We start from the raw sequence: 72,089 nt of genomic DNA, 5'->3' as shown, positions 1-72,089 counted from the left end.
TTTCCATCTCTTTCAAGGATTTTGCCCTTACTTGTTAGTGTATTTTTATAAACAATAGCTGATTTAAAATCTTTTCAGATAATTCCAACATCTGTCATCTAGGACGACATCTGTTGATTGTCTTTCCTCATGTGAATTGAGATTTTCCTGATTCTTCATATGCCTAGTAATTTTGGATCGTATGCTGGATACTTTGGATATTGCCTTATGAGTCCTTGGAACTTGTTTAAATCCTATGGGGAATGTTGATGTTGACATTTCTGTTTTAGCAGGAAGGCAGTCTGGTTAGGTTCAGGCATAAGTTCTGATCCACCTTCTATATGTTGTGGTTCCCAAGTCTGTTTCATTTTCAAAGCCTTTACAGCACCATCCAAGTATGTCTCATGTATCCACCACTCAGTAAATAGTCTGGGACCTGGGCGGTGGTCTATCTGTTTAGTTCTCAAAGTTTTCATTCCGCTATATAGGGTCTAATCCATACATGTTCACACAAAGTTGAGCTCCAGAGTTTATAAGCAACTTTATAGGGTCATTTTCCAAGCTTCTCCCTTTCTGTGATCTCCTTGGCACTTTCTGCCCCCATGAGACATCTTTTCAGTCCTCTGGCCTGAAATCTGAGGCTTTAGTTACTTTGCACTTTTACAACCGTGTCCTTGTTTAGGTCCAAGCAGTTGGGGGGAGAGGAAGAAAACCAAGGGGAGTTGACCCACCCCTCTTTGAATCACAGATCCACCGAAGAGGGAGGAAGATTCCTTGTCCTTCAAACTTTAACTCCTACAGGCTCCAATTATCAGCTTCTGCCACTATTGCCACACGATTTCTTGGGAGCTGGAGCATTAAGAAAACAGAAAAGAAAGAGGGAAGAGAATGGAAGATTTCCACACTAAGTGTTAGGAGTTTCCTTTTCCATTCTTGAGCCAGAATTAGATTACTTCTCCTAGAGCTGTCTCTTTCTGCTTCCTGATGGCCACTTCTAGAATTCTGATGTACTAAGTTCAGGCCAGGATACATCATAAGGGAAAAAATAGCATACTCACCACCGGTTCAGAGGCACTTTGAATTCTGGTTTTCTTTCCCAGTTTGCTACTATTTACTTTCTTTCTTAAAATTAATTTTTATTGGAGTATAGTTGATTTACAATGTTGTGTTAATTTCTGCTGTACAGCAAAGTGAATCAGTTATACATATATCCACTTTTAGATTCTTTTCCCATATAGGTCATTACAGAGTATTGAATAGAGTTCACTTTGCTATATAGTAGGCTCCTGTTAGTTATCTATTTTATATATAGTAGTGTGTATATGTCAATCCCAATCTCCCAATTTATCCCACCCCTCCAGCTGCTATTTACTTTCAGACTGCTCACTGCTCCATTCATTCTGTTCAGGTTTTATCTCTGTATAAAACTGGGGAGACAGATGCTGACTCCATCTCCCCCAGAACTGGAACTCCATGATGCTGTATTATAATTATCTAGTTTTGCTTTTCCACTTCTCCCCAGAAGTGCCTTAGGACAGGGACTCTATGTATCTCCCACATCTAGAACAGAACTTGGTATAACATTGGTGATGAATAAATTATTCTGTAATAAGGGAATGAGTGAAGGCTCTAATGAAGGAAACCTACCCATTTCTAGAGTCCACAAGCAAGGAAACCAGCTTGTCAGCAGAATCATGGGGCAGAGCTTATACAAGTAGGAAAAGGTTACAATGCCCTCTTCATGTAGTGTTACTTTTTTCCACAGAGGCTTTCTGATGGCAATGCTCCCATCTTTGCCATCTAATCCATTATTACTTGCATGGCAGAGACTTCAGACATAGTAGTAAAGGGATGAGTATATATAAAAATGACTGTCAATCAATAAATTTCAGTGAACAAGCCCATAACATCTCTTCCACTCTATGCTAGGCACAGGGAGAATAGAAAAGGAGGAGGCATTGTCCCTGTTCTCAAAACACAGTTACAATACAGTTACAATTTGTAAGACTAACTCATACTGAAAATAGAAAGAATTCAACACATGACATCAGGAAATGTGTAATTGTGAAGAGTACTGTAGCAGTTCAAAGGAGGTGCAGATCAGCGCGGCTGGCACAGCTACGACAGAGGAAGAAGCAGGCCTTAAGATGAGTCTTTAACGATGGGTTAGAATGTAGTCAGTGGAGGTTTTTTTAGAAAGATTAAGCAGTACAAGCAAAGGTGTGAAGATGGGGAAGGACATGAAGAACAGATGGACCCGACCAGAGAAAAGATTATATTTGATGAGCCATAGAGAAGCCTTAGTGTTCTGTACTTATTGCTGCATCCTGGCCATACTGTCAAATAATATTAAAATCTCAGGGCTGGGAGGGATCTTTACTTATTCAATCTTATCCAATGCCTAAGGCCTCTATTGTTTTGTGCATCCAGTTCCCCCACCCTCCTCCCAACACACACACACACACACACACACACACACACACACACACACACCACCCTCCACCCTCTTTCTGGCCACATTGGTCCATTTAGAATCAGTGTTTCTCCCAGGACTATCTTGAGAAGTATCAGAAAAAAATTTTCTCTCTCTCCTAGTGTTGCTAGGACACCACATGGAGAGAGCCTGAATGCAGAATAAAGGAAAGCAAAGAGAAACAGGGCCCCCCCCCAAAAAAAATGGTGAGACAGAGCCTGATGACATCACTCGATCCCTCTAATCAGAGCCCCTGAAGTCACTTCCTTGTTATATGATACAATCGAGTCCATTTTTAAGCTTTTTGAACTGGTTTTCTGACATATACGAATAACATAAGCCTTTTCCACAGTCTCCTCATGAATTGGTTAAGCAGCTTTGTCTTGGAGTCCCCAAATTATAAGGCAATCGTTTCTTTCTGAGGCAGCCCATTATATCTTTAGACAGCCCTGAGAGAATATTATTCCTTTTACTAGTTAAAATTTGCCTCCATCTTCTTGATTCTAGCTCTCATCTCTGGAGCCAAACAGTGCAAAGGTAATGCCTCTGGCACATTCATTTGAGGGCAGCTTTGATGTCTTCCCTGAGACAGCTCATACTCAGTTCCTCGTGGCATAGTCAGCATGACTTCAAGTCCCCTTACCATCTTGGTCACACTGCTCTGAATTGGTTCCATTTTGTAAAAGGTGTTGTCTAAGACTAAATGAAAAATCCTAGGGGTAGTTTGACCAATACACATTACAATGGAATTATAAATTCTCTCACATTCTGTTATCACAGTGATTATCAACTTAAGGTTTCCCATTGGAATTGCTTGGGGAGCTTTAAACATACTGAGTTCTAGGCTCTACCCTCAGAGATTCTTATTCAGTTGAGCTGGGTCGAAGTCTGGGAAGCCAAAGGTGTGACCCACCATATTAATGGATCTTTAAAAACGCATAGACACAACTCATAGCTAACTTACATTTGAGCTCACTGTATATTAAAACCCCTGAACTTTTTTTTACATGAGCTCTGTTAAGCCACACTCTGTATTTAGGTAATCAGTTTCTTGGCCTTCCCCCATAGTATTTTATGCTTATGTCTATTACATTTCATTTTGCGGATTCAGCCCATCTACCAAACCTGTCATATTTGCAGAATCTTAATTCTGGCTTCCATTGTGTTTACCATCCCTCTGGTAAATCTGATGAGCCTGTTTTTTTTATAACTTCAACCAAGTCGTTAATAAAAATGTTTAAACAAGTTGAGGACAGAATCCTATACCTTGTTACTAGAAATCATCATATTAACACTGTCCAGATCTGTACCCATGCCTCTTGGGTAAATTACCTCAACAAGATTGACATCAAGTTTGCCAGTCTGTGTTTCATACAGATCAATCCATCATTACTTCCTTTCTAAAAACTAGAATTTCCTTTGGTCATCTCATGACTTCCTGAAAATGGGTAGAATTCAGAGTTCAACTTCCTCTTCAACTTTTATAGCCTGCAAAAGAACCTAGAAATTAATGTCTGTGATTGTATCTGATGTGTGACTTTCACTTTTAAGATAGCTGTGGCCTTTTGAGAATTAAGACACTGGAGTAACTAGCCTCTCCTTCCACTCCAACTTTCTGCTGCAAAATCGAGTACTACAGACATTGGTAATCATCAAAACACTCCAGCGGGAGTGGAAGAAACGCTCCTTTTCCCATCTTAGCTCAACAGTGTTTTCCCTTTGTTCATTACATTTGCTATCATTGTGCTTCTCCAGTAGGGGCTGCTAAAGTGTGTGTGCTGGTGAGTGGTATGCTTTCCATGTCATCAGCTTTTATCTGTGGCTGTACCGTAACTTTGAGTGTTGTGCTGTTTTAGCATTCTCTTTGAGCTGGGAGCAAAGAGAGAGGCCACATTATTATTTAGTAGAAGCTGCAATTGAAGAATCTGGGCAGCAAACATAATAAGGGAGGAGCAGAACATTCTTTTGTTCTCACACAGCTGCTTGCTCTTTACCTCTATATTTTATATGCTCAAATTTTGCCTGTGAAATGCTTTCATGTCTCTCTCCCTCTCTCTCTCATGTTCTCTCTTTCCTTACCCCCACCTTCTTTTTCTCAGATACATTGCTATATTATGTTCTCATGGTGGAGCTGAGCCTCTCAGTTTGATTTGAATTCATTATTTTTGTCAGTTTTATTCCAATTAGATGGCATTTCTTGAGCACACACGGAGAGGGAGCTGAGATGAGGTGAGGTACTCTCATGAGCATGGCTGGTCCTAACAGAATTGGTTGATAAGCAAAGTTTCTCTTAGGTGCCCCTGCCCTCAGCATCTTGTTCCAGGCATCCTCCGCTTACACACAACAGCTCCCCTTCTTCCCGGAATCTGGTCTTGCAGGTCAAGTGCCGACCTGCTGTGCGTTTAGGACCTGTACCTACTGTATTACTTCTTCTGCAGCTCTCGGGAAGGAGGCTCTGGTGTAAGAGCATGAATACTGGCCTTGGTCAGCTCAGCTCCATCACTGATTTGCTATGTGTCTTGGTCCAGTCATTCAATTTTTCTAAGCCTATTATTTCATCTGTGCATTGGGGTAACAACAACAACAAGAATGCTGACCCCGTGAGATTGTTCTGAGGATTTAAGGGATATGAGAGAAATCCATAAGCTTTGATCAATAAACTAAGAAGAGTGAGCTACTGAGTCTTTAGACCCTCATTTGAGCTATGTGTATATAAAATATTGTCAGTTGTAATAATGATAGCTGAAATGTATGAGAGTATCTGCCAGCCACTGTTCTAAGCACTATACACACACGTACACCCACACATCATGTGTGTACATGTATAGCCACGTAAATAAAAACCAGGAATCTTCTGGAAACCGTGCCAGCTACCTGTGCTATCTTAACTCACACAGCAGAGACACTGTAGTACACAAGAAAGAGGACAAAGTAGGGCATCAGGAGCCCTGAGCTACAGGCCTCACTAAGCTATAGGCCTGAGCTATAGGCCTCACTAAGCTATAGGCCTGAGCTACAGGCCTCACTAAGCTATAGGCCTGAGCTACAGGCCTCACTAAGCTATAGGCCTGAGCTACAGGCCTCACTAAGCTATAGGCCTGAGCTATAGGCCTCACTAAGCTATAGGCCTGAGCTACAGGCCTCACTAAGCTATAGGCCTGAGCTACAGGCCTCACTAAGCTATAGGCCTGAGCTATAGGCCTCACTAAGCTATAGGCCTGAGCTATAGGCCTCACCAAGCTATAGGCCTGAGCTATAGGCCTCACCAAGCTATAGGCCTGAGCTATAGGCCTCACTAAGCTATAGGCCTGAGCTATAGGCCTCACTAAGCTATAGGCCTGAGCTATAGGCCTCACTAAGCTATAGGCCTGAGCTATAGGCCTCACTAAGCTATAGGCCTGAGCTACAGGCCTCACTAAGCTATAGGCCTGAGCTATAGGCCTCACTAAGCTATAGGCCTGAGCTACAGGCCTCACTAAGCTATAGGCCTGAGCTACAGGCCTCACTAAGCTATAGGCCTGAGCTATAGGCCTCACTAAGCTATAGGCCTGAGCTATAGGCCTCACCAAGCTATAGGCCTGAGCTATAGGCCTCACTAAGCTATAGGCCTGAGCTATAGGCCTCACTAAGCTATAGGCCTGAGCTATAGGCCTCACTAAGCTATAGGCCTGAGCTATAGGCCTCACTAAGCTATAGGCCTGAGCTATAGGCCTCACTAAGCTATAGGCCTGAGCTATAGGCCTCACTAAGCTATAGGCCTCACTAAGCCATGAGTTCACTCTGCAACTTTTGGCAAGTCACCCCCAGCAGTGGTGAACCAGACAATGCCCACAAACCCTTGCTCCAATACACTGAGACTAATAAAAGAAGAGACAGAGCACTAATGGCAACACAGTAAGAGTCCCTATTTCAGTCCCTCACTGGACATACTGATGGGGAAGAATTGGTTCCCACGCCAATTACCAGGGCCGGCCCAGCCTTCAGGTTCAGCCAGTATAGTACACTGGGGTCTCTCCTGATGAGGCTGGAGAGGATGATGAAGATGAGCGCCACCTTTCTTGTGACCTGTGGAAACCTGCTGCCTTCAAAGGAATGACAAGAAATGCCCCAGCCTTGATTGTAACAGGATTCCTGTTGCTGGGTTTATCCAGATTCAAACACATCTCACTCCTCATTCCATTAAATACTCTATAAAAGGTCTCAAATATCAACCTCCAACCCCAAAACCCAAGCAGTCCAGGCCCCATCACCAACAGCTGAGGCAACTTCTTCTTCTGCTCACCTACTGATACAAACGGCTAACAAGGGAAAGTCACACCCAATTGTCACCCTAAGAAGATTCCCTACCTTCCTCAAAAGACACTCCAAAACATAGATATTTTCCAAGTGGCCACTCAGGTGGTATGAGAAGAAAGCCACCTACTCAAATTGTTCTCTTCCATAACCTAATGTCTTCATGCATGAAATTCCACTGTATACCATTTCTTTGAGGGACACATCCTGCTAATATGTGGGAAAGGTAATACATTAGATCATTAACACATTAACCTATAATTTACTTCATCAGCTAAGTTTGACAGACAAAAGGTCCTAAAGGCAGTGGGACACAGGACAAGAAAATTTTGACAGTGATGATGGTGAAGAGGGTAAGAGATATCCAGAGCTGGAGGACACGCCTTGGGTTGCAAGCCTGGCCTGGGAAACATGAGGGTATGCGGAGTATGGAAACGGGGAGGGATACTATAGGAAATATACGCTTTTCTAATCATAAATACCTAAAATCTCATTTTTCCTTATAAATCTCAGCCTTGGTAAATAGAAGGGGAGGGATCCTTGCCAGTTTTCAAACAGATAAAGCAAGGCCAAGAAACATGACTTTGCCCAAGGTCACTGACTTTATCAGGAGGTGCAACTGGGAGCAGTGGAAGATAACACAAATTCAAGTCACTCCGCTTCTCTGAACCTCAGTTTCACCATATTCAAAATGAGGAGCTTGGACTAACCAATCCCAAGGCCCCCTCTAGCTCTAACCTCCTATAAAAAAATTCTCAAAAACCTGCTGATGTCTTGTAAGAGCAAACAGAAAAGATCGGGGCTCCAATGATATTTCTACTATGAGACAGATTACTTTTTCAGTCAATATATATTGAATGCTTAGTATGTGCCGGGCACTATGTGAGGCACTACACAAGGCCCTTCATATGTATCATCTCATTTAATCTTCCCAAAACCCTATGAGAGAAACACTTTTATTGGTCCTATAAGGAAACTGAGACTCAGAGAGGTTAAATAAATTTTCCAGGATCACACAGTTGATAAATGATAGGGCCAGAGTTCAAAGCCAGGGCTGTCTGATTCCATATCCTGGCTCTAACCACTGTTTATCAAAATGATGGCAGAGCACATATTATCATACTCCCAGAATGACCAAAAACAAGGAAAAAGTAAACAGTGGCTGTGTGATGTCACGGAAAACACAAGCTTTGGATTCAGACAGATATGGGTGTAAACTCTGACTCTGTTCATTTACTTACTGTAAGCCTAAGTTTTTTGATCTGTAAAATGGGGATGAAAGGGCTGATGTCAGAACTAAATCAGAATAAATGACATAAAGAATATAAAGCACCTGACACATGGTAAATAATGAGTTCTCTTCCACCATAAAGTCCTACCAATTAAGCTTATGAACCAAAGGGTAAATGCCATCATAATCATACTCTTTTCCAGGCTCCACCTGTTGTGTGGTTCTAAAAGACCACCAAGAATGAGGTAGAAGAACTGCCTTATTTTTTGCAAAACAACACTGGGTCCCACACATCCGGTAGAAAGCAGCTGGCCTAGACATTTTTTCTTTAGCCTCTAGGCCACATGCTCTGCCTTTGAGCAACTAGTGAGGAGAGCTCTAAGAAGCCAAAAGCAATGTCAAGCCAAGGGCAGCCTGCCACTGCTTCAGTTCCTCAAAGCAGACTCTCTCTGACACTGGCATTTCTGTCATTGAGGAAATAGGATTCTCTGAGTCCTAAGCAGATGGTGTGTGTGGTTAGGATCCTCCTACCCAGGTGGTGGAAGAAGGGTGCAGAGGCAAGAGTGAGATTGCTGAGCCCAGGCTGTGTCAAAAGCCAGAGAGAGTGAAATGGCATTGCCTTGCCCCAGCTCCATGAAGACTCCCTCTCTGAAGGAATATAAAGAAGAGGACGCTGGTGGTGACTGCTACTAGCTACTAGTTTGCTGAACATACTCAGGGGAAATAACAAGAAACATAAGATGCCTTTAACCTTTACTGAGCTCCTGAAGTTCACGACACTGCTGTGAGGGAGGCTAGCCAGAGATTATCACCCCACCTCACATTTGAGGAAACAGGTTTAGAGACGGTATCTTACCCTAGTCCTGCAAATATTAAAGGATAGAAATAGTATCCAAGTTCAAGTCTGTCTAGATTCTTTTCTAAAGTTCACCACGTGGGAAAAAAACAGTCATGGGGAATGCACCAGCACACAACCGTGTGACCTGTGGCTTCCTGTCAGCAGAATCCATACCAATAGACCTATAGACGCTGATGCTGCATTTGCAAAGGGGACCAAGAATAACAAATTTAGTTGAGGGAAGTAGGAACTTTGATGCCTCATACAATAAGTCCCCACCAGGCTCTGAAGCCCCAAATAAAACTAGCAAAATTTGGCAGAACTAGCAGAGCTGGAAATAAAAAAGAAGAAAATCCCGTTCCTTAGCAAGAACTATCTTCTAGGAGAAGAGGCCTGGAAATAGAATAAGCAGTGAAGAGAGTAGAGATTTAAAAGGTATCCCTAGGCTTTAGAATTTAAATCAAAATCATACGTTCATTTAAATTTCATGTGAAAACACAAGTCCTCAACCAAATATTTATATGGTCATAATCAGTCTATCAGTTGCAATAATGTTGCATAGCAAACCATCCCTAAACGAAAAAGCTTGAAACAACAATCTTTTTAGGGACTTCCCTGGTGGCGCAGTGGTTGAGACTCTGCACTCCCAATGCAGGGGACCTGGGTTTGATCCCTGGTCGAGGAACTAGATCCCACATGCATGCCATAGCCGAGAGTTCACATGCCACAACTAAGGAGCCCATGAGCTGCAACTAAGGAGCCCGCCTTCCACAACTAGGGAGCTCACGTGCCACAACTAAGGAGCCAGCAAGCTGCAAATAAGGAGCCTGCCGGCTGCAACTAAGGAGCACACGTGTCACAACTAAAGGAGCCAGTGAGCCACAACTAGGGAGCCCACCTGCTTTGCCACTAGGCCAAAGAAAATCACATGGCCAAACTCGACATTAATGAGATAAGGAAATATACCCCTCTTACAGAGATTAGGGAGGAAGGCCAAGCAAGTGAACAGTAAATATACCACAGCCAGTAAAATTTGCAGGTATGTGGCAGTATTTCCTTAACTTAAGAAGACAGCAGTGTATGGTGGCAAAAAGCTTAGGCCATGACATTAGGCATACTTGAGTTAAAATCCCACTTTTCCACTTAGTGTACTAGCCTTTTGCATTCAATCACCATCTTTTACATGTCAACTGGGGAAGAGGGAGAGAGAAGGTAGTCAAAATTAGCAGAATATTTGTTGTACTTAAGGCATCACTCCAATAAAATCTTAAAATTGCTATAATCAAGGAGAAATATTTTTAGGTACTCAAGAGTTCCAGTTAATTAAGTTTTAACTTTTTTTTTTTTCGGCTCCGTCCCCCACCCAGTTTTAACTTTTTTTAAACTTTGATTTCGAAAAGAAAAAGAATCATTTCTGGCAACAAAGCAAAATGACTCTAAAAAATGGAATTGAGATTTGACCCAGGTAAGTTGGAGTAAGACCTTTCTCTCACTGAAATTAACGACAAAACCTGGGCTGACTACATTGAGCATCTATTTAAAAGGTAAATAGCAGCAGGGGTTGCAAGGAAGGATATCAGAATTTGAGGCATCACCAACCGAGCAGTGAGTTTAGCACTTTATCCCCTCCTATAGCCCCTGGCCAGAAATCAAGGCAGACAGAAACCCAAAAGTAAGCACTATGGTACAGACAGAGAAATAGAAAGTCCAAAAAGAAGCTCTCTAATTCTGGCTGGAGGTACAGGAAAGGAAACTACTAATGTTCATAAAGTGGAGGAAAACCCTGGTGATCAGCCTCTAGGTGATCATGCAGCTATAGCAGTGGCAGTGGCAGCAGCACTTGGCTCAGCAGTTTGCAAGAGCCAAAACTCTGAAGCAGGCAACTTTTCTCTCCATTCAGCTGAGGTGTAGCTCCAAGAGAGCAGAGCTAAGCCCATTACTTTTTTATACTCTTTCTGTCCCCTTGCTGCTTGGCCCTGACAGTAGTATAATTATGAAAGTAGGGAGTTTCTGGCTAAAAGACAAAAAAGGAGAGCCCCAGGGAATGAGAAAATATTGGGGAGATTGAAGTGGGAGGAACTCATGTATGCAACCCCATAAAGTTGCTTATGAACTCCTAGTCTCACTCCCAACCTGGGCACGTGTGGATCTGGTCTGAATCGGCGTACCAACGATTTCAAGAACTGAACTAAAAGACAGACCACAACCCAGGCCCAAGTCTGGCCACTGCGTGGCACACATGCAGACAGATTCAAATAGCACAGCAAGTGTTTTGAAAACTAAACTGACCTAAGAATCTCAGCCCACAGAAAGAGTGCTGGCACTTGGTTTGACCTGAACCAGATGGATTACCTGATTAAAAACAAAAATATCAACATACTCAATAAGATTTAAAGACCCAGAAACTCATAATGTAATATTCAAAATGTCCATGATAAAGTCCAAAATTACTAGGCATATGAAAGACAACAAAAATCTCCACTCACCTAGGAAAAGGCAATCAAGAGGTCAGTCATGGGATGATACAGATGTCAGAATTATCTGATAAAGACTTTAAAACAGATATTTTTAAAGTGCTCAAATGAGCAAATATGAACAAACAGTAAAATACAAAGGTATTTGTAAAGAAATAAAAGATATATAAAAGAACCAAGTAAAATGTTAAAATTGAAAAATATAAAAATAAATTAAAAATTCACTAGATAGACTCATTAGCAGAATGGAGAGGGCAGAGGAAAGATTCTGTGAATTTGAAGATAAATCAACAGAAATTATCCACTTTGAAATGTAGAGACAAAAAAAAGAGAAAGGTTTAAAAAAAGTGAACAGAGTCTCAGAGACCTGTGGGACAATAAAAAAAAAGTTTTAGCAGGAGTGTCCTCAGAGTCTAGAAGAAGAAAAATAGTGGAGTGCTGAAAAAATATTTGAAGAAATAATGGCTGTAAACTTCTCAAGCTTAGCACAAGAAAAAAATACAAATTCAAGAAACTGAGGAAAACTCAAATTGGATAAACCCAATGAAACACATGCCAATGTACATTATAGTCAAACTTCTGAAAAATAAAGACAAAAAGTCCTGAACACAATCAGAAAGATATGATGCAATACCTATGGGGGACAATGTTACAAAGGACTGTATATTTCTCATTAAAAACCATGGAGGAGAGAAGGAGGTGGCATTGTATTTTTAACATGCTGAAAAAAAAAAAAGAATTGTCATCCCAGAATTCTATATCTAGTGAAAATATTCTTCAGTAGTACAGGTAAAATAAAAACATTCTCAAACAAAGGAACCTAAATTCATAAACAGCTGACCTGCTCTTAACTGCTGAAGTAATTTCTTCAGATACGAGGAAAATAATACTGGGAGGAAATTTGGAACCTTAGGAATAAAGAAAGAACAAAAAAACTGTAAATATCTAGATAAGTATAACAGAAAAGAGCAGAAGAAATATTTGAAGTAATAATGGCTGATATTTTACCAAAATTAATGACAGACCCCAAACCACAGATCCAATAAGCTCAGAAAATATCAAGTAGGAAAAATACCATAAAATCTATAACTCAGCATACCATATTCAAACTGAAGAAAACCAAAGACAGGGGAAAGTCTTGAAGGAAATCAGAGGGGAAAGTCCACTTTACCTACAGAGGAACAAGGATTGGAATTACACTGGACTTTTCAGAAACCATGCAAGCAAGAAGAGAGTGGAGTGAAATATTTATTCCACTCTTCAACAGTGAAAATGTTGAAAGAAAAAAAAAGTCCACCTAGAATTTTATATTTAGCAAATTCATCCTTCAAAAGATCCTCAGACAAAAACTGAGGAAATATGTTGCCAGTAGACCTGCCTTGCAAGAAATGTTAAAGAAGTTCTTCAGAGAGAAGGTAAGTGATATTGGTCAGAAACTCAGGTCTACATAAAAAAGGAACATCATCAGAGCAGGAATAAATGAAAGTAAAACAGAATATATACCTTTTTATTATTCTTGATTGACCTAATAGATAATTCTTCAAAGTAATAATGGCAACAATATACTGGGAGATTGTAGCATATGAATAAGTGAAGTAAATGACAACAATGTTATAAGGGACAGGAGGAAAGAACTGGGAATACTCTGTTATACTCTGTTAAGAGGTACCTGTACTACCCATGAAAAGACATAGATAGATTAAAAGTAAAGAATGGAGAAAGCTATGCCATGCTAATATGAATCAAAAGAAAGCTGGAGTAGCTATATTAATTTCAGACAAAGCAGACTTCAGAAAAAAAGGAAATTATTAGAGATAAGGCAGGATACATAATGATAACGTGGTCAATTCTCCAAGAAAATATAACAGTTCTTGACACGCATGCACCTAACAAAAGAGCACCAAAATACATGATGCAAAAACTGGTGGACAAATCCACTTCTCTATCAGTAATTGACAGATCTAGCAGCCAGAAAATCAGTAAAGACATAGATGACCTGAACAGCATCATCAATCGTGTCTAATTAACATTATAGAATAATTCATCCAACAACAGCAGAATACACATTCTTCTGAAGCTCACAAGGACATTTACTAACGTAGACCTCATCACAGACTATAAAACACACCTTAACGAATTTAAAACATTAGAAATCATACAGAGTATACTCTCAGACCATAATGGAGTTGAACAAGAAATCAATAACAGAAAGATAGCTGGAAAAAGGCCAAAATATTTGGAGATTAAACAGAAGAGTTCTAAATAACACATGGGTCAAAGAAGAAATCTCAAGAGGAATTTTAAAATATTATGAACTATGGATTTCCCTGGTGGTGCAGTGGTTAAGAATCCACCTGCCAATACAGGGGACACAGGTTCGAGCCCTGATCCAGGAAGATCCCACATGCCACAGCACAACTAAGCCTGTGTGCCACAACTACTGAGCCTGCGCTCTAGAGCCCGTGAGCCACAACTACTGAAGCCCGCGTGCCACAACTACTGAAGCCCGCGTGCCACAACTACTGAAGCCCGCGTGCCTAGAGCCCATGCTCTGCAACGAGAAGCCACTGAAATGAGAAGCCCATGCACCACAATGAAGAGTAGCCCCCTCTCGCCACAACTAGAGAAAGCCCGCACTCAGCAACAAAGACCCAATGCAGCCAAAAATAAATGAATAAATAAATTAATTAATTAAAAAAACAAACATATCTTCTTAGATAATTACCATTTTAAACAAAAAAATAAATTAAATTAAATATTATGAACTCAACATGAAAATACAACTTAGCAAAATCTGTAGATTGCAGGAAAAGCAGTGCTTAGAGGAAATTCATAGCATCAAAATGCATGTTAGAAAAGAAGAAAGATGTAAAGTCAACAATCTAAGCTTAAGTATTAGGAAAGCGCAGAAAGAAGAGCAATATAAGCATAATGAAGGCAGAACAAAATAAATAATAAAAATTACAGAAGATATCAATGAAATTAAAAACAGGAAATCAATAAAGAAAATCAATGGACCAAAAGCTGATTCTTTGAAAAAAACAATAAAATGGATAATCATCTGTAAGGCTAACCAAGAAAAAAGGGAAGACACAAATTACTCATGTCAGAAATGAAAAAGGGATCATCACTACTTTTCCCATGGTCATTAAAAGAAAAATTAATAGTATTATGAATAATTCCATGCCCACAAATTTGATAACTTAGATGAAACAGACCAATTCCTTAAAAGACACAACTACCAAAGGTCACATAAGGAGAAATAGATAATCTGAATAGGCCTATATCTACTGAAAGTATTGAGTCAAAAATTAATAATATTCTAAAAAAGAAAACACAAGGCCCAGATGGTTTCACTGGTGAATTCTACCAAACATTTAAGGAAGAAATTATACCAATTATCTACAGTCTCTTCCAGAAAATAGAAGCAGAGTACGTTGCCTAACTCCTTCTATGAGGCCAGCATTAGCCCAAAACAAAAACAGAAAAAAATATCATAAGAAAGGAAAACTATAAATCAACATAGCTCATGTACATACATGCAAAAATCCTCCACAAAATATTACCAAATTGAATCCAGCAATGTATAAAATAAATTATGCACCAACAACAACTGGAATTTATTCCAGTTGTGTTCAACATTCAAAAATCAATTAATGTGGGGCTTCCCTGGTGGCGCAGTGGTTGAGAGTCCTCCTGCTGATGCAGGGGACACGGGTTCGTGCCCCAGTCCAGAAAGATCCCTCATGCCACGAAGCAGCTAGGCCCGTGAGCCATGGCCACTGGGCCTGCGCGTCTGGAGCCTGTGCTCTGTAACGGGAGAGGCCACAACAGTGAGAGGCCCGCGTACCACACACACACAAAAAAATCAGTTAATGTGATCAATCACATCAATAGGCTAAAGAAGAAAAATTATACAATCAATCAATAGATTTTTAAAATTTTCACAAAATCCAACCTTCACTCATGATTAAAAAAAAAATCTCAGCAAACTAGGAATACAGGAAAATTTAACTTGGTAAAAAAAGTTTAAAAAAACCCTGTGACTAACATCATACTTAATACTTAGAAACTAGATGCTTAATCCCTAAGATTGAGAACAAGGCAAAGATGTCCCCTTTTACTACTGCTACACTGTACTGGAACATACTGGCAGTCTTAGCTAATGTAATAAGACAAGAAAGGAAATAAAAGGTATAAAGATTGGGAAGGAAGAAATAACACTGTCTTCATTCACAGATGACATGATTGCCTCTATAGAAAATCCTAAAGAATAGACAAAAAAAACCCAAACAAACAAACAAAAACCCTCCTGGAACTAATAAGTGATTATAGCAAGGTTGCAAGATATGAGGATAATATACAAGAGTCAACTGCTTTCCTATATACTACCAATGACAATTTGGGATTTGAAATAAAAAACACAATACTGAGGTATTACATAATGATAAAGGGATCAATCCAACAAGAAGCTATAACATTTGTAGATATATATGAACCCAACATAGGAGCACCTAAATACATAAAGCAAATATTAACAGACATAAATGGAGAAATTGTCAGTAACACAATAATAGTGGGGGACTTTAACACCCTACTTACATCAATGGAGAGATCATCCAGACAGAAAATCAATGAGGAAACATTGGCATTAAATGACACATAAGACCAGAAAAAAAAAAAAAGATATATACAGGACAGTCCATGCAAAAACAGCAAAATACACATTCTTTCAAGTGCACATGGAATTTTCTCTAGTACAGATCACATGTTAGGCCATAACACCAGTATCGATAAATGTAAAGAAGACTGAAATCATATCAAGCATCTTTTCTGACCACAACGATATGAGACTAGACATCTACAACAAGGAAAAAACACAAACACATGGAGTCTAAACAACATGCTACTACGTAACCAATGGGTCAACAAAGAAATCAAAGAGGAAATCAAAAAACACCCTGAGACAAATGAAAATGGAAACAACAATGTTCCAAAATCTATGAGACACAGCAAAGGCAATTCTAAGAGGGAAGTTTATGTCAATATGGGCCTACCTCAGGAAACAAGAAAAATCTCAGATAAATAATCTTACATTTAGGTCTTTAATCAAGTTTGAAATTAGAACATTCTCTAACACCATATAAAAAATAAACTCAAACTTTTACATGTAAGACCAGATACTATAAAACTCTTAGAGGAAAACATAGGCAGAACACTCTCTGACATAAATTGCAGCAAGATCTTTTTTGATCCACCTCTGAGAGTAATGAAAATAAAAACAAAAATAAACAAATGGGACCTAATTAAACTTCAAAGCTTTTGCACAGCAAAGAAAACCATAAACAAAACAAAAAGACAACCCACAGAATGGGAGAAAATATTTACAAGCAAAGCGACAGACAAGGGATTAATCTCCAAAATATACAAACAGCTCATGCAGCTCAATATCAAAAAACAAACAACCCAATCAAAAAAATGGATGGAAGATCTAAATAGGCATTTCTCCAAAGAAGACATACAGATGGCCAAGAGGCACATGAAAAGATGCTCAGCATCACTAATTACCAGAGAAATGCAAATCAAAACTATAATGATGTATCACCTCACACCAGTCAGAATGGCCCTCATCAAAAAATCTGCAAACAATAAATGCTGGAGAGGGTGTGGAGAAAAGGGAACCCATTCACACTGTTGGTGGGAATGTAAATTGGTAGAGCCACTATGGCAAACAGTATGGAGGTCACTTTTAAAACTAAAAATTGGGCTACCATGTGATCCAGCAATTCCACTCCTGGGCATATATCTGGAGAAAACCATAATTCAAAAAGATACATGTACCCCAGTGTTCATTGCAGCACTGTTTGCAATAGCCAGGACATGGAAGCAACCTAAATGTCCATCAATGGAGGAACTGATAAAGAAGATGTGATATATATATACATATATATATATATATATATATACACACACACACACACACACACACAATGGAATATTCCTCAGTCATAAAAAAGAACAAAATAATGCCATTTGCAGCAACATGGATGGACCTAGAGATTGTCATACAGAGTGAAGTAAGTCAGACAGAGAAAGACAAATATCATATGATATCACTTATATATAGAATCTAAAAAGATGGTACAAATGAACCTATTTACAAAACAGAAATAGAGTCACAGATGCAGGAAAAAAACTTATGGTTACCAAGGGGGAAAGGTGGGGGAGGAATAAATTGGGAGATTGGAATTGACATATACACACTACTATATATAAAATAGATAACTAATAAGAACCTACTGTATAGCACAGGGAACTCTACTCAATACTCTGTAATGGCCTATATGGAAATAGAATCCAGAAAAAGAATGGATATATGTATATGCATAACTGATTCACTATGCTACACAGCAGAAATTAACACAACATTGTAAATCAACTATACTCCAATAAAAATTAATTTGAAAAAAACAAAACAAAGAAAAAAATAGGAAAGATCAATAAAACGAGGAACTGATTTTTTAAAAAGTTAAACAAAATTCATAAACTTTTAACCAGAGTCATCAAGGAAAAAAGGGAGGGCCCAAACAAAAAAAGTCAGAAATGAAAGAGAATAAGTTAAAACCAACACAGCAGAAATGCAAAATATTATGAGATTACTACAAAAATTTATATGCCAACAAATTGGACAACCTAGAAAAAATAGATGTTCCTATGAACTTCCAAAGCTGAATCAGGAAGAAATAGAAAATCTGAACAGACAGATTACTAGTAGCAAATTTAGTCAGTAATCAAAAAACTCCCAGGACTTCCCTGGTAGCACAGTGGTTAAGAATCTGCCTGCCAATTCAGGGGACATGGGTTTGATCCCTGGTCCAGGAAGATCCCACATGCCACAGAGCAATTAAGCCCATGTGCCACAACTAGTGAACCTACACTCTTGAGCCTGCAAGCTGCAACTACTGAAGCCCAAGAGCCTAGAGCCTGTGCTCCACAACAAGAGAAGCCACTGCAATGAGAAGCTTGCATACCGCAATGAAGAGTAGCCCCCACTTGCTGCAACTAGAGAAAGCCTGTGCTTAAATAAATAAATAAATACATAAATAACTCCCAGTAAACAAAAGTTCAGGATCAGATGGTTTCACTGGGGTATTCTACCAAGCATTTAAAGAAGAGTTAATACCTATTCTTCTCAAAATATTGAAAAGGAAAGAATACTTCCAAACGTATTCTACGAGGCCAGCATCACACCAATACCAAAACCAGACAAAGACACCACACAAAAAAAGGAAATCATAGGCCAATATCCCAGATGAATGTAGGTGCAAAATTCCTCAACAACGTATTAGCAAACAGAATTCAGCAATATATTAAAAGGATCATAAATCATGATCAAGTCGGATTCATCCCAGAGGTGCAAGGATGATTCAATATCTGAAAATCAATCGACATGATACATCACATTAACAAAATGAAGAATAAAAATCTTATAATCAACTCAATAGATGCAGAAAAAGCTTTTGACAAAGTTCAACATTCATTTATAATAAACACTCTCAACAAAGTGGGTATAGAGTGAATATACCTCAACATAATAAAGACCATATATGAAAATCTCACAGCTAATATCATACTCAATTGTGAAAAGCTGACAGTATTTCTTCTAATATCAGGAACAAGACAAGGATGCCCACTCTGACCACTTTTATTCAACATAGTATTAGAAGTCCTAGCCACAGCAATCAGAAAAGAAAAAGAAATAAAAGGCATCCAAATTTGAAAAGAAGTAAAACTGTCACTGTTTGGAGATGACATGGTACTATACATACAAAATCCTAAAGACACCACCAAAAAACTCCTGGAGCTCATCAGTGAATTTGGTAAAGTTACAGGATACAAAATTAATATACAGAAGTCTGTTGCATTTCTATACACTAACAATGAACTATCAGAAAGAGAAATTAAGAAAACAATCCCATTCACAATGAAATTAAAATGAATAAAATATCTGGGAATAATTCTAACTAAGGAGGTAAAAGACCTGTACTCTGAAAACTATAAGACATTAATAAAAGAAATTGAATATAACACATAGAAATGGAAAGATATATCATGCTCATGGATTGAAAGAATTAATATTGTTAAAATGTCATTACTACCCAAAGTAATCTACAGATACAAAGCAATCCCTATCAAAATACCAATGGAATTTTTCACAGAACTAGAACAAATAATCCTAAAATTTGTATGGAACCACAGAAGACCCTGATTAGCCAAAGGAATCTTGAGAAAGAACAAAATTGGAAGTATCACACTCCATGATTTCAAACTATATGGCAAAGCTATAGTAAACAAAACAGTATGGTATTGGCACAAAAACAGACACATAGATCAATGGAACAGAATAGAAAGCCCAGGGAAAAGAAACCACACTTATATGGTCAATTAATCTTTGACAAAGGAGGAGAATATACAATAGGGGAAAGCCAGCCTCTTTTTAAATAAATGGTGTTGGTAAAACTGGACAGCTACATGCAAAAGAATGAAATGGACCATTTTCTTACACCATATACAAAAATAATCTCAAAATGGATTAAAGACTTAAATCTAAGACGTGAAACTATAAAATTCCTAGAAGAAAACAGGCAATAAGCTCTTTGACAAAAATATTTTTTTGATCTTGTTTCCTCAGGCAAGGGCAACAAAAGCAAAAATAAACAAATGTGACTACATCAAACTAAAAATCTTTTGTACATAAAAAACCAAACAAACAAAAAACAAAATCTTCAACAAGACAATATATTGAATAGGAGAAATATTTGCAAATGATATATCTGATAATCTGTTAATATCCAAATTATATAAAGCAAGCACACAACTCAATATTTAAAAAGCAAACAATTTAATTTAAACATGAGCAGAAAACATTAGTAGACATTTCTCCAAAGAAGACATACAGATCACCAACAGACATATGCAAAGATGCTCAACATCATTAACCATCAGGAAAATGTAAATCAAAACCACAATGAGATATCGCCTCACACCTGTCAGATGACTATAATCAAAAAGACAACAAATAACAAGTGTTGGCAAAAATGTGAAGAGAACCCTCATGTACTGTTGGTGGGAATGTAAACTGGCACAGGCACTATGGAAAACTGTGGAGGTTCCTCAAAAATTAAAAATAGAACTACCATACAATCCAGAAGTTCCACTTCTGGGTATTTACCTGAAGAAAACAAAAACACTAATTCAAAAAGATATATGCACTCCTATGTTCATTGCAGCATTATTTACAATAGTCAAGACATGGAAGCAACCTATATGTCCATTGATGGATGAATGGATAAAGAATATGTGAGACATATATATATGTGTGTGTCTGTCTGTCTGTGTGTGTGTATATATATATGCCATCACTATATACCATTCTAGACCATGTCAATTTCACATCTTTAATGCAGATTAAAGATGTAAGCATAGCTTAACAGCATGGTCCCAGTTGGGCCACATCAAAGATTCAATTACATCTGTCAGGTGGAGTTACATGATTCCTTTTTTACCACTCCACTCACAAGCCAGTTACATCAATTGATTTCTACTGGTACAAAATCTTCCTCATAAAGGACACCAGCCATATCTCTTCTTGGATTTCTGTTGAATGGGTGGAGAACCCAGCTAAAGATATGCTTCTGAACAGATTGTAGGGCCCCTAAGAGCTAATCCACCAAGGAGCATGTCAGGCATAGTGAGTCAGATTTAGCAAGAAGGGCTGAGAATGAGGGGCAGGTGGAGTTTCCAATTACAGGATAGTTGTTGTTGCCTAAATCCATCTCAGCCCAACTACTCTGACTGGGCAAATGTGTACTCTGGGATATAAGGACTGAGTAAAAGCCAAATGAGCTGACTAAACTTTGTAACACCTCAGGACTCAAATAACTATGCCATGAGATTCCCCTAAGGAAGCATAATGCAGGAAGGAGAAAGCTATGCCCCTTCTGACTTTGCAGTTGATTGCCAAGGTCTTATTGCTCTGTGAGGCCTGAGAGCATCGATAGTCAGGCCAATCAGCAGGATGTAGCAGGCTGGCAAGGCAGCAGCCACAGCACTGAGGGTCTGGGGCACAGTATCAGCAGCACCGGTGGTGGTCTGGCTAATTCAGAGCTCATGTGAGATAACCCCCAGGGACTCCCATAAATACTTTGGCAGGGTCTTTTTTGAGAGTGACAGGCTTAAAATGACTGTCTGAACAGATAGGGGCCAGAGCCAGGGTCGGTTGGTTACAGCCATAAATCAGACAGGCTAGCACAATGAAACGTGATGCAAAAATAACCTTCACAGTAGAACGACTATACCATTATTTACTCTCTGACAACAGCAGTTGTTTCCTTGGTGCCATTAACTGATTTGCTAGTATTAAAAAGCTAATAATTAAAACGACAAACTCACATGGACAAGTCGATTAAAGTCTTTGGTTAATCAATTCCTTCTCAATGCGTGTAACTGTACTTCCACAAAACCTGCTTCCATTTGGACATAATTACTGAACATGTTCTTCATGAGTACCAGGACAGAAATGACACATTAAAATAGGACCCTAGAACCACATACAAACCCAGAGAAAGAAACATTAAAAAGTGGGATATAGGGAGGGTGGGAGGGAGGGAGACGCAAGAGGGAAGAGATATGGGAACATATGTATATATATAACTGATTCATTTTGTTGTAAAGCAGAAACTAACACACCATTGTAAAGCAATTATACTGCAATAAAGATGTGAAAAAAAAAGTGGGATAAATATAGGAAATCAACGATATCACAGGAAATGTCAGTCATCTTGTTGGCTGGGTTCTTGGTGACAGGCAAACATTTCCCCAAATGCTTTTATTTTTCCCAAAGTGCTTTTTATATGATTAAAGTCACTTTTCTAGAGAACCATATTTCCACTTTGGGACAGCTCTTGAACTGGAATAATGGCCAACACAACACTTATTGGTCTTACTATGAGCCAGATACCATTCTAAATATTTGCATGTAATAATGCATCCAATCCTCCCAAAATCCCTATTAGGTAAGCACTTATTATCCCTACTGTGCAAGTGAGCAAAATAAGGCTCAGAAAGTTTACGTAGTTAGTGAGTGGCAGAGCCAGTATTCCAATCTAGGAAGTCTGATGTCAGAGATGAAGCTCTTAACTTTGAATGCTTTCTGTGTGCACGTACTGCTTGCATCCAGCTCCTGGCTTCCCAGAGTCCTCCAGAGTGGTACTCCATCACAGCCTACCCTTCCAGGCAATCCCCATACAACCCTTTCAGGCAATCCCCATACAACATGGAAAATAAGCAAAACAAAAATGCACTTGTTCATGAACTTGTCTGTCCAGCCTGCTCTCTCTATGGACAAGTAAGTGTGCTGTTTGATTGGAAACTATCTTCACTCTTTCACTCCAAGCAAATAGACGAGCAGCATAATAATTCTCTCAGCACCAGTTTAAGATACTTAATCTGGTTTATAAGACAGAACTGTTCTACCCTGCAAGTGGATATGATCCCCGTGGCCAGCTGTTAGTAGGACATGCATTTTAAGTTGGTTCTCCAGCATAGAGATGGCTTTTTACCAAGTCATCCTTATTCTCTACTCTGGCCCAAGGCTCAGTCTCACAAGGAAATCAGCCATCAAGGGTAAATAAATCTTGAAGATAAATTTTAACCAATTTATCAAAACTGTTTCTTCTATTTCCCCTGCTTTATATCACTGTATATCACACACTTGATGATCTAACCATTTTTCATTTTTTGTTTCTGTACAGATAAACCTAACTTAGAATCCCAGCTCTGCCATTTCCTAGCTCCATGTGCAACCTTGGGCAATTTACTTAACCTTTCTGTGACTTAGTTTTCTCACTCTAAAATGGGTACACAGACGTCTCTCCACAAGGGATTTAGTGAGGGAAAAATGAGCATACATGCGAAAACATTTGGCAAGAAGGATATAAAATAATATATTATCATTTTGTTTTAAATTGTGTAAATTCCCAGAAGGACAAATAGTTGAAATCAAAAACAACAATAGTCTTTTGAATCCAAGGAGACAGGATTTTTGATGGATTACAGTTTACAGTTGTCTATCTTTGACCCTTCACTGCTCAGTATTAATGATCTGTATAGGCTGTTATTTTCTTGGCATTCAAAAAAGACCAGAGCTCAACCAATCTGTGACCACAGTCTCTAGTAACTGCACAGGTAATTTCAACCCTCATAAATTCAATTCCAAGTATCCACCATTTTAACCAATGCCTAAACTAAACACTCGGGTTTTCTAAGAACAGCGTCTAAAGCTAAGTTATTGGCCCAAATTTCCATAGAGTGGGTTCAAATGCCATTTAAAATAGACTCTAGGGAATCATGAACGGGCCATTTAGCTGCTCCAGAATACCTCAAAGTATATTATTATTCTTTCTCTCACCCTCAGGCATTCTGGAATACCAGAGTCCTGACCAACATAAAGAAGTGTGCTTCCAAAAAAAGGAAAATTCAAAATGGCAAATTACAGAAAGAAATTGAATGCACTGGACAAATTTTCAGCAAGAACTTAACATGTGCCACATTTGCAAAAAGTATAAAACAACCCACTCCCCCAAAATCCATATTTTAAATTATACCTTTATTAAATATTGAGATCAGTTGAGTTCCCATCAATATTACACACGTCCTGCATAATCATACATATTTCATTAACTACATATCCACAGCTTTCTAATAACATTTCCATTTGGACTTCCTGTCATTGAGGCTTATATTAGCATATAGGCACTTGGAGCCCATGAGGAAGGGAAGGAAAAACATAATAACCGAAATGCGCTTTCATTCTCACTGTCAGCAGGAGCTGTACCTTGAGACACATAACTGAAGAGCAATACTGGCTCGAAATACTGCACTAGGCAAGAAAAAACACGGTGGCAGATTCAGAACAGAGAAAAGAAAGCATAACGTATTGTTTATCAAAGGTAATTACAGGTTTTCGATATTTTTTTATTCCATTAGTTATCATTTCACCAAATTTCCTGTCTCCATTTGCATGAAAGAAAGAGCTTTGACATTCGCTTCTGCAAAATACTCATTATCTGGTAGAATTTTGAAAGCTAGAGCACAGACACAGTAAGAGACACAGACAGGCAGCCATCAAGTTACAAACCAATGACTCAGTGTTCTGTTATTTACTTGCTTAATTTCTGACACTTGCCTTTCAAGCCATCTCTTTGATTTGAATGGATGCTGCATGCACTTAACCTTCACCTTTATTTTTTTCTCAACCAGTTTTCAGGTCATGCTTGTCTTAACTTGGCCAAGTAGAGCAGGGCAGGGTCATTGGGAAATGTCAGTGCCAAAACAGATTTCCAAAAGCAAAACCAAGGATAGGATGGGGTTTCTTTGCCTGGAGAACATGGGCAAGGTATCACAATCTGGCCTTTGAGCCAAAGAGAAGTGGGAGCAGAGTTAGGATCAAATATAGGGTCATCCCAGCAGAGGATGACAGATCCAAGCGAATGAATGTGAAAGAGTCAACATTCATGGGCAAAACTGAGGCCAAAGCTATAGAAGACCTGAGAGTAGGGTGGATACAGACAAATCCTATGGACAGCATTTCCTTGGTATCAGGCATCTTTTGAAGGCACAGGACCCCAAGCTTTTAGATATGCCTATCAGTATGAAGAGCACAAATCTATGCATGTTAAACTCCCATGATGCCTAGCAGGTGTGCTTAGAATAAGTGCTTAGAAATCGTCTAAATAGCGTGCTAAAATGTAAGTCCATGATCCTTTATATGCAATTCCAAAATACAAAGGGCTCTGGGATGGAAAGATATTTATAACTCACTTGGTATCAAAATCGGACAGGAACAATTGTGAGGTTACTTATGGTCTATATTCTTCATAGAGTGAATATTTATACATATTGCTGCAGAGATACTATGTGTTTGATTATAAAGCACAGCCCCACACTCCACTGAGGATACTGTAAAATCTTTGAGAAACACATTGATTCTGCCCATTCTTCTTCAACTATCGTTGAAGAGGAATCAGATGCATCTTGTGGACCGTATGCTCAGCAAAGAAGGGTCTTTCACTGAACCATGACAATAGACTGGAGCGTGGACCGTGCTCTTGACAACACAGTATTCCATGCTCTTGGCAGCATAATGCTCTTCGGCGTGGAGCCACTGCACTTTATGTGCAGGCTCTAGCTCGTAAGTAGGCAAAGCTACTACTGTGAGGTAAGGAGGTCTGGGAAAGACCTTCCTGCCCATCCACTCATTCAAAAAATTAACTGAGGGGCTACCATTGCCCAGGCCCTGCCCTGGGAGATACAAAACTGAGCAGAGTGAGAGAAGAACAAAGAAAATTACCACTCACTTGTTATGATTTGATCTCAGAATATAACAGGAAGCAACTAAAATGTCCTACCCTATCCCTGTCCCCAACCTCACCTCCAGCTAACAGTTGCCTAAATGTCTAATGGTAGTACTTCATCTCGTTAGCTAAAGGTCAAGTTCCCTGCTACAGTGGCCCTTTGGGTGGCATCAGTCATTTCCCCCTCATGTTGCAGAAGTTCCTCATCCTCTCCTAGAGCAGGATTTCACAGGGGTGGGATAGAAGAAAGTCAAAGGGGTCTGGGAACCTGTCAGGTAGGGCAGGGGAGTAGGAAAAGGGAGAAAAGGCTGGCTCACCAAGAGAAAACAAAAAGAATGAAGGCATGCAAGAGGGAGAAACTATGGGGATATACGTATATGTATAGAGCTGATTCACTTTGTTATACAGCAGAAACTAACACACCATTGTAAAGCAATTATACTCCAATAAAGATGTTTAAAAAAAAAGGCAGCAGGTGGGAGTGAAGAACACCAAGAACAAACTGCTAGTGTTAACAGTTTTACCAAGGATTGACTTTGCAAGTTGGGGCAGAGTGGAGACAGACAAGTATGTGGAGGATGCCGCAAGCCAGACTCATCTGCTCAAGGTTCACATGGTTGCTCCTGCTTTTCTTTACAGTAACTATAATTCAAACCATTGAGAAATATAAGCCTTTCCCACATTTCCCACTCCCTTACACTCGTGGACAGGCTCCCAGATCCACCAAGATCTCTTTTCTAGTCTGAACACCACTTGGGACTGCGTGATTATAAAACAAAAAGGCACATGGGGTATGGCTCTTGCCTTCTAATGAAATCAAGGCCACAGATAATGTCTATGAAAGGCTTCATGCACAAAATTAGGGAAAGACATAAAGTTTCACTTATGGGCATAAATGTATGTATTATAGAAGAGATTAATGCACATTTGATGCTTGATGTTGATAGATCAAACTCTCAATCTCTCTCTCTCTCCTATACACACATGTACATACACACACACACACACACACACACACACACACACACACCTCTCATACATTCTCCACTGTCATTTTCATAAAAATATACCTAAAAATACCAACATGTCCCTATCCAGTCTACGTCTTCAAGACTCTTGCATCCTAAAGCATCCAAAACATACTTTGACAAATAATTTGAAAATATCTCCACCAAAGGCCAATTATTTTTAAATCAAGAAAAATTCTACATCTCAGATCTAGTCTGCACCCTGACTCCGGGCACAAACTCAGCATCTAGTTTTAATTAGGCATCTTACAAATGTGTGATGAAACCTGTAAGGGGATATCAGTGTGAACGTGTGGGTGACACAGAACAGACACATCCCCAATGATGGAAACGCTCCAGAAAGCTCCCCTTCTTCCCAGAAGGTCATCTTCACAAAACAGATGACAGCACATTTTGCTTTCTTCAGGGAAAGGAGCACACCTGACAGGCTCGTTTGAGAGCGTGCCAGCGGCTTCAATGAGGGCCTCCTCCCTAGAAGACTCATTATCCGGCTTTCCATGCCCCTCAGCCCCAGCAAGAGGGAGTAAGGCAAAATCCAACAAGTTCAATCAGTTTCAGCTTCACAAAGGCAGAAAAATACCCAGCTAGACTTGCCTTCATGAGATAGCACCTTTAAATATGACTTGGGTGTCTTTTCTGTGCTTTTTTTTTTTTTTACAAGATCCCTTTGTTTGCTTGGGATCTGCTCACTGCAATATAACACATGAATAAAACAGCGCAACTGTGTTTGTTTTAATAAGGCCATTCTGAACAGCTGTTTAACGATCCATGGTGTTAAATGAAAACTACAGGTGTTCCAACTGCAAACCTTATGGCCCAGGGCCCCCCTTATTACTGCTCCACAATTAGCAGCCAACTGCTCTTAGGCTGCGCAAAGAATTGCCGCCATCATCATTACATTATTTCTTAATTTCATTCTCTGCCTTAGTGTCTTTCCCCAAAGGAAAAACCTGCTTGGCATGGGAAAGCATAAGAGTGACAAAACTAAAAGGGAGGCAGAAGACAAACCGCTCCCTATCTGACCACAGGCAGGCCTCAGTTAAGGGGGAAAGAAAGGCTCAGCCCCTTGAGAAATCTTCCAGAGTGGCTTGATGGCCAAACTGAGCAAAGTCTTGCTGAAACTACTGGTGTTCATGAGGATTCCATTAACTCTTTCTTCTTCATGGTTCTCCAAGCTTCATTACTCTGCTAAGCCAAATTATCAGAAAGCTATATAACTGGAGCCTATCACCCCAGCTTCTGCTTCTACACAACTATAATTTTAACCTCACGACTTCAGCTTTCATGGAGGGTCCATAAAATAAGCAGCAAAGGAGGAAAGTTTCTGTCTCTCGTGTGAAATTGCTATCTATAGCATCATTCATTACGTAGCTCAGTACCCCATTCATAAAGATGCCTGAGCCACATTTAATTAGAGCTCAGGAACAAGTTTATCTTTTCATATCAATGCGTATTCTTTCTTCTCCAAAACTAGTAGTTCTCAATTCTGACTGCGCGTTAGAATCATCTAAGAGTAAACACATTCGCCTGCCAGCTCCATTCTAGCCCATTTAAATTCAGAGTTCTCGGAGTGGGTGCTGCGCAGGGGTGTTGAGCTGTGCAATTCCGGGGGTCACCATTTACAATGTGCTTGGCCAACCTCCAGGATTATACTCTGCAGCCAAGACTGAGAACCACTGCCCCAGAAAATGAGTTTTATAACTCATTGCTTTTGCCTCTTCATTTTGGTTACTAAGAAGCTCAAAACTAATTGTATTGACTTGCAGTAGTTTTCCTCTGCCAGAATTTTTCAATATAATTTTCCCTCTGGATCCCCTTGCATTAATGGCTTTACCAGTACTTTATTTTTTTTTTAATTTATTCATTTATTTATTTATTTTTGGCTGCGTTGGGTCTTCATTGCTGCGCGCGGGCTTTCTCTAGTTGCAGCAAGTGGGCTTCTCATTGTGGTGGCTTCTCTTGTTGTGGAGATCAGGCTCTAGGCACGTGGGCTTCAGTAGCTGTGGCTCGCAGGCTCTAGAGCGCAGGCTCAGTAGTTGTGGCACACAACTTAGTTGAGGGCTTAGTTGCTCCATGACATGTGGGATCTTCCCGGACCAGGGCTCGAACCCATGTCCCCTGCATTGGCAGGCGGATTCTTAATCACTGCGCCACCAGGGAAGGCCCTTTACCAGTACTTTAATGTCAGCTACCAAATATTCTTTTTGGAGACAAAGTGAAATAAAACAAGGAAATAAAATAAGGCTTTGGGGGGAGGCACAAGTAGGTCAATATATGGATCTCTAATAATCACCTCAGACTAAACATGGTCAAAAATGAACTCCTGGTTCCCCTCATACTAGCTCTTCCCCACGTCTTCCCCATGGCAGTAAAGGATGCCCCATTCACCTAGTTGCTCAAAAGTCATCTTGACTCTTTTATCTCACATCTTGCAAACATAAATAGGTCTTAGTACTTCAGTCTTCAAAATATATGTAAAATCTAACCACTTCTCACCATTTGCACTGCTACTGGTTTTCTTGATTTGGGGTTTTGTTTTTGGTTTTGCTTTTGTTTGTTAGCCTCAAACAATCCTAGAATCTCTGGGGCTTCCAAAAATAAATATTTATTTCTTGCTCAAGTTACATAAAGGGCTGCAGCTCGACTGAACTCAGCTGAGCTCTCTGGGATGAGCTTAGTTCCACACGTCAACAAAGGACCCAGGCTCAAGGCCATGCTATCCTCACGGTGGAGAGCAGAAGCTCGGGGGTGGCAGGGCCAAACCACTACAAGTGCAATTGAAGCTCTGCTCTGATGGGATATAGGTTACATCTTCTCATATTTAATTGGCCAAATCAAGTCACGTGGCTAAACCCAAAGTTAAGGGGGAAGGAAAATATACTCAGCGTACAGGAAATCTTGGCAAGGAAGAAACAAATACTTTTGAACAAATATATAATTACCATAGCCTCCCAATGGCTATCACAGTTTCCACTCTTATTCCCTATATTTTTTTTCTCAACACAGCAGCCAGAAGATTCTTCTTAAAATTCAAAACTGATCATGTAACTCCCTTGCTTAAAACCCTCCAATGGCGTCCCATCACATCTAGAATCAAATACAAATGCTTTGTTTGTTTGTTCAAAATACCCTTCATCATCTGGTCCCTACGTACGTCTCATAGCACTCTCCTCTTCACAAATCTGCTCTAGCCACGTTGATCCTCCAACTTACCTTCCCCCCAACCCCCAGGGCCTTTTCACTGGCTATCTCCTCTACGGGAAATGTGCTTCCACTTGGTTTTCGCAGTCCGGCTCCTTTTTGTCATTCAGAGCTAAGTTTAAGTGTCACTTCCTCAGAGAAACCTTCCCGGACAACATAATCTAATGTCGCTTCTCCCCAGCCTGTCACTCGCTATCACAAAACCCTGTTTTAATTACCTGCATACCATGTATCACTATGAGAAATGATCTATATTATTTTTTTTACATATTATATGGCTCAAGTTTAAGCTATTTGAGGGTAGAGGCCTTGTCTGTTTCATTCACTGTTTGATCTACAGCATCTAGAACAGCATCTGAAAAATCATAGGTACTCCATAAATATTTGTTGACTCACTCAACCACTCCCCGAGTAATGCTTCTCTTTGTAAATCTTCAAGTAAATAAAACAGTAGTGGATTCTTCACGCATATGATAGGGGATTGGACTTGATGACCTTTCACGTCTCATCAAATCTGAAGATTCTATGCTTTTCCAGCCAAGTCCCCACATTTGTGCAGCAGTTTCCTGTCTGCAAAGACTTCCACAATGATTACCACTCTCGATCCTCACAAGAACCCTGTGGAGTTTCCAGGTGTTGATACAGATGAGGAATCAACTTTATACTTTGGGCCAGGGTAAAGCAGAGGTAACAAGTGAGAAAAACACCTTTGCAGAATGACCCTTTAGCACACAGAGAGATCTAAGCAGTCTGAGCTAAGCTCTTCAGGTTCCAAACTTCCCCCCACCCGCCAATCCCCTTTAAGACACTCAGGCACTGATACTGATGTTGTGCACCAGCCCCAGCCGGGCCCTATGGCCCAGCCATCACTTTTTCCTCCTAATCCAGACTTCCCTATCCTATACCTCTCCACTCAGCTGGGTCTGGTCAGAAGAACCCCTGTGAGTAGACTGTGACCTTTCCCAAAGCGGTTTTTTTTTTTTAACAAATTTATTTATTTATATTTGTTTTTGGCTGTGTTGGGTCTTCATTGCTATGTGCAGGCTTTCTCTAGTTGTGGTGAGTGGGAGCTACTCTTCATTGTGGTATGTGGGCTTCTCATTGTGGTGGCTTCTCCTGTTGTGGAGCACGGATTCTAGGTGCACGGGCTTCAGTAGCTGTGGCACGCGGGCTCAGTAGTTGTGGCTCGCAGGCTCTAGAGCTCAGGTTCAGTAGTTGTGGCACATGGGCTTAGTTGCTCCGTGGCCCGTGGGATCTTCCTGGACCAGGGCTCGAACCCATGTCCCCTGCATTGGCAGGTGGATCCTTAACCACTGTGCCACCAGCAAAGTCTCCCCAAAGCACTTTATTTTCCTTTTTGTGAAAGGAAACAATCTCCAGAAATAAATGAGGTGAGATTCTCTGGCTGGCGTAGCGCATTGGTATGAGTGGTAACATGGCGAGGGGCGTATCTGACCATTTCCCTGTCTACAGGTAAGCAGAAAGAGAAACAGATGGGCCAATTTCACCATCTTACAAAAAACAGTGTTTTCAATATGGTCTCCAATATGGAATTCTGTTTGGGGACTGGATGGCCAATGAAATCATTTCAGGAAGACAACAATAAACTCAGTTATGGGCAAGCAGCATGCATTTTGATTGATAGCATTCATTAAAGTGTGGACCAGCAAATGAGCCAGACTTCTGCAGTATGTAACTGTCCTTGGAACAATCTTCAGGGAGGGGCTGAGTCTGTTGAAGCATGTCCAAACGCTCCACCTCCCACCTGCCAGTGCTCAGAGAGCTTCACAGAGAGCCTTCCCTCTGCTGGTTCTGCTAACATATTTGGGGCTTGCCTCTGGCCCCCAAAGAACCCTGCCTCACTCTAGGGAAGATCACCCACCCTGGCCTTATCTGTCCTCACTAATAAGGGAGCTAAAGTCAGAGCAGAAGAAAGCAACCCTGCTCAATGAGACAGCAAGACTATCAGAGAGGCTGTGAAAACACGTTTAATCTTAAGTTTGGGGAACACTATTCTCAATGAAAGGTAAAGGGTAATGCAGATGACCACCACGTGGCCAAGTTTAGAAAACAGGAAATGGAGACTTCCCTGGTGGTGCAGTGGTTAAAAATCCGCCTGCTAATGCAGGGGACACGGGTTCGAGCCCTGGGCCGGGAAGATCCCACATGCCGCGGAGCAACTAAGCCCGTGCGCCACAACTACTGAGCCTGTGCTCTAGAGCCTGCAAGCCGCAACTACTGAGCCCACGTGCCTAGAGCCTGGGCTCCGCAACAAGAGAAGCCACCACAACGAAGAGTAGCCCTCACTTGCCGCAACTAGAAAAAGCCCGCACACAGCAACGAAGGCCCAATGCGGCCAAAAACTAAATAAACTTTTTTTAAAATTTATTTTTTAAAAATAGGACATAAATACTGATGGAGAACAGTGCTTGACTCCCGAATCTCCTACGCCCAACTACTGCCACCCCTTTGGTAAATCCCAGTATAATTCTCTCAGTTCCAAATGTGAATTCCCATTTCAGGTTCCCTTAGCAAGTATAATATGTTAGGGTGCAGGTATAAAACAAGCATAAGTAGAACACAGAATTGTGTATGGGTGCAGAGGAATTGAAGTTTGGAGAAATAGAGGGGTCTGATAAGGCAAGATGTTACATGGAAGGCTGAGGAGTTTGGACATTCATTTAATGGTAATTCCTGTCTGGGGCAGAGAAAGTTGGTGGGCAGTGGTGACAACAACAAAGAAAGGCTACTTGTTCATCCTAGCTCTGACATCACTCACAGGCACAATAAGTTGTTTAAATATAGGAATTGGAGCAGCACGTACAAGTCCCTGTGACTTATCAATATCCTCCTCCCACTGACCCAGCCACTACCATGCTGAAATGCCAACAGTAATACAACAACAACAATAACAGTATTAGTCACTAACCTTTACTGAGCACCTATTATATTCCAGGAGCTTTTCTAAATACATCATAGAGATTATGACTCTCTTCTCTAGTTCAAGACAGTCAAAGTTCCTGATAAAATGCATAAGTTATTTGGGCATAGTACATTAATCCACTAACAACCACTCATATCTAAATATTCACCAGATCACTGTATTAATGAAGAGTGGTGTGCAGAGAAATTACACGAAAAAAGTTTCTAGAAGATTCATTTGACAGCTGTGTAGAGAATCAGTTAGGGCTAGAAAGAAGCTACAGCCCTGCACATGAGTTAGGAGGCTGTTCTATAGGAAATCCAATTGCCAAATAAAAGATTAAGTTGTAATTGATATAGCATATATATTTTATAAATTTGGAGGGATGTGCGTTTATGTATTTATGTATACACACATTTATTTATGTGTGTGCTATAAAACAATCACGTGGGCCCTTTTAAGCAGTAAACACACGGCTGGGTATGGAAAGGGAGGCACAGAGTTAAGTTTTGGAGTTAGTTTTGACCCTAGACACAGCCAAATTGCTCTGCACAAGAAAATCTGTAATACCTTTATATTCCTCCTGAGAGGACAGAAGAAAAAGTAAAGAAAAGGGAAGAGGCCACGAAGAGAGAGCAAGGAAGCTAACCAACATGGTGGGAGACTGGAGCTCAGGTTGCAGAAATGGCTGAGGGACTTTGAAGGATAAGGATGGCCGCCACTCCTTCTGAAGTTGTTTGCAGCTGTGGTAAAAATCTCTCCATATCCCCCAAGCTTCAGTAACACCTGCCACGTCTACTTTCCTTGTGTGAGTGGTTTGTTGTTGGGGGAAATGAAGAACAGGTGCTTTGTTCTGAATTTGAGTCAACATAGTAGAGAAGAGAAACAGCATGTACAGCACAGTAAGAAGACCCTGAAATAAAACAGCCTGCGGAATGGCCAGCGCTCAGAGCTACGGGGGACTGTACGGCGTCAGCACGCTGGAAATTCACAGCTTGCGGAGGGCTTCGGACTTCCCACAGTCTCTGGGATAGAGGTTCCAGCCAATCTTATTTCGATTTTAAGGATAATGAGGGTGACCCTAGCTGATGTCTGGAAATGTACAGGATTTTCTTAAAGTGAAATGCAAAAGCAAAAGGAACTAGGAAGTTTTTCAACACAATTCAGTTGCCGTAGGGCTCTGATCTATTTTTCTCTTTTCCTTCTTTACCTTCTTTTTCTCTCTCTCCTTCCTTCTCCCTCCCTCCCCCTCTCCCTCCCCCCTCTCCCCTCCCCTCCTTTCCCTCTCCCTCCCTCCCTCCCTCTCTTCCTCACTCCCTCCCTCTCTGTCTCAGCATTTTCCCCTCTCACTCAAAGCAGGAAACGGTAAATTGCAAAAAAGATTCAGTAATTCCAATCCCAGGTAGATTGCACCTAAAATCTGCAATCGGTAAGTGAGCTTTATGAAGAAAGAAAACTGATCAAGGTAGAGTATTGCAAGCCACATGCCGGTGTCAGGCAGGGAGGCTGCAGCGGCACTACCAGTTAGAACACTCTAATACCTGGTTATGAAGACTGACACTTTGGAAGTAATTACGTATTAGATATTTGTAGGTAATTGCAGCTGCAGGAACACACAACCTGTGCATTTGGGAGATCGAACGCTTGATAGTGGCTTTTTCCTTGGAGGCTGCCCTATCTTGATTGTCCCTAATCATTTTTAACACCTATGGTGTTTTGTGATTGCCTCAAGCATAGCAATTGGTCAAACGTGAACCAAGAGGGAACCGCTGCCTCTTCTTTTTTGCTAAGTATCATGAAAAGCAGCAGGGGCATATTGGAATATCAGACTAAACCACAATGACAGAAATAGCCCATTGACATGCTAGATTCCCATTAAGAGCATACACTGCTACAGCTAATTTCCTATGGCTACTAGGGGATTCTAGGAGGCAATAATCGTTCTGTCAAGATGCTGAGATTGTCAAAGATGTCTCTTTCTAGCTAGAGAAAAGAAAGAGAGGAAAATCTTAGCTGATCAGTGTTTTAGTTAACATACTGGTATTGTGTTTTTATACCATGTGATCAAGCCCTAGGCTATACATTATGGGGGCGACAGAAGGGGCCTCAATACCAACAACAAAGAATTCACAGCAGCACTTGTGCATAGAATCATAGACTTGTAAAGCTAGAAGCCACCTTGAGAATCAGCTGCCTCAGTGGTTCTCAGCCTGTGAATTTTAATCCACACATTAAAATCACCCACAGCTTTTTTTAAATAACCCGCAAGCTTTTAAAAACTATCATACCTCAGACTCACCCCTGACCAATCAAATCAGATTTTAAAATATATATTTTTATGTATATTTTAGAGCTTCCCAGGCGATTCTAATGTCAGCCAGGGTGGAAAACCACTTATTCATCCAACACCCTTATTTTACAGGTGAGAGAACTGACACCCACAAGGTCACTCCCCTGTGATGACAAATGTCCACCTAGAATCAAGCCTCTGGACTCCCAGTGAGTGTTCTTTTCCTCCCTCTTGTAATGCTGCTTCCTGTCAAAGGAATAAGACTTGGAGAAGGTAAGGAACTTGCTCAAGGTCATACAGATTTTAAGTGGCAGAAATGAGACTTGAACTCAGATAGTATGATTCCACAGTCTGTGTTTTAGCCACTGTGCTGTTTGCATCCCCAAACAAAGCCGATCAACAGGATCAGGCTTAGTGCCAAGTGACGCTGAGACCAGTAGGGCTAGAGGGATGCAGAAGAGGAAGTGCTGCATAGAAGGATGCCAGATTGGAGCTGGACATGGAGATCCAGGTAGGATTTGGAGAAGCTGACTTGCCAGGTTCAGGGGAATGGTAGTGGGAGTGATGTCAGTGAGGGGATAGAGATGGGAATCCACGGTGTATAAGGGAATTAGTACTATCATTCTTTTTAAAAAAATTAATGAATTAATTATATTTTTGGCTGTGTTGGGTCTTCGTTGCTGTGTGCAGGCTTTCGCTAGTTGTGGCGAGGGGGGCTACTCTTCATTGCGGTGTGTGGGTTTTTCATTGTGGTGCCTTCTCTTTGTTGCAAAGCATGGGTTCTAGACATGCGGGTTTCAGTAGTTGTGGCACGCCAGCTCAGTAGCTGTGGCTTGCGGGCTCTAGAGTTCAGGCTCAGTAGTTGTGGCACACGGGCTTAGTTGCTCCGTGGCATGTGGGATCTTCCCGGACCAGGACTCGAACCCGTGTCCCCTGCATTGGCAGGCAGATTCTTAACCACTGCACCACCAGAGAAGTCCCAAGTGCCATCATTCTTGAAAAATAATTCCAAATTTAAAAGTTGCAAAAATAAAGAAGCAACCTAAATGTCCCTCAACAGAGGAATGGATAAAGATGTGGCACATATATACAATGGAATATTAGCCATATATCAGCCATAAAAGGAATGAAATTGGGTCATTTGTAGAGATGTGGATGGACCTAGAGACTGTCATACAGAGTGAAATAAGTCAGAAAGAGAAAAGCAAATATCATATAATAATGCATATATGTGGAATCTAGAAAATGGTATAGATGATCTTATTTGCAAAGCAGAAATAGTGACACAGATGTAGAGAACAAATGTATGGATACCAAGGGGAGATGGTGGGGGGGGATGAACTGGGAGATTGGGATTGACATATATACACTACTATGTATAAAAGAGATAACTAATGAGAACCTACTATATAGCACAGGGAACTCAACTGGGTGCTCTGTGGTGACCTAAATGGGAAGGAAATCCAAAAAAGAGGGGTTATGTGAATACGTGTGGCTGATTCACTTTGCTATTCAGCAGAAACTGACACAGCAGTGTAAAGCAACTATACTTCAATTTAAAAAAATACAGATACTGAACAAAGAAGGTGGAATAGAAGGACGAGCTCTCACTCCCTCTTGCGAGAACACCAGAATCACAACTAGCTGCTGGAAAATCATCGACAGGAAGACACTGGAACTCACCAGAAAAGATACCCCACATCCAAAGACAAAGGAGAAGCCACAGTGAGATGGTTAGGAAGGGAGCAATCACAGTAGAATCAAATCCCATAACTGCTGGGTGGGTGACTCACAGACTGGCGAACAATTATACCACAGAAGTCCACCCACGGGAGTGAAGGCTCTGAGCCCCAAGTCAGGCTTCCCAACCTGGGGGTCCCGCAATGGGAGGAGGAATTCCTAGAGAATCTGACTTTGAAGCCTAGTGGGATTTGATTGCAGGACTTCCACAGGACTGGGGGAAACAGAGACTCCACTCTTGGAGGGCACACACAAAGCAGTGTGCGCATCGGGACCCAGGGGAAGGAGCAGTGACCCCAGGGGAGACTGAACCAGACCTACCTGCTAGTGTTGGAGGGTCTCCTGCAGAGGCAGGGGGTGGCTGTGGCTCACCACGGGGACAAGGACACTGGCAGCAGAAGTTCCTGGAAGTATTCCTTGGCGTGAGCCCTCCCAGAGTGCGCCATTAGCCCCACCAAAGAGCCCAGGTAGGATCCAGTGTTGGGTTGCCTCGGGCCAAACAACCAACAGGGAGGAAACCCAGCCCCACCCATGAGCAGTCCAGCAGATTAAAGTTTTACTGAGCTCTTCCCACCAGAGCAACAGTCAGCTCTACCCACCACCAGTCCCTCCAATCAGGAAACTTGCACAAGCCTCTTAGATACCCACATCCACCAGAGGGCAGAAAGGAGAAGCAAGAAGAACTACAATCCTGGAGCCTGTGGAACAATAACTACATTCACAGAAAGATAGACAAGCTGAAAAGGCAGAGGGCTACGCACCAGATGAAGGAACAAGATAAAACCCCAGAAAAACAACTAAATGAAGTGGAGATAGGCAACCTTCCAGAAAAAGAATTCAGAATAATGATAGTGAAGATGATCCAGGACCTCGGAAAAAGAATGGAGGCAAAGATCGAGAAGATGCAAGAAATGTTTAACAAAGACATAGAAGAATTAAAGAAAAACAAACAGAGATGAACAATACAATAACTGAAATGAAAACTACACTAGAAGGAATCAATAGCAGAATAACTGAGGCAGAAGAATGGATAAGTGACCTGGAAGACAGAATGGTGGAATTCAATGCTGCAGAACAGATGAAAGAAAAAAGAATGAAAAGAAATGAAGACAACCTAAGAGACTTCTGGGACAATATTAAACGCAACAACATTTGCATTACAGGGGTCCCAGAAGGAGAAGAGAGAGAGAAAGGACCAGAGAAAATATCTGTAAAGATTATAGTCGAAAACTTCCCTAACATGGGAAAGGAAGTAGCCACCCAAGTCCAGGAAGCGCAGAGAGTCCCATACAGGATAAACTCAAGGAGAAACACACCGAGACACATAGTAATCAAACTGGCAAAAATTAAAGACAAAGAAAAATTATTGAAAGCAGCAAAGGAAGAATGACAAATAACATACAAGGGAACTCCCATAAGGTTAACAGCTGATTTCTCAGCAGAAACTCTACAAGCCAGAAGGGAGGGGCATGATATACTTAAAGTGATGAAAGGGAAGAACCTACAACCAAGATTACTCTACTCAGCAAGGATCTCATTCAGATTCGATGGAGAAATCAAAAGCTTTACAGACAAGCAAAACCAAAGAGAATTCAGCACCACCAAATCAGCTCTACAACAGATGCTAAGGAACTTCTTTAAGTGGGAAACACAAGAGAAGAAAAGGACCTACAAAAACAAACGCAAAACAATTAAGGAAATGGTCATAGGAACATACATAATTACCTTATACGTGAATGGATTAAATGCTCCAACCAAAAGACACAGGCTTGCTGAATGGATACAAAAACAAGACCCATATATATGCCGTCTACAAGAGACCCACTTCAGACCTAGGGACACAAACAGACTGAAAGTGAGGGGATGGAAAAAGATATTCCATGCAAATGGAAATCAAAAGAGAGCTGGAGTAGCAATACTCATATCGTTTAAAATAGACTTTAAAATAAAGAATGTTACAAGAGACAAGGAAGGACACTACATAATGATGAAGGGGTCAATCCAAGAAGAAGATATAACAATTATAAATATATATGCACCCAACATAGGAGCACCGCAATACATAAGGCAACTGCTAACATCTATAAAAGAGGAACTCGACAGTAACACAATAATACTGGGGGATTTAAACACCTCACACCAATGGACAGATCATCCAAACAGAAAATTAATAAGGAAACACAAGCTTTAAATGACACAATAGACCAGATATATTTAATTGATATTTATAGGACATTCCATCCAAAAACAGCAGATTACATTTTCTTCTCAAGTGGGCACGGATCATTCTTCAGGATAGATCACATCTTGGGTCACAAATCAAGCCTCAGTAAATTTAAGAAAATTGAAATCATATCAGCATCTTTTCTGACCACAACGCTATGAGATTAGAAATGAATTACAGGGAAAAAAACGTAAAAAACACAAACACATGGAGGCTAAACAATACGTTACTAAATAACCAAGAGATCACTGAAGAAATCAAAGAGGAAATCAAAAAATACCTCGAGACAAATGACAATGAAAACACGACAATCCAAAACCTATGGGATGCAGCAAAAGCAGTTCTAAGAGAGAAGTTTCTAGCTATACAAGCCTACCTCAAGAAACAAGAAAAATCTCAAATAAACAATCTAACCTTACACCTGAAGGGATGAGAGAAAGAAGAACAAACAAAACACAAAGAAAACAATAGAAAAGATCAATAAAACTAAAAGCTGGTTCTTTGAGAAGATAAGCAAAATTGACAGACCATTAGCCAGACTCATCAAGAAAAAGAGGGGGAGGACTCAAATCAATACAATTAGAAATGAAAAAGGAGAAGTTACAACAGACACCGCAGAGGTACAAAGCATCCTAAGAGACTACTACAAGCAACTCTATGCCAAGAAAATGGACAACCTGGAAGAAATGGACAAATGCTTAGAAAGGTATAACCTTCCAAGACTGAAGCAGGAAGAAACAGAAAATATGAGCAGACCAATCACAAGTAATGAAAGTGAAACTGTGATTAAGAATCTTCCAACAAACAAAAGTCCAGGACCAGATGGCTTCACAGGTGAACTCTATCAATCATTTCGAGAAGAGCTGACACCCATTCTTCTCAAACTCTTCCAAAAAATTGCAGAGGAAGGAACACTCCCAAACCCATTCTATGAGGCCACCATCACCCTGATACCAAAACCAGACAAAGATACTACAAAAAAAGAAAATTACAGACCAATATCACTGATGAATATAGATGCAAAACTCCTCAACAAAATACTAGCAAACAGAATCCAACAACACATTAAAAGGATCATACACCATGATCAAGTGGGATTTATCCCAAGGATGCAAGGACTCTTCAATACACGCAAATCAATCAAAGTGATACACCATATTAACAAACTGAAGAAGAACCATACGATCATCTCAATAGATGCAGAAAAAGCTTTTGACAAAATTCAACACCCACTTATGATTAAAACTCTCCAGAAAGTGGGCATAGAGGGAACCTACCTCAACATAATAAAGGCCATATATGACAAACCTACGGCAAACATCATTCTCAGTGGTGAAAAAACTGAAAGCGTTTCCTCTAAGATCAGGAACAAGACAAGGATGTCGACTCTCACCACTATTATTCAACATAGTTTTGGAAGTTCTAACCATGGCAATCAGAGAAAAAAAAGAAATAAAAGGAATCCAAATCATAAATGAAGAAGTAAAACTGTCACTGTTTGCAGATGACATGATACCATAGATAATCCTAAAGATGTTACAAGAAAACTACTAGAGATAATAAATGAATTTGGTAAAGTTGCAGGATACAAAATTAATGCACAGAAATCTCTGGCATTCCTATACACTAATGATGAAAAACCTGAAAGAGAAATTAAGGAAACACTCCCATTTACCACTGCAGCATAAAGAATAAAATATCTAGGAATAAACCTACCTAAGGAGACAAAAGACCTGTGTGCAGAAAATTATAAGACACTGATGAAAGAAACTGAAGATGATACAAATAGATGGAGAGATATACCATGTTCTTGCATTGGAAGAATCAACATTGGGAAAATGACTATACTACCCAAAGCAATCTACAGATTTAATGCAATCCCTATCAAACTACCACTGGCATTTTTCACAGAACTAGAGCAAAAAATCTCACAATTTGTATGGAAACACAAAAGACCCCAAATAGCAAGAGCAGTCTTGAGAAAGAAAAACAGAGCTGGAGGAATCAGGCTCCCTGACTTCAGACTATACTACAAAGCTACATTAATCAAGACAGTATGGTACTGGTACAAAAACAGAAATATAGCTCAATGGAGCAGGATAGAAAGCACAGTGATAAACCCACGCACATACGGTCACCTTATCTTTGATAAAGGAGGCAAGAATATACAGTGGAGAAAAGATAGCCTCTTCAGTAAGTGGTGCTGGAAAAACTGGACAGCTACATGTAAAAGAATGAAATCAGAACACTCCCTAATACCATACACAAAAATAAACCCAAAATGGATTAAAGACCTAAATGTAAGGGCAGACACCATCCAACTCTTAGAGGAAAACATAGGCAGAACACTCTATGACATAAATCACAGCAAGATCCTTTTTGACCCACCTCCTAGAGAAATGGAAATAAAAACAAAAATAAAGAAATGGGACCTAATGAAACTTCAAAGCTTTTGCACAGCAAAGGAAACCATAAACAAGACGAAAAGACAACCCTCAGAATGGGAGAAAATATTTGCAAATAAAGCAACTGATAAAGGATTAATCTCTAAAACATACAAGCAGCTCATGCAGCTCAATATCAAAAAAACAAACAACCCAATCCAAAAATGGGCAGAAGACCTAAATAGACATTTCTCCAAAGAAGATATACAAATTGCCAACAAACACATGAAAGAATGCTCAACATCACTAATCATTAGAGAAATGCAAATCAAAACTACAGTGAGATACCATCTCACAGCGGTCAGAATGGCCATCATCCAAAAATCTACAAACAATCAATGCTGGAGAGGGTCTGGAGAAAAGGGAACCCTCTTGCACTGTTGGTGGGAATGTAAAGTGATACAGCCACTATGGAGAACAGTATGGAGGTTCCTTAAAAAACTAAAAATAGAACTAGCATACGACCCAGCAATCCCACTACTGGGCATATACCCTGAGAAAACCATAATTCAAAAAGAGTCATGTACCAAAATGTTAATTGCAGCTCTATTTACAATAGCCAGGACATGGAAGCAACCTAAGTTTCCATCAACAAATGAATGGATAAAGAAGATGTGGCACATACATACAATGGAATATTACTCAGCCATAAAAAGGAACGAAACTGAGTTATTTGTAGTGAGGTGGATGGACCTAGAGTCTGTCATCAGAGTGAAGTAAGTCAGAAAGAGAAAAACAAATACTGCATGCTAACACATATATATGGAATCTAAAAAAAAAAAAAAAAAGAAAATGGTCAGAAGAACCTAGGGGCACAATGGGAATAAAGATGCAGACCTACTAGAGAATGGACTTGAGGATACGGGGAGGGGCAAGGGTAAGCTGGGACAAAGTGAGAGAGTGGCATGGACATATATACACTATCAAACGTAAAATAGAGAGCTAGTGGGAAGCAGCCACATAGCACAGGGAGATCAGCTCAGTGCTTTGTGACCATCTAGAGGGGTGGGATAGGGAGGGTGGGAGGGAGGGAGATGCAAGAGGGAAGAGATATGGGAACATATGTATATGTATAACTGATTCATTTTGTTATAAAGCAGAAACTGACACACCATTGTAAAGCAGTTATACTCTAATAAAGATGTTAAAAAAATAAGATAAAATAAAAAATAAAATATAAAAATGTGCAATCCATTTGAGAGAGAAAAAATAAAATAAAATAAAATTGATGGCTAATAAGAGCCTGCTGTATAAAAAAAATAAAATTCAAAAAGTAAAAACGATATATAAATTTTTGTAAAATACTGTACATAAATAAAATCAAAAGAAATAAAATCGTCAGCAAGGTTTAGTTAAGTAGAAATAGTTAGAAAAATCATCTTTTGCTAATATTTTAAGGTCGTGTTGTTTTATAATCTATATCTCCACCTTTTCCAAAAAGATTTGCAATCACTAACTTTGAAGAGATGTTGTTAACTGCTATTAAATTTATCAACATTTATTTACCAACAAAGAGAAATAACTAAAAAGTGAAATAAAAAAAATTACAGAGTATACTCTATCCAGGTTCATCTCATTCTCTCCCTCTCCCTCTCCCTCTCTGTCTCTCTCTCTCTCTCTCTCTCTCTCTCTCTCTCTATATATATATATATATATATATATATATCTCACACATATATATTGATCACCTTTGTTTTGGAATGCAGATAGAGTAGTGACTAAATGCACAGAGTGTATGTATACATACATATATGTGTATGTATATAATTTGTTGTATATAATTAATTTCTATATAGAAATTTATATATATTTATTTAATATACTCATATATAATTTATTTTCTGAGCCATTTTAAGGTAGATTACATACATCAATTCCCTTTACTCCCTAATACTTCAGTTTGTATCTCCTAAGGACAAAGATATTCGTTTAGATAACCACAGCACAGTTATTAAATTCACAAAATTTAACATTGTTACAATACTTTTATCTACTGCCCATATTATTTCATCAATTGTCCCAATAATGTCCTTTATGGCATTTTGGTTCCTTTAGTACAGGAAGCAACCTAGCATCATGATTGCATTTAGTTGTCATGTCCCTTTAGTTTCCTTTAATCTCAAATAGTTCTTCAGCTTTTGTCTTTTATGACACTGATATTTTTGAAGAGTAGAAGCCCATTGTTTTATTTACTGCTCCTCAATTTTCATTTGTTTGACTTTTGCTTATGATTAGATTCAGTTTATTCATTCCCAGCCAGAAAACCACATAAGCAATGTATTCCACTCAGAGCATCATGTTTGAAGGACACAGTGTCTATCTGTGGGATTGGAAACTGGTCAAGGCATTGTTCAGTTTTCTTACTGTATACACTTTTTCACTTCATAACCGAAAAGCAATCTATGAGGAGACACTTTGAGACCATGTGTACCTCTAGCTCCTCACTGAAATCGTCTCTGCCAAAGTTAGCATCTATGGATGATTCTTTCCTGAACCCTTCTGTACTACGATAGCAGCAAAATGCTGATTTCTCTACTCCACCACTCCTTCCACATCCATCAGTTGGCATTTTACTGTTAGGAATCCCTTCTCCCCTATCTCTTTGTTTGCTTATTTATTTATTATTGGTGTGCACTTTAATGGTTCCTACACCTGGCTCTGCTATTCACAATAGGGACTGGCTAGAATATTATGGGAGAAGCCTGCGGAGGTTCCAAGTATATACCGAAGGGTTTTCACATTTTAAGAGAGAAACAAGGCATGATTATCTGGTAAAAAAAAAAACCCTAGTAAACCTATAGGAAGTCCTGATGGGGGAGTTAAACCAGACATAATGCCCACTAAATGCAGCTATTCTTAGTAATAAACCTGAAATTCAAACAAAAGTACTCTGCTGTTAGCTTGAAAGCACTGTACCTATTTAAATATAGCGTCTCAAATTTCAACCACCAGCACAGCAAGGATTATTCCAGGAACCTAGTTTTGTCCAAAAAACGTTACATTCAACTAAATGCATCATGACAGTTAGATTTCTCACAGCTCCAGAAATAGATCTATGTTCTTTGGGTGGATTGGCAGAGTGAGGGATTGGACTGCAGGAGGTGGTAATTAATCTGATAAAAGTCGCTCAAACTGTGAAAAAATTAATCCTGCTGATATTTCAGGGTGTGTTAGCAGTTCAGTTAGGGTTTGTGCAAACCACACCACCAACACTGAGTCGCTTTAACAATCAAGAGATGATGAGGCCGAGGGGAGACTTTATTATCAGTAAATTGAAAAATCAGGACGGCAAATCCAAAGAGCACTTTACAGACCAGTGCGTTTGGGTTCAGGTTGAAACAAGTCATGTGAGGGATATGCATCAGATTGCTTCACTAAGTCACACAGCAAAGGTCATATCTTTTCCCAAGTGTCTTTATTTTTCTCTCCTATTTTACCCTCTTCCCCAAAGCAGACTCAAATGTGAGTTCCTTTGGTCACAGCCAGTTCTGGGCAGGCCAGGTAAGTTTGGGATTGCCTTCTGTCTGTGTTCCCCCAGCATAGAGAGGCTGCAAAGCAATGATTTCCTTATATTTTCTGAAACTGAAAATCCCAGTCATGGTAATCAAAGCTCATACCAACTTTGGTTCATGCCGTCTTATGAAAGGTGTTTGTACTGCCTCAGAATGTAAAAAGTTGTCAGGGAGGTATGTTCTGCATGAGAAAATGCTGGAATGTTTTAGAAATGTCAAAAGTTAATGAGTCTTTATTCCTGTCTTTCTCTTTCTGACTTACTTCACTCTGTATGACAGACTCTAGGTCTATCCACCTCATTACAAATAGCTCAATTTCGTTTCTTTTTATGGCTGAGTAATATTCCATTGTATATATGTGCCACATCTTCCTAGAACGGACTTGAGGATATGGGGAGGCGGAAGGGTGAGCTGTGACAAAGCGAGAGAGAGGCATGGACATATATACACTACCAAACGTAAGGTAGGTAGCTAGTGGGAAGCAGCCGCATAGCACAGGGAGATCAGCTTGGTGCTTTGTGACCGCCTGGAGGGGAGGGATAGGGAGGGTGGGAGGGAGGGAGACGCAAGAGGGAAGAGATATGGGAACATATGTATATGTATAACTGATTCACTTTGTTGTAAAGCAGAAACTAACACACCATTGTAAAGCAATTATACCCCAATAAAGATGTTAAAAAAAAAAAGTTAATGAGCCTAAGAGGGCAGTTTTTAAAAAGATCTCACTCCAGAAAATTTAGAACATAGGGCTGATGTGCACATATAAAACAGCAGGAATTTCAGGCACTTCTTTTATTAAGCTTTGGTTGTATTTTTTAACTTTTGGAAGTAATCATTGCTATTAAGGCAATAATTGCTACTGGTTTACATGAAGGATTCAGGTTCTAAAAGCCAGAAGTGAGTTCCCTAATTTCAAACTGTATGATGGGTCCATTGATCCACCAAAAGGATTTTTCATGCTAACGAAGCCTCACTTCCTGAGTTCAGCCACCATGAGAACCTTGAACATTTTGTTGATAACCAACTAGTGAGTTGATTCTCTTCTTGAAAGATTTTAAGTTTCGGTTCCTGGAAGGTCCAAAGCAGAGGAATGCTGACTGTTATGCATAAACCACACATAGGATGCTTTAAAGGACTCCTGACATGTTGGAGACACAAGATTCAAATTTGCTATTAAGCTACTGTAATATTGTTCCATTTCTGAAATGATTCTGTGATCTTTAGAATGATGAGATTTCTCATAGAGCTCTTTGGCCTTGAAACATACTTATTCACAACATTTGTCACATGCAGCGACATTCAGCTACAGCAAATAGGCTTAAAACCGTGAGTTCTCCCTGCTGGAATACTTTATCATTATGCCTTGGCATCCTCAAATGCAATAAATGTGGAAATTCGGAATTGAAGGGTTTGATTTCCAGTCTCATTGGCCTCTCTCCCTTTGAATCAATGTGGTGCCACTGAGTTCAGCAATAAAGCATCTCATGCTAACAGAGAGAAAATATCAACTTTCTTTCTGTGCATATGTGAATTTGGCAAAATATCGGTAAGAAAGCAATATAAAAGTAAAAATGATTTAGCCATCATGAATATGAGAAGGTGAATTTAATGCATAACTAACACCCTGCAGAATTTGTGGTTCTGGCATATTGGGCAAGGTGAGACATTAATTGAGTTAAGTGTTGGAAGAAAACCATTTTTCTAGTGATAAAAGCAAAGCAGTATTCTGGATGCTTTTCTCTAAGTAATGTTACATTGAAATCACCTTATTATCATCAACAACAACAACAACAAAAGCGTGCTACTTAAAATGTTCTGTTTCTAGGCATGCACAGCATAGAGAAGGCAGCATCCATTCTCTTGCATTACTAGATCTAGTGTCTTGCCTGGTTCCTCTCCTCTCCCAGGGCACCACTTCCTGCAGCTGAAGCCATTCTCAGAGTGATCCGCAGGCTCTGGGACCAATACGTTCCTCGTCAAGGAGGAAATGGAAGGAACAATACTTCAGGGCTTCAGCGGTTGGTCTTCCCTGCTGCAACCGTGCAGGACAGAAAATGCTAATGATCCCTAACTTTCATTCCCTCCTTTTTCTTTCAGTTTCAAAACCACCCAACCCAGTTGTCGACAGGCTTCCAGCTCACCCAATGTCGTCTTGTATCTGTGCTTTCTTTCTGCTTCTAATCTCTCCAGGGCTGTTCGCCTCCTCCTTTCGAGGACAATTGTGCCCTTGATGGATCTCCCTGATGCCAGCCACCTACCTGAACTGCTTCCTGTTGCCTGTGCTAGCTTTTCTGGACCTGGAGCTGCATCTGTTATGGAGTCTGCTACTATTACTAAACACTAACATGCTGGTTAGTCTCCAGTTCTAGATCTCTCTTGCCCTGGTCCATCCTGCTGCTTCTAACACTTCTTTTTTTAAATAAATTTATTTATTTTATTTTATTTTTGGCTGCGTTGGGTCTTTGTTGCTGCGCGCAGGCTTTTCTCTGGTTGCAGCGGGGGGGGGCTACTCTTCGTTGTGGTGTGCGGGCTTTTCATTGTGGTGGCTTCTCTTGTTGCGGAGCACGGGCTCTAGGCACGTGGGCTTCAGCAGTTGCAGCACATGGGCTTCAGTTGTTATGGCTCGCGGGCTCAGCAGTTGTGGCGCACGGGCTTAGCGGCTCCGCCGCATGTGGGATCTTCCCAGACCAGGGCTCGAACCCGTGTCCCCTGCATTGGCAGGCGGATTCCCAACCACTGCATCACCAGGGAAGCGCTGCTTCTAACACTTCTAACACTGTTTCATGTATTTACCACTTTAACCATACCCTGACGTGTATGACCAGTTACTTATCTCATGTGTTCTGGATCGAAGTCAATTCCTGACTTTTCCTCCTCCACCACCTATTAAACACAACCCTCTCTTTGTCCTTTCCCCCCAGGGCCTTTTTCTTACCACCTATCAAAACTGTGACTTTCTTCCCCTGTAAGAATGTCAGCTCCATAGGGCCAGAAGCCATATATCCCTAACACTTAGCATAGTAAGTGCTTAGTATCTATTGGTTAAAAAAGAATGCTTTTTTGCATATTTATTTGCTTCCTCTCTGTCTCATCCACTGAAAAGATCTTGTTCACCACTGTAAGCCCAGATCATCACAGTGCCTGGTATACAATAGGAGCTCAAAGAATGTTTGTCCAATGAGTAAAAATGAATTCTTCCATTGCACTATAATTCTGGTGGATAGAAAGAAGCATGCATATGCAAAATGTCAGACTGAGTGGCCCAAGAAAACCTCTATTTCAGGAAAGTTATCCTCATATAAAGCACAAAAAGTTTATTTCTAAAATTCCTACGAGTTATCAAAGACCGGGGCAAGTGAGGTACTCCCCTTGGACACAAAAGGTAAGGGGCAGCAGAAGACTCAGAATTAAGATAAATAATATTTTAGTGCAAGATGTTTTTAAGTCAAAAATAATGTAAAAATACATGCTGAACAAAATCTCAAAATTTTAAATGAAGACAGGATCAGTAACAGGGCAGTATCTAGCCATACTGGAACCTGAGGCAAAAGAAAAATACCAGTAATACTGCTTGTTATTTATCATGTCCCCTGCCTTCTACAGATGGTGATTCCCAAGCAAGATGGAAGTGTGGGATGCCATATGAGGCTGTGAATTAAAGAAACCCAGAAAAAAGTTAAAGTGCTCTCTATAAGAAAGAGGATAGACATGAAATAGACTCTAGGAGGAGGCAGGAGACCAGAGGAGTCGAGGAGACAGGACCTGGAGAGGAAGGAAGAGGGGCTGACCAGGAGAGACTCAGATAGGAAAGAGACTTTGGGAGAGAGCTGTCCAATGAGAGACTTTTAGGTTCAATGTCACCCTGTGGTGTGCAATGTAACCAGATCGTCCATGCCCCCGTGACATGTTCAGCAAAATGCTCATTCCCCATCAGTGTTTTGGGAAGCGGATTTATTTTGCAGGGGATGACTGACAGAGCACTGAATCTTGTCCCAGGAAAAGCAGAGGCTACCCAAGGGAAATACAGTCGAATCACTCACCAAGCTCGACTGATGCTACCTCAACTGTTTCTATAATCTGTCTGCTTCCTTCCATCTCTACTGCCTGCCCCCATCACCTTAGGTTCTCATTGTCACTTTTCACCTTAACCATAGCACTAAACTACTAACTGCTCAAGGTTTCATCTTCCCTGGTCTCCAAATCATTCCTCACACTGCAGCGCCTAAGCTTTCTCAAAATCTCATGTCACTCCCACTGCTCCTAAGACAAAGTCTAAATATTTCAAAATGGCTTCAAAGCCCTTCACGATCATGCCCCAGCATTGTCTTTTACCATACCCCATTATCCTCAATCCACCTGATACGCTAGACTCCTTCAAATTTTTTAGCACATAGGGCCACAATCGCAAATTCAAGAGCTGCACCTCAAAATTATAATCATTAAATGACAGTGGGATAAATGAAAGACAATCAAGTCTAAGATCTGCTTCATTACCCAAACTATACCCAAAGAAATTAATTTCGTTTATGGTATATCATTTTTTCTTGTTTCATTCTGTAGTCCAAGTCACCCGTAGTATGACACTGAAATAGCTATTTTTTTCTTTGACTGGATTATAAATGGCCCACATAAAGACAGAACTCAGGTTATTACATCCAGAGCAGAGAAGAAACATTACTAAATTCTTTCATCAAAACCTTATTTACATTTCTTCTGTGAAATATTCATTCCTCTGCTCCAAACAAGATAGATTACTTTCATTAAAGTCATAATGCCCATTAGTAAAAAGTAATGTACTTGAACTTTCCATATTCTTAGACTGACCACAGGGAGACATGCTCCACCAAGACTGGCAGGCCCTCATCTAAAATCAAGGTGCAGCACCTATCTACAGCTAACAAAGGCCTATTCTCAACAGAGATATAAACTGCACACAGACATATGGATTTGCTGCTTGTTCTGTCTTTTCCTTAGGCTCTTGCTACTCTTGAATCCGGATACTGACCTAAATTCGAGTGCTCCGCTGTGCAATATGGTAGCCTCTAGCCACCTGTGGCTATGTAATTTTTAATTAATTACAATTTTAAAAATTAAAAATTTAAATCATCTGTAACACTATCCACATGTCAAGTGCTCAAAAGCCATAGGTGGCCACTGGCTACCGTACTGGGCACTGCAGATACAGCAGATTTGCAACACTGCAGAAAGTTCTATCGGACAGAGCTGCTCTCACACATTCCAAAGCTCCCACCTCCCCACCCCACCCAGTGCAGGGATTCAGATGGAGTTCTAACTCCTGAGCTTCTGCCCTCCACATCCTGAAAAGATTTAGATATTTTTAAAAATCCCCTATTACACTTCAGCTTCAGTCAAAGCAGAGACTCTGACAGCTTTATTACTACCTTATCAAGTCACTACATGATTTTTTTAAAAAAAATTATTATTCTAAAAAACCATTTATCCAGACCGGATTTGGTAGCTGTATGAAGTGTATTCATTTAATAGAAACTGATTTCCAACACATGATTCCTGGCTTCCTTGCCCCCTAATGTGCTCTGTACCCAGCAGTGCTCACTGTAGACGTCCTTTCCAAGAAAGCTTCCTTCCATCAGCCACGTTCACAGATCCATTTAAAATCATGTTCAGGCATTTGCCTTATGTTTTCACAGTCACAGGAAATTACTTCTTTCACTTGAGTTTCATTTCTTTCTTTTTTTCTTTTCTTTTTCAGGAAAAGACTGTCTACCACAGCAATGAAGCATTTGCGCTCTCTGCAGCTAGATAATTGAAGAAGAAACACCGACAGGCACATTGCTATATCAATAATGCGCTGTCCTTCACAAACAAAAGGCACAGCTGCTGTAAAGCACCGGCCTTGAACTGTGTCTCCAGTGCTGACAATGGGTTTGTCTTAACCCTTTTGATAACGATCATTTGTGTCATACCTGCCTGGTGTTAGGGTGCCATCTGTGGCCAGATTGGGGCTCAATCTATGACCAGGGCCAGGACTCATCTTTACCTACAGTTAGGAGACAGTGCTGTGGCTAGAATCAATGCTCAACTTATATTTGATGCTGATGGCCAGAAAAGACATGAGGGTTAGGGATCAGTAGTTGTGTGTTCTAACCTCTTAGCCTAGTATGGTACAGATAATAATAGTTTGGGGCAGAAATATACAACTTTCTCCTCCACCCCAAGGGTAGTACATTTTGAGGCATGCATGAAGTCCATCTCCCACGCCAGACCTACGCACCATGAATCGGTCATGGCTTTCTTTCCTGCTGTGTTCAGATGAGACCTCAAATGACTTCTCACCACAGTGCGCTATGCAGCCACTACCATTCAATCAGAATTGGCCCAAAAGATTAAACCTATTTATTATCTTTGCTCCAGAGAGGTCCATAAACAAAGCAGCAGATTGCTCCTGGAAAGAATTTCTTCATGGTTCTGACCATTTTTTGAGGTCAGAGGAAGGGAACAATCAACTTAAGGGTAGGACCTGAGGCAAATAAAAATAAGTGTCAAACACTCCCCTGATTCAAAGGTGAAGAGCTGACACAGGCAGCCTGAGGAGGGATGGGGAAAAGGCAGGAAAGTGTTATTTCCAGGCCACCTGCTCTAGTCCTGAATCTGCATGCTGTTGGAAGTAACATGGTTTTGTGCCAAGTGGATATAGTTGCACCTCTTTTTACCTTTTGCTGCATGAGTCACTGAATAGTTTCAGCCTCCTGGTTTCTATGAGCAGCCACCGAGAAATCCCCCTCAAAAAAATCCAAAAGATTCAACATTTTACCATCCCCTAGAAATGACTTACCAACAGTGGAGACTGAGCCCACAGTGGCACCCTTCTTTTCTGGGTATGCCCTTCAGTCACTGGAAAGCATCTTCCTAGCTGTCTCTCTTCAATTTTAGAACCACACATACTAGATGTACTGCCTTTCCGAAGGCAACTGGTCCTCAATTCTACTGAAAGCTTTAATTTCATCATACCTGAGAACCAAGTGCCCCTACAGTTTTAAGCTCTCAGACTTTCTCCAACCACAATTCCAAAGGATCTCAGTATTGTAGTGACTCTTAAAATTCATCTAGTCCAGCTACCCATCTATTACTTGGATCTCCTTTACAGCACCCTCAATAAGTTGCCATCCAGTAATTCTTGGACCATTACAGAGCCAGGGCCAGGCTAATCACTATTTCCCAAGGCATTCATTCCACCAACATCTTGCACTCTGCCTTTCCATATTGGCACGGTTCCCATTTCTATATATTTCTTCCTTATATTGTGCCAAAAATCCCTCTCCTGGTTCCTCCTACCCATTGGCCCTGGTTCTGCTTCATGATACCTTACCAAAAGAAAAACATAAGAAGAAGGAATCTGTTCTTCCTTCCACATCACAGCCTTTGCGATGTCTGAGGACAGTTATCATGACCATTTCTGGGCCTTCTCTTCTCGAAGCTAATCAGGCCCTATTCCTATGGTTGTTAGCCATCAAGTCCCTTCACCATCCTAGTCATCTTTTACTGAACATGCTTTGGCTTGTCAATCTCACTCTTCAAGTCCCAGAACTGAATATTTTAAGTTTGACTTGATCATAACTGATTAAGGCAAGGCTGTTATTTTTCTTTTTCTAGGTATTACTTTTGTATTGACGGTTTTTAAACTGGCATTCCCTTTCTTTGGAGATCATCTCATACTCTTGACTCATTGAGCTTCCTAATCCCTTTTATTCCTTCTCCTCATCACTGCAACCAATCTATCAGGTCTTCTTTTAAAACAGTTCTTGGGTCTCCCCCTCTCTTCTATTCAAATAACTCCCACCCGTGATTTGGTCCTAGTTACCTCTTACCTGGATTATTACAATGGTCTCCTAACTGATCTTCCTTTCCCCTAACTGATCTATTCTTTCTCTTATTCCAGTTCATCCTCTGGCCTACTACCACTTCCTAATACATCACGTTGGTGGTAGTTTAGTGTAGTCATTCAGGGCTTGGACTTTGGAGCCAGACTACTGGGTTCAAATCTCAGCTATACTATTTATGAGCTCTGTGAACTTGGGGAAGTCATCTAATCTCAAAGAGGCTTATTTCATTCATTTTTCAAATATGGCTAATAATGGTATCTATCTCACAGAGTACAGTAAATGAGGTACCGCATATAAATTAGCCCCAGGCTTGGTGCATAGTAAATGTGCAATACCTGTGAGCTATTATCATTATATCTGCTGTTGTCACACTGCTGATCGAAAATCCCCAGTGTTCTTCATTGCCTATCAAATGAACTGAAATATCTTTTACCCAGTATCTGAAGCTCTGTATAATCAAACCCCAAACTACTACAAATCAGCTTGATTACTTTGAAAAATGTACCTGTTTCCTTACCTATAAAATGACATTAAATTATCTCAAATGCCTCTTCAGGGCCATACAGTCTACGATTCAACCTTTCTAGTCATTTGGCCCCTCATATCCATATATACTATGCATAGTTTCCTGAAAAACAACCTTGTTATCTCTACCCTTTGCTCATGCCATTTCCTCTCCTGGGAATGCCTCTCCATCTTGTCCTCCAAGATATTCAAATGCTATCTCCTCTATGAATCCTTCAATCAGAATAAATCACTCTCTCCCCCTGAAACTCCTAGAACAACTAGTTTCCTTGGCTCTGTGATTCTGATCACATCCTATACACATCTTATATCCCCTACCAGACTATATGGAGACATAGAGCTCATTGTGCCTAACACTGTACCTCCTACATTGTAGGATATTACAATGCTTATTGAATAAATGAAGAATAAAGCTTTACTCATACGTAACACAAAATTTTCACTGTGTTAGTGTATGTACCTTCAATTGATCTTTCCCTGACATATATTCTTAACAAATATTCAGAAAATTGGCAAATACCCACCATACAACTCTGAGCACTAACTGGGCATTCCTCATTCCTTTGGGAACTTCTAATTACAGATGGTTAGACAAAAGCATTGTTTTTTAATAAAATAATTTGTTCCCTAAAAATGAATATGTCAGAATAGTTAAAGTCTAGAAAGTGTAACTATAAAGTCTAGGAACAACTAAAGTCTAGAAAATTGAGTAAGAAGAGAACTCGGCCAAATCAAGAACGCTGAGGAAACAAGAAAGTGCCGTCCTTCCACTCATGGGAACTGGCTGCCTGCTCAAGATGGCCCGAGGGCTCCATGAAGACCTCTTGTGACAAACCTCTTTAGCTATGATAACATCTTCAAATGTCAGAATAGTTGAGGTTGATTATGTCTCCCTCACCCACAGCCCAAAGTTTCCCTTATACAAAGTTCTTTATCCCACCTGCCAACTTGTGAGACACAAATTGTCAGAAATCCCCACCACAACTCACTTCGTCCTGTGATGATACTGAAGGCCCTAGTTTCTGATTGGACACTGCAAAGAAAGGAAGGCATCTGAGAGATGGCACAAAAGAAACTACTTAAGCCATACTTTTGTCAAAAATGAGAGATGTAACCCTCTGAGTTTTGAGAAAACTCCTGTAACTTCCTGTGGGTAGCAATGCCCTTGCTCTACTCCCTTATTACGAGGGAAGTCCTCCCAGTCTTATGTGGCATATCATGGGGATGGAACATCTCAGAATTTAGGAGACCTTTCTCCCAAACTCAAAATTATCAGTACAAAGCCATAATACATTTCAATATTTATCAATCACCTCTCACTTTCTGCTCTTCAATGCACTTTCAGATACGTTTTAATTTAACTTTCAAATACAGCTTCCCCTTGACCAGCTCAGGGGTTAGAGGTGCTGACCCTTCATGCAGTCAAAAATTCACGTATAACTTAGAGTCAGCCCTCTGTAACCCCAGTTCCACATCTGCAGATTCAACCAACCACGGATCAAATCATGTCGTACTGTGGTATTTGCTATTGAAAAAAATCCTTGTATAGTGAACCTGAACAGTTCAAACCTGCATTGTTCAAGAGTCAGCTGTACTGGAAATAATGGCCAGTCACTGTCCTGAGCACTTAACGTGAATTACATCATTTAATCCTCACATAAATCCTATGAGGTAGGTGCTATTATCATCCTCATTTTACAAATGTGCAAATCAAGACATGGGGAAGTTAATAATTTTCCCAGTCAGACAGCTAATAAATGATGGAGCCAATATTCACGATGAAATCTGCCTGACAAGACTCAGTAGTGTTTAACAAATATACTATATATATAATACATAATCATAATATATTGACACTTTGTAACCTGCCTGTGAAAAATTTTGTAGAAGCTTTCAATGTTAATAAATATAGCTCTACATTGTTATTTCAAATGCACTTTTAGCGGTTCATTATAAGGCTGTACCAAAATTTATTTAATCACTTTCTGATAGAAATGTTGGTTGTACCTAGTTTTTCACAATGTCAACAGTATCGTGCTGCAAACCTCGTACGTCTATATATCTTCATGCACATGCGTTACGTTTTTTTCAGAATAAATTCTCAGAAGCTTTATGCCACTTTTAGGATGTGACAGGAGAGACCTGAAAAATAATATTTCAAGGAAAGTCCCCAAGGGGAAGAGTCAAGCCAATGGCTTTACAGACTCAAACACAAATTCCAAAATGCAGATGCGCATAATGGGGAGCAAAGAGAGAAAGAACAAAAGCAAAATAGCAAAAATCAAAGAACAAATAAGAATAATTTGTATACAGAGTCAAGGAGATAAGTGAAAAAGAAAAAGCTAAAGCAAAACTGAAGGTGGGACCTATGAACACTTGAGAACGGGTGAGTAAGAAAGAAGAATATTGGTTGGTGGTGGCCTTAGTGGACAAATTGGACAGATTGACAGTGCAAAAAGAGAAATTTGGATCATAGAGTTCTCTTCAGAATTATTTTTGGAGCAGAGAGAAGGGAAGGACCGTGGTCTTATGTTGAGGCACCAATCAAAGGAGAAAGAGACAGCTGGTAGAAGAACTGACATGACAGCTCCAGAAGTGAGCAGTAGGATCCTGTTGTTGAAAAAGAGAAATGCTCCCAGCCCTGCCGGCCTCACTGCTGAGTTCAACATGACTTTGAAGGATAGAAGCTTCAGCAAAGCTTTGAAGGCTACTGTTTCCAGTGGCAATGAGAGGAAGGGGAAACGGTCATCAAGGTGACATAAGGAATCTAGCTGCTGAAGGTGCTAAAATTGGCAGAGCGCATACCCCTCAAAGTGCTAGAAACATCAATAAAGGATAGGCAATATATATATATATATATATATTTTTTTTTTTTTTTTGCGGTACGCGGGCCTCTCACCGTTGTGGCCTCTCCCGTTGCGGAGCACAGGCTCCGGACGCGCAGGCTCAGCAGCCATGGCTCACGGGCCCAGCCGCTCCGCGGCATGTGAGATCTTCCCGGACCGGGGCATGAACCCGTGTCCCCTGCATCGGCAGGCGGACTCTCAACCACTGCACCACCAGGGAAGCCCAGGATAGGCAATATTTGACTGACAAGTACTTGGATTTCTCTGGAATTCTTTAAATGTCAAAGGCTGTGAAATGTGTCTGGATCAAGAAAAGGCTTTGGTATATGATTTTCTTCTCAAACTCTTGCAGAGAAATGAAATGCCAGATGTATTGATAAAATTGAAGAAGATAGGACATAGCAATGGGTGGGTAAGGGAAGAAATTGATGTAATAGTGGAGCAAGGAAAAGCTACCATTATATGTGGTCTGCTACACTTCTCTTATGGAAAATGATGCCATGTGTGAGAGAAGCAGAATGTAAAGATGAAATTGGATGGTTTCTATGTAGCCAGTTACATGTTTTTCAGATGAAATCATCCTGGCAATATGCACAGAAGGCCAGAGAAGCTGGAGTCAGACAAAGTGAAAAGTTATAAATATAAAAGCCAAAGGGAAATATGCTTGTAGCAAAATTCTATAAGTGGTGAAAGTTCTTGGCATCCCCTCTGTAGCAAAAAAAGACACAGGAAGAATCTGGGAAATCAAACTAAATCTCAGAAGAAAATAAAATAAATGTGGAGCATTCAGAAGTTATTAGAATAGAGACTAAGATTGAGTACATAGTTTTGCTGGTGTAGAGTCCTCCTGATGGGAACCATTGAGGTAGCTATCTTGAACGATAAATTCAACATTCTGGAAGCTCATATCTCAGCGCCTAAAAAAGAAAAGCTAAGCTTGATCAAGGTGGAGTTGTTAGAAGAATTAATTTAGTGAAAGACAAAATCCTTGAGTTTAGACATCAGAGAGACCTCAGCTTACACCTCAGCTTTGAAACTTACTAGCTATATGGCCTTAAGTAAGTTATCTCTCTAAGCTTTGGTTTATTCATTTGTAAATTGGGATGATAATGGAATTGACCACTGAGAGCTGTTGTGAGGGACTGATGAGATAATACACATAAGGTTCTTAGAAGAACTCCTGGCATACAAGAAGCGCTCAATAAATAAAGTGATATAAGAAAGAATACTCACCAAAATTTTAACAGTAATTGTCTCTTGGTGGTGAGATTTGAGGAGTTCTTTACTTTCTTTTTTAATTGTTTTGCCTCTTGAATGGACTTTTTCAATAATCTTATTTTCAAATAGTTCAAGACTCACAAGAAGTTGCACAAGTAGTACAGAGTTCCTGGGTACCCTTCAACCAGTCTTTACCAATTTTAATATCTTATAAAACCATAATATGCTGTCAAAACCAGGAAATTAACATTACTAAAATACTATTAACTGAGGTAGAGACTTTCGTCAAAGTTCACCAGTTTTTGTATGTACTTTTTTTGCATATAGTTCTATAAAATTGTATCACATTGCAGATTTAAGTGATCATCACCACAGTCAGAGTACAAAACTGTTGATTATTTTTATGAGTAGCAGCTTTTCTTTTAAAGAAAAATATAAAATTATAATTATAAAGTTATGTTTACCTCCCCTTTAAAAAATTCCTACCAAAACTTATGGGATGCAGCGAAAGCATTTCTAAGAGGGAAGTTTATAGCTAAAAATGCCTACATTAAGAAAAAAGAAAGATCTCAAATAAACAACCTAGCATTACACTTCAAGGAACTAGGAAAAGGACAAAGTCCAAAGTTAGCAGAAGGAAGGAAATAATAAAGATTAGAGCAAAAATAAAGGAAATTGAAAAGAAAACAATAGAAAAGATTATGAAAACTTAGACTTGATTCATTGAAAATATAAACAAAATTAACAACCTCTTAGCTAGACTAACCAAGAAAAAGAGAGGACTCAAATAAATAAAATCAGAAATGAAAGAGAAGACATTACAACTGATACTTCAGAAATACATAAGGATCATAAGAGATTACTATGAACAATTATACACCAATAAATTGAACAATCCAAAAGAAATGGATAAATTCCTAGAAATATACAACCTACCAAGACTGAATCATAAAGAAATAGAAATTCTGAACATGCCAATAATGACTAAAAAGACTAAAACAGTGATCAAAAACCTCCCAATAAAGAAAAGCTCAGAACCAAATGGTTTCACTAGTGAATTCTACCAAACCTCTAAAGAAGAATTAATGATCACCCTTCTCAAACTCTTCCAAAAATTTGAAGAGACGGACTTCCCTGGTGGCTCAGTGGTTAAGAATCCGCCTGCCAATGCAAGTGACACAGGTTTGAGCCCTGGTCCGGGAAGATCCCACATGCCGCAGAGCAACTAAGCCTGTGTGCCACAACTACTCAGCCTGCGCTCTAGAGCACACGAGCCACAACTACTGAGCCCGTGTGCCACAACTACTGAAGCCCGTGTGTCTAGAGCCTGTGCTCTGCAACAAGAGAAGCCACCTCAATGAGAAGCCTGTGCACCACAACGAAGAGTAGCCCCCACTCGCCGCAACTAGAGAAAGCCCACATGCAGCAATGAAGACGCAATGCAGCCAAAAATAAATAAAATTTTAAAAAATTTTTGAAGAGGAGGGAACACCTTCAAACATATTACATGAGGCCAGCAGTACCCTGATAGCAAAATCAGATAAGAACGCTATGAGAAAAGAATACTACAGGCTAATGTTCCTGATGAATATACATGCAAAAATTCTCAACAAAATATTAGCAAACCAAATTCAATGGCACATTAAAAGAATCATGCACAATGATCAAGTAAGATTTATTCCCGGCATACAAGAATGGCTCAACATACACAAATCAATAACTGTGATACATCACATTAATAGAATGAAAGATTAAAATCTTACAATCCTCCCAACAGATGCAGACAAAACATATGACAAAATTCAACATCCTTTCATGATACAAACACTCAATAGAAGGTGAGAAAACAAAATAACAGAAAATTTCCAAAAGGTAGAACAAAAATGACGAGGAGTTAGAAAATACAAAATATTAGTGTCTTATAGAATCAATTCAGGAAATCTAATATCCAACTAAATTAATCCTGGGTCCTGAAATAGAAAGAAGAGAAAGTGAAGGAGAGGAAATTATCAAATGAATGCCATAGGAGAATTTTCCAGGCCTGAAAAAAATGAGTCTCAGATTAAAAGTACTCACAAAAGTCCAACATAATGAGTGTTAATAGGCCCTAAATCAGGGCACAGCACTGAAACTTCAGAACATCTGGGAAAAGAAAATTTTCTAAAATGAAACTCACGAAAGATTCACATAGGAAGGGTAAGGGGACTTACATTCAAAGGAATAAGAATCAAAATGGCATGGGACTCTTTTCCTCAAAACATTTTGTTTTGAAAATATTAAACTTACAGACTAGAGGAAATACAGGTAGAAGGAATTCCCATGAACCATTCACCTAGATTCAACAACTGCTAGCATTCTGCTAAATTTGCTTAATTTCAATAGGTAAGTAGGTAGGTGTAAAATTAGGTAGGTTGGTGGATACAATCCAGGACAATGAAAAAGAAAATTGCATCATGAGACCTGTACAGCAGCTAAGGGAGTAACCAGTCCAGATAGGAGGAAGAGAGCAAAGGATCTTAACGGAGGGAAATCGTCAGTAAAGGGGGTCTTATGAGAGATGGGTTAATATGATGGAATGTTTGAGAGAGGAGAAAAGGACAGGTGGGAAGTATATTTGATGGAGCAACTTGGAAAAAATTAAATACTATTTGCATTATGGTAATGATATAATCACTAATACCATTTGATAAAATATAGTGACATAGGGGCTTCCCTGGTGGCACAGTGGTTAAGAATCCACCTGCCAATGCAGGGGACACAGGTTCGAGCCCTGGTCTGGGAAGACCCCACATGCCACGGAGCAACTAAGCCCGTGTGCCACAACTACTGAGCCTGCGCTCTGGAACCTGTAAGCCACATCTACTGAGCCCACGTGCCACAACTACTGAAGCCCGTGCGCCTAGAGCCCATGCTCTGGAACAAGAGAAGCCACTGCAAAGAGAAGCCCAAGCACCGCAATGAAGAGTAGCTCCCGCTCGCAGCAACTAGAGAAAACCCGCACGCAGCAATGAAGATCCAACGCAGCCAAAAATAAATAAATAAAGTTTAAAAAATAGTGACATAACTATATTGAAAGGATGACGAAAATGATGTAAAATATATGAGAGAGCTAAATCATTATCTACCACCACAAAAAAATCATTAGTTATTAAATTTTTTAAGTCAGTAAGTAGCAGAGTGAGCATATTGTCTAGAAACATGGAAGTAAATAACAGAAAAAAGAGCTGAAAATGTTTGCTCCCAAAATGTGAAACCCAGGAGTGCATAAGGAAGGGGGAACGGACTGAGGATTTTTGTCAGAAGTCCCTTAACTTTTTAAACTATGCGAATAAATTACTTTTATTTTAAAAAAATAACACGTGACTTCTGCTTCTTGGAAGATGGAATAAATATATTTTCCCTTATTCCCTACACTAATTACAACTAAAATTCCTGGAAAGCACATATAAAACAAACATAGGAAGATTCTTGGAGGTGGAGAGAAGAATGTAGACTAGCTAGGGACCTTAGGAGCTGAGGAACAACACAATGGTGAGTTCCTTGAGTTTTCTTTTGCTTCATATATCTCAGACTTGGAGATGAAGAAGCTGGCAACCCAGAAACATAAATAAGTTAGACAAAAAGAAAGCACAAACTGAAGCCTGCTTTCATTAGCCCAAGGACCAGGAAAGCCTAGCAAGATAGAAAACTTTTAGTCAATTACTACTCTACTAGAGTCAAACACCACAGAAAAAACTGTAGCCCCTCCCCTACCTCTGCCAGCAAAGGCTGAGTGAGAAGCCTAGACTTCTTATAAGGCTGTAAGGTGCTGCCCCAAAACCTCCTCTCTGTTGGCACCAAAGAAGACCATGTAGGAAGTTGGGATTTCATCCCTGCTCAGTGGTAATGAGGTCCCCATTAGTGAGGATCACCTGGAAAGCCTGAACTTCCACACACTCTCAGCAGTAATAAGGTGTCCCTCTCCTTCCCAATGGGGTGGTGTTAGAGGAAGCCTAGAGGAGAGGCAGTGGTAAAGGTAAGATGGGGAGCAGTAGCAAGGCACCCCTACTCTTCCCATCCAGGGAGTTATCAGTGGAGGCCTAGTGGGGAGGTAGAAATCCCACCCCTGCCCAGCAAAAGTGAAGATCCCTCCCTTGGGTGTCAACAGAAGTTAAGTAGGAAACATATACCTCTACCCCCACTTGGAAATAATGAGTTGGCACCCCTCTTCTCCTGCCAGATCAGTGTCAATAAGGGCTGGCTAAAACAGGTTTAAAAAAGTTTCCGAGTTTCACAATATAATAGCCAAAATGTCCAAATTTCAATAGAAAATTACTTGCCATACCAGGAACCAGGAAGACCTGTAACTGAATGAGAAAAGACAATTAATAGGTAGTAACACCAAGATGGCACAGATGTTAGAATTATCTGACAAGTATTTTAAGCAGTCGTCACAATCATGCTTCACTGGGCAATTAGAGATTTGGGGGGAAAGAGATTTTCCCCCTAATAGAGATTCGGGGGAAAAATTAAAAAGCTCAGAAAAGAAATAGAAAATATAGGGCTTCCCTGGTGGCACAGTGGTTGAGGATCCACCTGCCAATGCAGGGGACACGGGTTCGAGCCCTGGTCTGGGAAGATCCCACATGCCGTGGAGCAACAAAGCCTGTGCGCCACAACTACTGAGCCTGTGCTCTAGAGCCCATGAGCCACAACTACTGAGCCTGCGCACTGCAACTACTGAAGCCCGCGGACCTAGAGCCCATGCTCCACAGCAAGAGAAGCCACTGCAATGAGAAACCTGTGCACCACAACAAAGAGTAGACCCCGCTGTCCACAACTAGAGAAAGCCTGCATGCAGCAACCAAGACCCAACACAGCCAAAAATAAATAAATAAATTTATTTATTTTAAAAAAGAAAAGAAAATATAAAGAACAAAATGTAAATTTTAGAACTAAAAATATAAAATAACCAAAATATAAAACTCAAGTGATGGTCCCAACAGCAGAATAGAGGGGATAGAGGAAAGAATCAGTGAATAAAAGTTGGAACAATAGAAATTATCCTATCTGCACTAATAGTGAGAAAATAGACTAAAAAATAATAAACAAAGCTGCATGGACCTGTGAGACTATCACAAAATATCAAATATTTGTGTCATTGGAGTCCTTGAAAGAGAGGAGAGAGAGGGTGGGGCTGAAAAAGTATTCAAAGAAAAATGGCTGAAAACTCCCCAAATGTCATAAAACATATAAATCTACAGATTCAAGAAACTAAGTGAATCCCCAAAAGGGTAAATTTAAAGAAATTCACATTTCACATCACAATCAAACTTAGTCAAAGAAAAAATATTGAAAGCAGTGAAAGAGAAATGTTCCTTACCTATAGGGGAAAAACAATTTGAATGATAGCAGACTTTTCATCAGAAACAGTGAATGCCAAAATAAAGTGGCACAACAGTTTTCAAATGCTGAAACATAAAACTGTCAACCCAGAATTCTTCATCCAGCAAAATTATGCTTCAGGAATGAAGGGAAAATCAAGACATTCTCAGATGCAGAAAAACTAAGATAATTTATTACCAGCAGACCTACCTATAAAAATGGCTAAAGGGGGCTTCCCTGATGGCACAGTGGTTAAGAATCTGCCTGCCAATGCAGGGGACACGGGTTTGAGCCCTGCTCAGGGAAGATCCCACATGCCGCGGAGCAACGAAGCCCGTGCACCGCAACTACTGAGCCGCATGCTACAACTACTGAAGTCCATGTGCCTAGGGCCCGTGCTCCACAACAAGAGAAGCCACCACAATGAGAAGCCCATGCACCACAACAAAGAGTAGCCCCCGCTCACCACAACTAGAGAAAGCCTGTGCGCAGCAACGAAGACCCAATGCAGCCAAAAATAAATAAATTTATTTTAAAAAAATGGCTAAAGGAAGTCCTCTAAACAAAAAGGAAATGATAAAAGAAGGAACCTTGGAACATCATAAAGGAATAAAGAACACAGTAACCAAAAGTATTGGCATATACAATAGACATTCCTTCTCTTGAGTTTTCTGAACTGTGTTTTATGGTTGAAGCAAAAATTATAACATGCAGTTCTAAACATATTTAGAGGAAATCTTTTAAATAATTATATTACAAATGGGGAGGGTAAAGGGACATAAAGTGTGGTAAGGTTTCTATACTTCATTCAAACTGGTAAAATAATGACACCAAGTAAACTGTGATAAGTAATGTATATGTATGTAAAATGTAATACCAAGAGCAATTACTAAACATGCTATACAATGAGATACACTCAAAAATGTTATAGATAAATCAAAATGGAATTCTAAAAAATCTTCACGTAACCCACAGAAAAGCAAATTAATTAATTACTTAAACATAAAAAAAACAGAAAACAAAAGGTAATATGGCAGACTTATACCCGAACATATCAATAGCACATCAAGTGTAAATGGTCTAAATACAACAGTTAAAAGACAGAGATGAGCAGAGTGGATGTAAAAACATGACTCAACTTTATGCTGTCTACAAGAAACTCACTTCAAATATAATGATATAGACAGGTTAAAAGTAAAAGGAGAAAAAAGATATATCATGCAAACATTAATCAAAGGAGACTAGGAATAGCTATACTAATATCAGATAAAGTAAACTTCAGAGTAAAGAAAATTACCAGAGACAGAGAGGCATTACATAATGACAAAAGGATTAATCCACCAGAAATACATAGCAATACCAAATGTGTATTCACCAAACAACAGGTTTGAAAAACATGAAGCAAAAACTGATAGAACTGGTTTTAAACTTGTACAGACAGAACTCTTTCTCTAGAGAAATAGACAAATCTACAATTATAGTAGCAAAATTCAACAGCCTACTCTCAACAATTGATAGAAAAACTAGACGGAAAATCTGCAAGGATGTAGAACTGAACAGCACAACCAACTAACAGGATCTAATATCATATACAGAGCACTTCACCCAATAACAGAAGATACACATACTTCTCAAGTGCCCATGGAGCATATAACAAGATAGGTCATATCATGGGCCATAAAACAAGCCTCAACAAATTTAAAAGAATCTAAATCATACCAAGGGACTCAAACAAGAAATCAACAATAGAAAAATAACAAGAAAAATTTTAAACACTTGTAAACTAAATAACACATTCCTAAATAATCCATGAGTCAAAGAGGAAATCTCAGGGGATATTTGAAAATACTTTAAAATAAATGAAAATGAAAACAGAACATATTCAAATTTGTGGGGTATAGCTAAAGCAGTGCTTACAGGAAAATTTATAGCACTAAAATGCATACATTACAAAAGAGAAAAAGTCTCAAATCAATAATCTAAGCTCCTGGCTCAAGAATCTAGAAAAAGAGAAAGATAAAGAACAGAAGTCAATGAAATTGAAAACAGAGACACAATGGAGAAAATCAACTAAACAAAGAGCTGGTTCTTTGGAAAGACAAATAAAGTTGACAAACTTCTAGAAAAACTGACAAAGAAAAAAGAGAAAACACAAATTAGCAATATAAGGAATCAAACAAGAGATATCACTGCAAACCTTGCAGACATAAGGGAACACTACAAACAACTCTATACACATAAATTCAACAACATAGGCGATATGGGCTGATTCTTCAAAAAATACAACTGCCACACAACTTCACCCAATATTAAATAAATTGAATAGCACTATAACAAAACTGAATTAGTAATTTCAAAACCCCCACAACAAATCTCTACGCCCAGATAGTTTCACTGAATAATTATACCAAACATTTAAATAATAATTAACACCAATCTCATACAATTTCTTCCAGATAATAGAAGATAATATAATTCTTCCAATTGTAAAATCAATATAATTAATTTTCTAAAGCTAGTATTACCCTGATACCAAAACCAGACAAGGACAGTACAAAAAACTGTACAGACCAATTTTCATCATGAATACAGATGCAAAACCTCCTAGCAAAATATTAGGAAAAATAATTCAACAACACATTAAAATAATTCTACACCATGATCAACTACAGTTTATACCAGGATGCAAGGCTCGTACAATATTAGAAAAATCAATCAATGTAATATTAACAAGCTAAAGAAGAAAAATCACATGATCATATCAATTGATTCAGAAAAAGCATTTGACAAAATTCAACACACATCATGATAAAAAAAATTCTCAGAAAAATAGGAATGGAGACAAACTTTTCTCAACTTGATCTAGAGCATCTACATTAAAATCTATAGGTAACATCATACTTCACAGTGAAAGACTAAATGGTATCTCCCTAAGATCAAGAACAAGGCAGGGACTTTATCAAACTCTATCAAAATTTAAAACTTTTGCTCTGCGAAAGACCCCATTAAGAAGATGAAAAGACTAGCTACAGAGTGGAAGAAAATATTTGCAGAGTACAATATCCAACAAAGGACTTACATCTAGAATATATTAAGAACTATTAAAAACTCAAAAGTAAAAAAAAATTCAATTAGAAAGTGGGTTGAAGACATGAAGACACACTTAACCTAAGAGGATGTACAGATGGCAAATAAACACATGGAAAGGTGTTCAACATAATTAGCCATTAGAGAACTGCAAATTAAAACTACAATGAGATATTACTACACAACTGTCAGAATGGCTAAAAAAAAAATAGTGACCCCAATGCTGGTGAGGATGCAGAGAAACTGAATTGCTTATATGTTGCTGGTCAGAATGCAAAATGGTACAGCCTTTGTGGAAAAGAGCACTTTCCAATAGCATGAAACATGCTATTGTCATACAACCCAGAAATTGCACTCCTGGGCACTTTTTCCAGAGAAATGAAGTCTTAGGTTCACACAAAAAACTGTACACAAATATTTATAGTAGCCTTATTCATAATAGACAAAAACTAGAAACAATCCAGGTGTCCTTTAACGAGTGAATGGTTAAACAAACTGTGATATATCCATATCATAAAATACTACTCAGCAATAAAAAGGCTCAAACTATTGATACATGCAGCAACCTAGATGACTCTCCAGGGAATTATGCTTAGTGAAAAGAAAAAAATCAGTCTCAAAACCTTACATACTATATTATACCATTTATTTAAGATTCTTGAAATGACAAAATTTTAGAAAAGGGGAACAGATTAGTGGTTGCCAGAGGTTACGAAGTAGGTGGAGGCACGAGGGGTCCTTGTGGTGACGGAAATGTTCTGTATCTTGACGGTATCAATGTCAAAATCCTGGTTTTGGTTGCGCACTATAGTTCTGCAAGATGTTACCATTGTGGGAAACTGGATAAAGGTTACATGGGATCTCTCTGTATTATTTCTTACAACTTTCATGTACATTTATCTCAAAAATGAATTTTAATTAAAATTGTAACTATTGGTCTTAATTGAGAAAAACCGAAGCAGTTATTAACTCCAGGATAAACAATAAGTTGCACACAGAAAGACATAATCATCATAGTATGCTATTTGACTCAGCAGTGAAACCACATTTACATAGTTATCATAAGGCAAAATACTGATCTGAACTGAATCAGTATTTCAGCTGAATACTGATTTGAACAAAGATGATGATTTAACTATAGTGAGAGTATATAGGGAAGAGAAGATGAGCAGGGAGTGATGTAAAGTGCTAAATCTTCATAATCCATAATAGAATGTCAGTAGATGTTGTCTGAAGCCCATATACCAAGAAATAGCAGGAAAAGCCTATGATGGGAGCAATGTTGCTTCCACTGCTTGTGCCTGTATTAATGCTTTCACTGTCAGCAGCGACCTCCTAAATAACAAAGCCAGCGTCCCCTTCTCTAGCATCAGCTTGCTAGACCTCTGCAGCATTTGACATTGTTGATTATTGACTCCTCCCCTGTCTGTCATGACACTATATCTCTCCTCACTCTCCTGTCCTTTCCATTCCCACTGCTGCAATGCTAGTTCAGATCTCTATTAACTCTCACCTGAACCAATGCAATGGCCTCCACCCTCCTACCCACCTCCAGGGTGCTGCCAAATAAATTTTTCTTATGAAGCAGCTCTCACCCTGTGAATGCTCTGCTACAGCAGTTGGCTACCTGGGGCCCACAGTCCAAATCCAGACCTCCACCCGTTTTGGTAACTAAAGTCTTATTGGAACACAGCCATGCCCATTCATTTACCTGTTCTCTATGGCTGCTTTGGAGCTACAACAGATTTGAGTAGTCAGTTATTACAGACGTCTTCCAGCCTGCAAAGCCGGTAATATTTACTGTCTGGTCCTTTACAGAAAAAGCTTGTGGATCCCTCCTCTACTGCAAGACAAGTATGGATCTTGTTGCTCAGAAGTCCCTTTGTTTGTTCCTAGACTCCTCTTTCATGTGACCCACAGTAGTTATTTCAAAACTTCTCCAATATCTTCTAAACCTCCTACCCTAATATCTCTTCCTTCAATCACAGAGAAAATAGAGGTCAGTAAATAAGAACGTTTCAACTACATTCCCAAAGCCCCATCCCTGCTAATATGTATTCGCTCTTGTACATACTCAATCTTTCTGGAATGTAAGTTCCACAGGGGCAGGAATTTTTGTACTACTTCTTTAAACTGTTGCACTTCAGCACCCAGAACAGTGTCTAATAGGGTGTAAAAGCTCCATGAATCTTGGTTAAACGAAATTATTTTCAATTTCAGTAGAATAGGTGCCGCTCTTCCTACCTCAAGGCTTAATCCTTCTACCTGTGCTCTGGATCTCTGTTCCCACCTCTCCAGGGACCTCAGCTCATCGACACATCCTTTCCTTTCCTACATTTTCAACACCCTCTCCCTCTAGCATACAATGTGCTCATGTCTCTCCTGGCATGCCTACAAATATAAATAACCAACTACCACCCAACTGCTCACCTCCCATTCACGACCAAATTTCTTGAAAGAATTGTCTACACAGTTTCCACTTCCTCTCCTCCGAGAAATTCTTGACCCACTACATTCTGGCTTTAGCCCTCACCACATCACTGAACAGGCTTCAGTTAAAGTTAGCAGTCCCTTCTATGTTGTAAAGTCCTACAGAAAGTTCACACTCTTTATCTCGCTCTGTAGCATTTAACACGGTTCTCTGCCAACTTCCCTCCCCCTCCCCTCCCCCACATATCTGCCTCTTCTTTATATTGCTCCTCTGGAGTTACGTCTCTGGCTCTTTCCTGTACTCTGCATACTTTCTCTGCATGTAAACACTACACTCACTCTAATGGACAATTACTCTATATATCAAAGGTGGAAAGCTGGCTGCTTGAAGCTTGATATGGTCTGCAGATAGGTTTTATTTGGCTGCCTTACCAGATTCTTTTAAAATGTGAACGCCTTTGGGCAGGGCCTATGCACCTCTTTTCTCTTAACCCCATATCAGCCCCAGCCAGAATCATCCATTTATGTTACCTGCCTGGATCCTGTAGACATTTGGATTTGCAACTTCTGATACTGTGACTCTCAAAACTATACCTGCAGCCCAAATTACATTTCTGTACTCCAAACAATATAGTCAACTTTGGGCCATTATCTCCATCTGTATATCTGACAGGTCCCTCACACTCAGCATGGGTAAAACAAAGCTTATAAATTCTCCCTCAAATCTTCTCATCCACTTGAGTTCCTCTTCTGAGTGAATGGCACTCCCTGACACCCAAGTTCATCCTTGCACTCTATCATCCACCTTATCACTTGCATTCCATTAGTTAGCAAGTCCGTCAATTCTACCCCCTAAATATCTCTCAAATGTATGCCCCCTTCTTCCTCCCCACTGCTGCATTTGTAACTCAGGGTCGCATCAGCTCCACGTGGATGATTGTAATAGCCTCTATAAGGCTTTTCATGATGAGGTCCCTATTGAGCCCTCCAGTGTTCTCTTTTTACCACTCAGTTCACACCCTACGTTCAAGCCCAGCCCTCCTGGAAACTCTCCAGGTTCTCTACACCTGAGTGACTTTGCATGCCCTCTGTGCTCGAAATATCCTTCCATTTTCTCTCCTTGAAACACCCTTCTTATATCCCACAGCTCAGGAAAACCCATACTCTCATATTTCAACTCAGACATTACCACCTCTAAAATGTCTCTCCTGACACCTCACATCCTGTCTAGGACAGGTGCCCTCAGCACTTCTCGTCCACTGCCCCCATTAATTTCCTTGTGGGCAGAAAACGTATTTATCACTGTACTCCACATGCCTTTTTTTCTCTTTTTTCTTTTTTATTCCACACGCCTTTTAAAGTGCCTGGCACACAACAGAGTATCAATAAGATTTTTTAAGTAAATGATTCTCTGAGTAAGTCTATCTCCATTAGATTGGTGCCCAAGAGTCGTTGCAATTCAATTCCATATGTCCATTTTCATCTGTATCTCACACTATACCCCTACATATATATTTAATGCTCCAAACAATGTAAACAGTCAAGAATATCACATTATACGTTTTGACTAGGGAGAAAGTCTGTAAAACCCAACCCTTATTATTCATAAATTGAGATAAATTGCCACTATGACTGTTGAATAAGTAACCAAATTGGTCTGCTTCATTCCCTGAAGCCCTTGTGCTGGTTTCCCACATCTATCATTGCTCATGGTTTCCTCAATATCTCTTCTTATAATAAGTCTATCCCTCATATACCAGATTATACACTGTCTTCCTTAAACCTGACCAGCTCAGCGTAGCCAGAAACAGAAGTGACTGCTCCTTCCCCTGAGCAGCTCTACACCTTGGAGTCTCTGATAACTATCCAATTTTGCCTTGCTTCATAGTTATTTGTGTGCATGGTTTTTATCCACTTCCTGACTACAATCTCCCACAAAGCAGGGACCATATCTTTTTTGACCTTTGAATGCCCTATGGCATCTTGAACGTAGCAGGGACTCAATGAATATTTTTAAATACATATTAAACAAAATCAGATCACAGGAGCATTTCACCTAATTACAAATGCACTTGGCATTTGATTATCATCCCCAAAGCCAACTGCTTTGTGAATTTGAAAAAATAAAACTCATCCATGGTAACTATTAAGTATTAATTTTCATGGTGGTTTCCTATTTACAAATGTTAACATAGGGGAAAACGTTTTCAAAGTCACTGAGAGGAATAGGCACTTTGGTTTCCATTTCTAAAACCAAAGCTACAGAATCCATTTCCATATGGTCTGCTCGGACAGCAAAGGGATGGCCTCAGCCTGCAACTGAAACTATATTGGCAACTCAGAGGTATCTCTTCAAACCCTGAGTAGGTCCCCTGGAGCCTTCCTGAGATAAGGAGCTGTAAATTTGCCATTGCATAACCCAGTCACGGAAAGCACGAAGGAGCTCACGTTTTCCTTCCCTTCATAGTAGACATTTAATTATACGATAATTACTTACAGCTTGCTGCTCAGCTTCTACTTGTATGAAATGTAAATTACACCTCACTCAAAAGTGCAAGATGAGCATTTAAAATACTTTACTAGATAGATTTAAAGAATTTTCTGACATTTTTTCCCAGGCCAAGAATTAGAAAGGTGATATACCTTTAAAGCAAACTTTCATTTGGATACCAAGAAAGTTGAGTTCTTAACGAATACCTGAAAGAGAGGAAAAACTTCCAAGGGAAAAAAATGTATATTGGGTTTTGAACAAGCTCAGTGGCCTCAGTAAAGCCAAAGCCTCATCTCTGAGAGTAAGTCAGCCACTCTATTAACTGTGCTTACTGGTAGATTCATTAACTGAGTTTTACTGGCAAGGCTGAGGGAAAGAAAAGTGATGGCAATGATAAAATAATACGATTTGAATGACTACTTTTGGAAATGAATGTCAAATGTGTCTTATTATTCTTCTAGCATTATTTTCACCTGACATTAGAATTATTAACTCCTAACAGAGGTCAAGTGATTGGGAAAATCATTATTATTTCCACTGCTACATTATGCATGTAAGTAGAAAACCTAGTCTGAGCAATACAAAGCCACAGCTGACTCAAAGAATCATGAGCCAGGCTTCCCTGGTGGCGCAGTGGTTGGGAGTCCGCCTGCCGATGCGGGGGACACGGGTTCGTGCCCCGGTCCGGGAAGATCCCACATGCCGCGGAGCGGCTGGGCCCGTGAGCCATGGCCGCTGGGCCTGCACGTCCGGAGCCTGTGCTCCGCAACGGGAGAGGCCACAACAGCGAGAGGCCCGCGTACAGCAAAAAAAAAAAAAAAAAAAAAATCATGAACCATTCTCCTTAAACCTTTCAAGGCTTTGCCATTGTTTATTGCCAGCTCAAAATTTCAGAGGGTTCAAGATTACTCTCCATGGTATTTGTCTCCGGTTTCTCATCCAGGGTCTTGACAGAAAAGTTCAAAGAAATTAGGAAATGAACAATAGCCAGAAAAGCAGAGAGGTGACACATTTTTTAAGTGGGAAATAAATATATAGAAATTTAAAGCAAATTATTTACCACTGTTTGATCAAGAAATCACTAGGAGTTCAAGGTCAACTACTACTACTACTACTACTAATAAAAGACCTTATACTTGTAGAGGATTTTATTATTTTCAAAGCATTTTCACACAAACTCATAGCATGTTAGAACTGTAAGG

This window comes from Delphinapterus leucas, chromosome X (genome assembly GCF_059928025.1).
Source record: "Delphinapterus leucas isolate spDelLeu-1000000601 "Yukka" chromosome X, BTC_Dleu_Yukka2, whole genome shotgun sequence".
In the NCBI taxonomy this organism is placed as follows: domain Eukaryota; kingdom Metazoa; phylum Chordata; class Mammalia; order Artiodactyla; family Monodontidae; genus Delphinapterus; species Delphinapterus leucas.
The sequence above is the reverse complement of the archived record's forward strand: the minus strand, read 5'-3'. Positions refer to the sequence as shown.